This window comes from Salvelinus namaycush, chromosome 31 (genome assembly GCF_016432855.1).
Source record: "Salvelinus namaycush isolate Seneca chromosome 31, SaNama_1.0, whole genome shotgun sequence".
In the NCBI taxonomy this organism is placed as follows: Eukaryota; Metazoa; Chordata; class Actinopteri; order Salmoniformes; family Salmonidae; genus Salvelinus; species Salvelinus namaycush.
Genome location: NC_052337.1, coordinates 35,985,976 through 36,047,025, shown reverse-complemented (window position 1 = coordinate 36,047,025; position 61,050 = coordinate 35,985,976). Strand labels below are relative to the sequence as shown.

The window sequence follows — 61,050 nt, the reverse complement described above, 5'->3', positions numbered from 1 at the left end:
TGAGGTAATACTGTGGTGTGTGTTTTTTTTGTGTGTCTGTGGAGCCCTGTTTATACCTGGTTCTAACTTGCGTCCTTTGTTCTGATCTTGTCCACATTCTGATTGTGCCCACATTTGTTTGGCAGGTGTAGACAATCTAAAGACACATTGTGATCAGATCATCCTGCCCGCCTCCGGAGGTAGTCAGACACACATTGTGTCTGGATATCTTATAAGTGTAGACAGATCTGGACAGAGAAACCATTTAAATCATAATTGTTCCACCTTCTAAAATCATTGACAATAAATAAAAAAGTCTTATTTTGAAAGAATAGCTGTGAAATAATTTGCATAAAGGAAAGGGACCAGGAATTCTGGTATCAATGCAGACATAGTGTAGACACATTTCTGGAAATGTGGCACAATCAGAATGTAGACAAGATCAGGAAAAAGGACCCATGTTAGCACAAGGTATAAACGAGGCTTTTGTTAATCCTCTGTTTAGAACAACATATTGATAAGGTCTTATATGCAAAATAGATTTTTCCCCAATGCTATGAAGACCACCATCTAAAGCTTCAACCTTTGCCAGACTTTGAAAAAAATCTATAATAGCAATACATATACAGTACTCATATTGTTTTATCCAATATCTATAATTGAAGCTATATAAAGGGAGCATTGTATGAAGAGATACAGAACCGTGACACTCAGGTTTCTCTAGACACCTGGAGCCCCCTAAACGTGTGTTTGTTTCCCTGAGTGATGTGATGTGTGGTGTCAGTCAGTGGCCCGCGCACGAGCAGTGCTATCTGTTTCAGGAGCCTAACGGCCACTTTGTGACAGAGTAACAGGATCCTGTGCCATAGTGGAGAGCCTGGGACAATGGGCCTGCCTCTCGGGTGATGGCCGCTGTGTCAGATAGGCTTTCCTGTTCCGTTTTAGCCTGCCATAAAATGTAGGTGTCTTGTTGCTCATTTTCCGCTTTTGCAAGTGTCATCCTTTTCTCTCCACATCCTTTTACATTCTTTGTGTGTGTTATCACCTGTTTCAGTCTCCTTTCTACTCCCATCAACCTCTCCTTTAAAAAGAGTCCTATGTACCATTACCATGAGATGCCACTGTTTCCTAGAATACAGTAGCACTGTGTTGTGCAAGTGTATCTATCTCTGTGTGTGTGTGTGTTCTTAAGTATGAGTTTACATGGATTGTGTCCTTGGGCCATGCTGGTTGGCCATCTCATGACGACCTGGTGTTATTTTCTCATCTGCCGAGTGTTCTCCGTTTTTCAGCTCAGATTCCCACTGAATGGCTGTAATCTCTGCCTTGCTCTCTGAGGCGTGCCACCGGCCTGCCCAGCCTGATGCCAACAGAGCACCAACAATGGGCAGAGTGCCAGAGTCAGGCCTGGCATGCAACCTGACCACTCTGAGCCATTGTCTCTGTTCAGTATTTTAGGCCTGGTACAGGGTGGTCAGGTGTAGCAGGCAGTGTGCGACCTTGATATCACTTTGGAAGGAACCTTGGCAATAGAGGAAATAATATGAAATAGTGAATTTAATGCTTATAATTTGATGTTTTTTCCGTTGTCAGTGATTTAGAGTGTGTCAAACACAAATTCCTAGAGAAACTCTTTCTCGCGCACGCACAGAATGGAATGTCAAGACATTTTCCCTTTCAGTGTGGATAAGAAGGCTCCAGTTCCCATGTTGGTGCTAAGCAGGGGAGAAAGGGAGGGTTGATCCTCATCACCCCCTTCTGTATTGTCAGATTGATTCTGACATCTCAAATGGGGCGCCTTCAATGATATTGTTCACTTGTCTCATTGGTTTAACTTGATGATGGGCTGGGAGGAGATTGGAGGGAGGGATGGTGGAGTGGAAGAGAGTGCAAAATAAAGTGTCTTGGAGGTGGGAGAAATCAAGCTCCCACCCCGTCCACATCCATTACCCAGTTACCCTCTTTCCTTGAGGATCGGAATAACAATTCAATAGTAATAAAATCAGACTTAAAATGAGTTTCCATGTTTTTTTCCCCTCATGATAACTATAGGTGTCATAGCCCAACACAAGTCTGAGACCATTACTTCTCCTTAAAGTCTGTTCCTTGTCTTATGAAGGACTTGCTTTTGGGGTTCACAGATTAGACAAATACACCTCCCCCCTCCACCAACCCTCACCCACGTCCCCTGTTGCTCTCTCTATTGCTCCATCGTTGCCCCCAGCATTGCCCCCCTTGCATTAAATAGGCCAAATCTCTTTTGTGTTTTGACTGCCGAGTGTGAAATTGACTATGACGTCGAATGTGTTCTAATGAATAATTACTGAATAGATATACTGGCTGAATGTGTGTAATGGATTGTAGACTGCTCTTTAAAACGTTTTCCACCATCTTTTCATTCACACGACCAAAAATGCTTTTCACATGCAAGAGAGAGGAGGGGCATTGTGTGATAATTTTATACAAATTATTATCTTTTTATGGATGTTTTCTCAACTTCACAGAAAATTGAAAAAGCCTTTTTTTGCAGTTCAGGGAAAAAAGTACTATAGAATTGTATAAAATAGGTTTTCAGTGTTGCAGAGCTGGCAATGTAAGCTGTGGCCGGTTGCTGTGCCGGGGGTTGCTGTGCCAGGCTTGGGACAGGGTGGGAGAATGGGGGTTGGAAGAGGAGGGTTGTTTTTTTTCTTCAGAGGAGTGGATTGAAGATGTTTTTAGCACTCCTGTGCCCCCCTGTGTTTTAAGAAGGGCTAGTTTTAGGCAGCTTTAGCGATATCCCACTGGGCAAAAACTGGTTGAATCAATGTTGTTTCCACGTCATTTCAACAAAATGAATCAATGTGATGATGTTGAATCAATGTGGAAAACTGACTGGATTTTCACAAAGTCATCAGTGTAAGGGAATTTCCTCTTTTCTTCACCCACCTTTTAACCTAAATCCAATGGCATGGTGACATTTTTGGTTGATTTCACGTTGAATTCACGTTCGTTGTTGTCAACCAAATGTAAATCAAAACTAGACGGTGGGATATGTCTTCAGGTAGCATGGTGGGGGCCTGGGTGTGAGCCTCTGGATCTCAAATTAACTTTTAACTCATGCTCGGACATTTACCAAACGGCTCCTAGTAAACGATTCACTGTGGCTCACTGAAGCTTAGAAGATAGGCATGAAGTACAGTCACCTCCGAAATGATTGGCACTCTTGATAAAGATGAGCAAAAAAAACTGTATAAAAGAAATCATACAAATACTGAGCTATGTTGTATGCTAAAAAAATAGAAAATGATACTATTTTATACTAATACAATTGCTCAGAGAAAGAGAAGGGATCTTAGACCATTCCTTCATATCAGATCCTTGATATCCTTCGTCTGTGCTTATGGACTGCCCTTTTCAATTCACACCACAGGTTTTCAATGGGGTTCTATTCCGTAGACTGAGAAGGCCTTCCCTAGGGAAATGGCATCAGGAAACCACAATGAAAACAATTAAAAAAGTGATGAATCGCCTTATGTGTTGGTGCCCTTGGCCCATCTTCCACCTTGTAACTGGGATTGGTAGTGTTGCTTTCCTGTAAGACGGGCTGAAAATAGCCCTGTTTCCCCTATAAATAAGAGTCCAGAGGGAGATTGCTATCCAGTGCTTTGCTGAGCAGGACAAGGGGGTCATTTGGTGGAAAGGGATTTGGAGAGAGAGAGTAGCTTTAGAACAGTTCAGTCATCACTGTACATATAGCTGTCTTTCTCACCTTTATGTCATAAATAAGTAAGCTAACAGATTTATTCAAGACTTAGTAAGTAATAAAGGTATACATGTGACTACACACACACACACACACACACACACACACACACACACACACACACACACACACACACACACACACACACACACACACACACACACACACACACACACACACACACACACACACACACACACACACACACACACAATCACTTCTGCTTCCTTTCTCGCTCACTTTTGACATTATTGATGGCTTCCTATTGGTGGAAATGGAGGGGGCAATATGTCAATGTTTCCTGCCATACTGTTCTTTCCCTAAATAAACCCAGATGTTCAGTATAAAAAGGGATTGAAGCTCACAGCAGTCTGATACAGAAGACTTTCTTTCACTCAAGGTAGGGACTTACTTACTTTGAAAATCTTTGTAAAGAAAAATATATATTAAGCTACATTTTGTGTATGGCACTGTTTAAGTTGTACATTTAAATATTGCCGTCACCATGAGGGTGGATTGTTGTGGGTATCAATTACGATACCATTGGACCAGGTTAACTTGGCACTGTTGTGTGCCAAACCGGTGGAGTGTTGAAATATTCTGGACGGTACTTTCATAGCACTGTAATTAAGGAGCACAGATCTGACTGATAATGTTACCTGATGCATATTGTGGCCCTAGAGCTCATTTGTTTGGGATACAAAACTTCAGCAACAATTGCATTCCATGCCGGTAAACCTTCGCCTTCTGTTTAGTATATACATTATGGAAGCACAATAGCATTGTACATGACACACTCATGTTCTAAGCTGTCATTGGGATAGCATTACTTGCATTTCTAGGAGTTGATTACAGTGCAACATCTTTGGAGTTGGTCTGTGTGTTTTGATCCTGCTGTTGGGGTAAATTACAGGGCGGAGTCTGCCCTATAGTTGTGTGGGGAGGGGGACGTGTGTATCCTCTTAAACAGTGACAAGAGACTGATTGCGCCTTGAGGAACATGGAAGTAGATTAGATAGGGATCCCTAAACTGACCTGCTATCTGTGCTGAGAGGATGTGGTCAAGGCCACCACACACTGAGTGGAAGTGGATGGAGGGCCAGAGATGAGGACAGATTGACAGTAAATTAACTGGTTTAGGGCGAGATTGTCTGTGTGTGACAGTGAGCACTGCATGACACGGCGTCATACCTGGCAGATGCAGATAACTACAAGGAAAACAGGACACAGTGGAACAGGACATATGGAAAAACCCGTAAACATGTGGTGTATATCTGAAAATAATACAGCAGATACGTTATGTTGTAAGATGTGGAACATCTCAACGGGTTTGTCGTAAATAAACGTTTACAGCTGCCATGTCTTGATGAGATTTGTGACAGTGTTGTTGTGTTGTGCTTCCGGGGCATTTGCACAGCTATAAGATATCAATGTAACCATCCTGGACCCTTTCTCTGATTGGTCAGAGCCTGGAGGAGCGCTGTAACCGGATCCTCCGGGACATGGAGGGCTCCCTTACGGCCCGGGATCGCGTGGGCATCCAGGATTTCGTTTTGCTGGACGCCTACACAAGTGAGAGTGCCGTCCTGGACAACTTAAGGAAACGCTTCAACGAGAACCTCATTTACGTGAGTCTATCCCCTACACAGTACAGAGGTATCACATAGCCTTCCTTTCAGCCAGAAAGCCACCCTACCTCAAGACGCCAGGGAGAACACAGTGTTCCTCCCCTAATTGAACTGGCACTTTGCTCTGCTGAAACAGCAGCTACTGTGCTGTAACTACAGCCACAGGGTGAGCTGCCTTACTTTCTGTAAGGTCAGGTCTGATAATTACTCATACTGTGGATAACAAGCACAGCACATTCTCGTTGCAACCATGCAGTGAGGCATCCATCTCTCATTCAATTCTAATACATTTCCCACAGACCTACATTGGTACGCTCTTAGTGTCAGTGAACCCCTACAAAGAGCTGGGAATCTACACCAAGAAGCAGATGGATATTTACATGGGCGTCAACTTTTTTGAGCTTCCACCCCACATGTAAGTTGCATTTGTGTACATGTGTAATGTGGGTGTGCTGGTATGTGTGAACCACAAGATATGAAATAGAGTGCTGCCCATCTATATCCATCAGCAGTATTACTGAACCTCTACATTGCCCTTCCTTTCAGCTACGCCCTGGCAGACAATGTCTACCGCACCATGTTAACAGAGACCAACAACCACTTCATCTTGATCTCAGGGGAGAGTGGAGCAGGAAAGACGGAGGCCTCCAAGAAGATCCTGCAGTTCTACGCTGTGAGCTGCCCCAGTACTAAACTGCTGGACAACGTCCGAGACCGACTGCTGCTGTCCAACCCTGTGCTTGAGGTGAATACCACAGTGAAGCAAATATGACATGAGAAATGAACATTGTTTGCACACTGCCATTTACAAATACAATGACTGATAATACAGTCTATACCTCTCTAAGGCTTTCGGAAATGCCAAAACCCTGAAGAATGATAACTCAAGCCGCTTTGGGAAGTACATGGATATTCAGTTTGATCACATGGTAAGGGTCAAGACGTTGAGCACAGCATTCCCATATTAAAACATCAGAGGAACATCAAACAGCAGCACGTCAATCACTGTTACATCTTTAATAATCTAGGGGGGAGCTGTTGGTGGCCACATCCTCAGTTATCTACTGGAGAAGTCCCGGGTGGTGCATCAGAACCATGGAGAGAGAAGCTTCCACATCTTCTACCAGCTAGTGGAGGGAGGAGAGGAGGACCTGCTACGCTGGCTGGGTCTGGAGAGGAACTGTCAGCGCTACAGTTACCTGGTACAGGTGGGAGAGGTAACCTATCAACACTACAGTTACCTGGTACAGGTGGGAGAGGTAACCTATCAACACTACAGTTACCTGGTACAGGTGGGAGAGGTAACCTATCAACACTACAGTTACCTGGTACAGGTGGGAGAGGTAACCTATCAACACTACAGGTATTAAAGAGACAAAGAATCAGTGATTCCATGGAGTGGTCTATCATCATCTGGATATTATCTCCTGTCTCACCCAGGGGGAATGTGCCAAAGTCAGCTCAGTCAACGACAAGAGTGACTGGAAGACGGTACGGAAAGCCCTCAGTATCATAGAGTTCAGTGAGAGCAATATAGAGGTGAGTCCTAATCTCTCTACACTACCAAAACACTACCATCAGATACTGATGGTTAACAGATCATATAATTTGTCATAAAAAAACGTATCACTTATGACCAGTGTCTTCTCTTGCCCATGATGTAGAGCCTGTTTGCAATCATTGCTAGCGTACTTCACCTGGGAAATGTTACGTTTGTGGCTGACTCACAGGGATACGCCACTCTCAACAACAGTCCGGAGATACATTGGCTGTCCAAGGTGAGACACTTCTGACGGCAAACTACAAACTAATGGCCAGTCACTCTGTTTAGCAGTACTCATACCACAGAAAACTATCGAAGTACTCTCCCTTTTCAGACATTATGGCAACTTTTCAGATGAAGTGAAATCCCTTTTCAATTAGAGTATTTGGTGATGTGTGATTGGTTGTTTCTCTGCTGTGTAGTTGCTGGGCATTCCTGCACAGGTGATACAGGTGGGTTTGACACACAGGAAGATTGAGGCCAGGTCAGAAGAGGTGAGGAAGATGCTACTGTTTTGGGCTCATTCATAGAACTTCATGCCATCACAGTAAATGTGCAACCTGTCTCTTGAAAATCAATCTCTGTGGTTTGTCTGTTGTGCTGGTCAGTTGCTCAGTCCCTTCACCGTTGACCAGGCAGTATATGCCAAGGACGCTCTAGCCAAAGCCATCTATGGCCGCACCTTCACCTGGCTGGTCAACGAGCTCAATGAGTCTTTAGCAAACAAGGTGAGTGGCCTTTTTCAGTGGTCCACCAATAAGAGTGATGTCGTCCCAGTCCAAAACGACATCTAACCAATCATGACACTGCTAACAAGTATAGGATATACAGTAAGTAGTAAGACAGTAATACAGGAGGCTGACTGGTATATTGCATCCATGTAGGATTCCTCCAGGAAGACAGTGATTGGTCTGCTTGACATCTATGGGTTTGAGGTGTTCAGTGTGAACAGGTGAGGGAAGACACAGTCGGTCAGCACCTGTTGTATTCGGCATGTGACAAATACAATTTGACCCGACAGTGAATTTTAGAGTGGGAAATGATGAGCCTAATGACTTGTCTCTATATGTTTAAGCTTTGAGCAGTTCTGCATCAACTACTGTAATGAGAAACTGCAGCAGCTCTTCATCCAACTGACCCTGAAGTCAGAGCAGGAGGAGTACGAGATGGAGGGGATTGAAGTAAACGCTCCTCCTCTACTCAAATCTATGTTTGGACTTAGCTATAAAACTGATGTAATGGTCTACACAGCATCATGTTTTGTATTGTTGTTTTTCAGTGGGAGTCAGTGCCATACTTCAACAACAAGATCATCTGTGACCTGGTGGAGGAGAAATTCAAAGGCATCATTTCAGTGCTAGTATGTAGATACTGTAGACTTGACTGGCTGACTGACCTACTCGCAGTCAGATTGAAATGTCGTCAGACAGACACGATAGCTTTGGATTGGTTTTGCGCTCATGTTCTGTCTCCTTTCCACTAGGACGAGGAGTGTCTACGTCCGGGAGAGGCCACAGACATGACCTTCCTGGAGAAGCTGGAGGAGAAGATGGGAGGTCACCCCCATTTCGTCACGTGAGTGAGGCAGCGTTGGGATACTGCAGCACAGTAATACATTTCTAACAAGAACTATTAGATAAAGCTGAGCTCCCCCAACTGACAGCTGAGGATGGAAGGGTCACGGTCTGCCTCTGTAACACCTGACTACAACATCCTCTTCTCTCTGTCCACATCCTGCAGACACAAGCTGGCTGACCAAAAGACCCGGAAGACTCTGGAACGAGGAGACTTCCGCCTCTTACACTACGCAGGGGAAGTCACATACTGTGTGGTCGGTGAGAGATGAGTTCCACAACGTAATATACCCAAGTACTCTGCCCTTCCTCTCACTGTTTCTGTACACCACTCTCCATATTTGTCTCTCTAATGTGTCTCTTTGATATTGTTTCAGTAAGCCGAATATGTCCCAAGAGTCGCCCCCCAGTTCTCCTCACTTTCTGTCTCACTGACAGAAAGTCTTACCAGTCTTTATCTGTTATTTACTCTCAACTATACCTTTCTGTTTTCCAGGATTCCTGGACAAAAATAATGATCTCCTGTACAGGAACATTAAAGAGGTAAGTGTGCCCAGGGCTCTCGCTGGCACTGTTGTGGTCCGGAATTTACATCCTGCCAACTGCTGTATTATTCATTGTTAAGCACACCTGTGAATTATAGAGGAGATGATTGTTAAGCATTGCTTTGGGATAGACTGACAGGACTGTTAAGAGGGAGGACTGTGGGAGTGTTTGTTTGACTGCCTCTTGGTTTTGAAAAGAAGCCGGTTCTTTATCTTTCATCCTGGGAGATTTAACTGAGAGATTTTCCACCTTCAGGTTATGCGCCAGTCTAAGAATGCCATTGTTAAACACTGCTTTCCCAGCACTGAGCCGGACAGCAAGAAGAGACCTGAAACAGTAAAGAGACTTTCTGTTGACACATGATCCACCAAAGTGAATTAAAAACATACCCATCCTTTACTGTTGTGTGTATGGTGTTCTGACCTTGCCATAAGCTTGCATGTTAATCCCCTGTCTTCTCAGGTGGCCACTCAGTTTAAGAGCAGTCTGGTAGGCCTGACTGAGATCCTCATGTCTAAAGAGCCCTGGTACGTCCGCTGTATGAAGCCTAATGAAGGCAAGCAGCCAGGTGAGGCCTCATCTATAAACCGGAACTTACATCTACGGTAGTCTATTTGACTAAGCACCACACACCTACACACTCAGTACAGCCATTACACCAAAAAGAACCTTCCCTAATGGACTTGACCTATGCATGCCCTACAAAGTATTAGTTGGCGCATTCATTCACAGTGCATGACGTGATGCCTGTAGCCTTGTGACCTCTCTCTTGCCTCGCGCAGGGCTCTTTGACGACGTGTTGGTGAGACACCAGGTGAAGTACCTGGGGCTGATGGAGCACCTGAGGGTCAGACGGGCCGGCTTCGCTTACCGCCGGAGATATGAGATCTTCCTGCAGAGGTAAATACAACCTGCACTTCAAAGTTCTGTAGATAGTGTGCAATTGCTCTGTCCAGCACACCCTGCTCTGATACATGGCTGCATTACTGTATGTTTATCTGATGCTCTCTAAACAATATATTTAACACTGGTGTTTCCTGTTGTCCCTGTCAGGTACAAGCCCCTGTGTCCAGACACCTGGCCTAACTGGAAAGGTACAGCCGCAGAGGGGGTGGAGTGCCTGATCAAGCACCTGGGCTACAAGCCTGATGAGTACAAGATGGGAAGGTGAGGTGCTCTCCAGGATTATACGTTTGGGTTCACCTGGTGACACACAGTCTGGCTGTTTCTCACTGGCTTGTCTTTCATGATACAAAAAAGGACCAAGATCTTCATCCGCCATCCCAGGACTCTGTTTGCCACCGAAGACGCCTTTGAGGTCTGCAAGCATGAGCTGGGTGGGTCCTGGCTCTAGCTTAAGTCTTTCAAACAACGGACCACAGACCACTACAAAAATTCAGGAATTGGATTGTTATATGGTGTTGGATTATTTCAAAGAAAATGAACCTATTTGCCTATGAAGTTAGGTTTTATGTATGTCTCTTTATGTTACAGCTACAAGGATCCAAGCAAAGTACAAAGGCTACAGAGTGAAGGGAGACTACATGAGACAGAGACAAGCAGGTAGCTGCTGAACGAGACACAACAGGCCTCTACTTTGACTTCCTTGGAACTAGTATAACAAATATGATGTATAAGCCGATAAGTTTATCAGCTTGTGTTGTCTTGTTAGCTACAAAGATTGAGACATGCTGGAGAGGCATGAAGGCCAGGAGAGAGAGGGATAAGAGAGCCTGGGCTGTTAAGGTCATTAAGAGGTAAGAGACAAACATCTGAAGAAATCTCCAAAGACAAAGGTCCAACATCTACCACACACAATGAAACAACATAAAGCTCACCAATCAAATCTCTTGTACTTATATTTTGTAGGTTCATCAAGGGCTTCATGACTAGAAATCAGCCAGCCTGTGTTGACAACACAGAGTACCTGGCATTTGTCAGGCAAAACTACCTCACACGGCTCAAGGAGAATCTACCCAAAACAGTTCTGGACAAGAACACCTGGCTAACCCCACCTCCCATTATGCAGGAGGTGAGTCGCAGTAGGGAATTGACTTTACTTGAATACTTGCACTAACCTCGTTCTGCACGCCTGTGTGTCATGGTATGAGTATACTGTACACTTATTACATACATTTGTACTTGTAGGCCTCACAGATGTTGAGGAAACTTTACACCCGGCACATGGTACGGAGGTATGTACAAGGAATCATGACAGAGCGGAAAGCACAGGTAGGCCTACCCTACAAGCCAGGGTGCTTTAATGCATATTTGTACTGCATTTGACTATAGAGAGAGCCTCACTGGTCACTTAATACAGCTTATTGCTTACCCCATTTACAGTTGCAAATCAAAGGATTGACCAGTTCCATATTCAAAGGAACAAAAGAGAACTACCCTCACAGTGTGGGCATACCATTCGTGGACACCAGGATACGTAAGGCATAGGCCTTGTGCTGATGAATTATGTGCCCAATTGTGTGCCTCTTACAAAGCAACAGTGATAATGAAAATGATTTATGTAATTTGACCAGTTGCATTGTTATCTGGTCAGGTGAGGAAGACATCCACATTAAAGTCTACCAGATGATTAGGCAAGAACGCATCAAGGTAAACACACAGAGCTAAATAAGCTATGTCAGAGTTCAAATCAACTTTAATGTTCAAATGAAAGTAAGCCCCATACCTTCCCACAGTACAGTGTTCCTGTGGTGAAGTACGACAGGAATGGCTTCAGGCCACGTTTCAGACAGCTGATCTACACTGGAAGTGCAGCCTACCTGGTGGAGGAGGCCAAGATCAAACAGCGGGTGGAGTTCAACAACCTCAAAGGTTAGCACCACTGAGTGGAATAAAGCTGACTAGATGTGTGTGCAAGTGTGAAGTTTTTCCTCTCTCAATGGAATAGTCCGTGTGTGTATACTGTGTTAATTCAACCACTGTTCTAAAGTATCTGGGTGGTGTGTGTTCTTCCAGGTGTGTCAGTCAGCACCCTGAGTGACAACTTCCTGATCCTCCATGTCCAATGTGAAGATATCAAGCAAAAGGTTGGCTGCCCAAAAATCTTTTCATTGATGTGTACAAATGTATTTTTTTTTTTATTATGCTTTGCACCAGTTATTTTCTGAATGGAATAGAACTAGAAAATGTGCATTTCCATTTCCATTGTTGCATTTTCTATTTGCTCAGGGGGACCTGGTGCTGCAGTGTGACTACCTGTTTGAGGCCTTGACCAAGTTGTGTCTGGTGGCCAACAAGCACAATTTTATCAAAGTAGTCCAGGGCAGGTAAGACCTGTGTTCAACTCGTAACTTGTCTTAAAAAAACAAAAAACAACTGTCACCAAAAGTATTAACGTAATGTTATATATTATGTCTGTGGTCATTTGCAGTGTAAAGTTTGACATCCAGCCTGGCAGAGAGGGGTTTGTTGACTTCAAGAGTGGCCAGGAGACCATGATTTACAGAGCAAAGAATGGCCATCTGATGGTGGTGAGTATGAAACTAAAGACTGTGTGGCCATTCAATTCTCAAAATGAACAAATACATTTTCTAAACTATTGATAAACAGTAGGCTAGGACATATAAACACTTCTCTTATATTTACCCAGGAATCAACTCAAACAAAGTCCCGGGCAATGATACAAAATTGAACTGGATCCAATAATCAGATTCTACAAGGTTTTAGGCATCTTGGGACTTAGATCATGAATGAGAACCTGCATCCTCTCAATAAGGGTTGGACATAATGAAATGAATTGAAATCTCAACAAACAGTTCATACTGTGGAGGAAACTCCAAAGAAATGACTACTGATGTTCTACTGATGAAAACTTCACCGGTTATTAAGCTATACATCACATGCATGGGCTCAGTTGTGACTTGTCAAGCAAAGCTGTCATTATAATAGGGCTCATTTGTAAAATATGGTTTTGCTTTAGGTATATTTTCACTAGATGTCCCATTTTAGAGATATAAGCAACATGGTTAAATCATTCAAACATTTTGTGATTTTGAAGCCATACTTTTTATACTTTCTCACGAAGATGCTGTACCATATTTACATTAAAACCAACTAAGTATTCATAAACATCTTTGTAAGAAAAATGTGTTAAATACAGTGCAAAAGACACTTGTACATGTGAAATGATTGCAAAGAATGTCACAATTTTACACTATGTCTAGAGTTGCTTTGTCTCTTCAGCTGTGATCTATCTTCCAAACCAGTTTAGTCTTGTAACCACATCACCCTCCAATTATTTTTGTAACAGGCAGCAATGACATCCATTTTATCACACAAAAGAAAAACAGATTTCATACATGATGCCAAAAGATCATTAATCGTTGACTACGGTAGAAAAGGTGGCTTTATTCATACCACTTACAATTCAGAGGTGGGTTGTAGTAAACTTCAGGGTTAAGTTCCCGTAGGCAAAGATCTAGGATCAGCTTCCCCTCCAAAAAGCCTTAATCATTAGTGGGGGAACTACAAAACTGACCGAAGATCACCATCTAGAGGTAACGTCAACCTAATATATCACACCTTTCAGTGTCTTTGTACACAACACCCTCTGCTGGACGAAATGAGTACATACAGAAAATAGAAGCACCCAATTTCTAAACACAAGATAAAATGCTGTTACACATCACTTATTCAAACTAATGAATATGTATTTTTATTAAAAAATGTTTTTATCTAAAACTGCTGTGGTAGGAAAATGTATTGTTCCACATTGTACATAATGTATAGAATCCTTTAAATGCAATTGACCTGAACTAGCTATACTGTGAAACATAGCTGAACTTCAAAGCAATGTTGTAGTGACGTGATAAAGTAAATCATGATAAAGATTGTAAGCAGCACATACACCCACAGACTTAAGGCACAATATCTCTACTGGGCACAAGTAACATGTCTACATACATACAAAGACAAAACATATGGAAATAAAGGCGGTAAAATACATTTTGACCACTGATAAAAAGACGACGGTTTAGAAAACACTGATATGCCCATTTGGGACAGAACATCAAAATCATGTTCTACTTCTAATGATATCAGACTAGCAACAGTTCATAAGTGGCTGTGGTGCAGAAGCACAGAAGTCGCTTGTGGTCAATGTCAAGGATGTGAGATTATCTGTGGGTATACCGGTAGTGTGATCTCAGTGATGGGTAATGGTCACTGGTGAGGTCTGCGGATCCTGGTAATGCTGGTTGGCTGGTATAGTTACTGGTGGTGGTGGGTGCGGTCATCGGGGCGTTTGATGTGGATGCGGCGCACCCTCTCGATGCGTTCCCGTTCCTCGTCCTCGTCCAGATGATGGGATCGGCCTGCAGCGCCTCCTGTAGCTTCCAGTAGAGCGTTGTCTGGACCACGCCCATCCTGAGACTCATAAAGCAGGATGTTAAGGGTCTCCTCATAGATACGAGCCTCTGGGAACTCCACCTGAGGAAAGAGAATATTGCTACTTAGACCACTGCCCCTATGTACAAAGACAAGACTACTCACTGACAACCAGGCTAGTCTATGATTTGGTCAAAGCAAGAAACATTCATATCTTCCTTTTCTGTGGTCGTGCTGTGGGAAAACTGCATACCTTGGTTTGTTTCTTCTCTGTAGCGTAGACTATGGAGGTGCAGCACACCTCAGCAATCTTACGGCCCTGCCCATAGAACGACCAGCAGCAGATCTCATCCCCGATCACGTCCTTGATGAAGAGCACACGGCCGTTGAAGCGCAGAGAGAGCTTGTCAAACAGCTCAATGTTCTTCAGCATGTTGTCATCGGAGTTGCTGTGAAAAGGTAATGACACCAGATGTTAATGTCTAGTTGTCAATCTGTTCAAATCGCTATACACATGTACATCAGTCTACCCATGATTAGGGCTGTTGCGGTGACCGTATTACCGCCACACCGGAGGTCACGAGTCTTGAAGGCAGTCAAATTCCACGTGACCATTTAGTCACGGTAACTAGGCTTCTCCAAGCTCTGATGCTGCTGATGGTCATTAGTAGCCTACTAAACTTGCTAACTGCCTGGAACTCAGCACTCTATTGTCCCTCTAATCACCTTGACATCAATGCAAATGTAATGGAAAATCAAATCAAACACTTCATGAGAGCCCATGAGCTCATGTTGCGCAACATTTCTATAGCTTATGCAATTGCGCGAGAAAACAGAGTGATGGCCTCTACTACAAAGAGGAGGATCAGCTTTCTATAGGCTAGGCCACTCAACTTTCTTAATATTAAGCACATTGCTTATATTTACAACAGGAGTATAGCCTACCTGGCTGGCATGAAAATAAACCAGTTTGAATAGAGGTGCATGATAATGGTCCATTCTAAATCAAAACAAATTTCACACATATATTATTTAGTATATGTAAAGACAAGATTAAATCAAGAATAGTCTGATGGGTGACAATATTAGCCTTTCACTTGTGAATGATGCCCAGCATAAGAAACAAAGCCTTTTTTGTGTGCAACTTTTTAGAATCATAGTCACACCTCATGTAGCCTAGCCCATAGACCTGCATGTTTTCTGCAAATGTAACATTTGCAATTATAGCCTACTACCATGTGCTCATTGATGCGCTTACAATGTGAAGAAATAGCCTAATAGTTTATCAAAATTTTAAGCTAAACGTTCTGATCGGTTGCGTCAGCCATATTGCATAAAAAAGGTATTTTGATGATAGTGGTTGTATTACTTTGAGATCTATCGCATCCCACAACTGTCCCAGACTATGTTTGGAATACTTATTTCTCGCAAAGAATAGGTTGATCTTTGTACTATGGGGGATAGTAGATTGACATAGGCTAGTGCTTTTGCTGTTTGTTAGGCCAACTCATCTTGTTGTCTGACGAAAAGTAAATGTGGACAGTTCTTCAATATGCACCTCAGAATTGGATAAGGACGTGAGCAGTTGCATCCCCGATATGTCTGTCTTCACTTGTAGCCTGTGAGAAAGACCTGATCATGTGATGGAGCGCGCAACACTCTGGTAGTGTTTTGCTAGCACAGACTGGAATATGTTCCGGGATTCCTCCGATGGCATTGAGGAGTACACCACATCAGTCACTGGCATCATCAATAAGTGCATCGATGACGTCGTCCCCACAGTGACTGTACGTACATACCCCAACCAGAAGCCATGGATTACAGGCAACATCCTCATAGAGCTAAAGGCTAGAGCTGCCACTTTCAAGAAGCAGGACTCTAACCCGGAAGCTCATAAGAAATCCTGCTATGCCCTCCGACGAACCATCAAACAGGCAAAGCGTCAATACAGGACTAAGATCGAATCGTACTACACCGGCTCTGACGCTCGTCGGATGTGGCAGGGCTTGCAAACCATTTCAGACTACAAAGGGAAGCACAGCCGAGAGCTGCCCAGTGACACGAGCCTACCAGACGAGCTAAACTACTTCTATGCTGCTTCGAGGCAAATGGCACTGAAACATGCATGAGAGCACCAGCTGTTCCGGAAGACTGTGCGATCACGCTCTCCTCTGCCGATGTGAGTAAAACCTTTAAAACAGGTCAACATTCACAAGGCCGCAGGGCCAGACGGATTACCAGGACGTGTACTCCGAGCATGCGCTGACAAACTGGCAAGTGTATTCACTGACATTTTCAACTTCTCCCTGTCCGAGTCTGTAATACCAACATGTTTTAAGCAGACCACCATAGTGCCAGTACCCAAGAACTCTAAGGTAACCTGCCTAAATGACTACCGACCCGTAGCACTCACGTCTGTAGCCATGAAGTGCTTTGAAAGGCTGGTCATGGCTCACATTAACACCATTATCCCAGAAACCCTAGACTGACTCCAATTTGTATACCACCCCAACAGATCCACAGATTATGCAATCTCTATTGCACTCCACACTGCCCTTTCCCACCTGGACAAAAGGAACACCTATGTGAGAATGCTATTCAATGACTACAGATCAGCCTTCAACACCATAGTGCCCTCAAAGCTCATCAGTAAGCTAAGGACCCTGGGAGTAAACACCACCCTCTGCAACTGGATCCTGGACTTCCTGACAGGCCGCCCCCAGGTGGTAAGGGTAGGTAACAACACATCCGTCACGCTGATCCTCAACATAGGGCCCCTCAGGGGTGGGTGCTCAGTCCCCTCCTGTACTCCCTGTTCACTCATGACTGCACGGCTAGGCACGACTCCAACACCATCATTAAGTTTGCCGATGACACAACAGTGGTAGGCCTGATCAACGACAACGGCGAGACAGCCTATAGGGAGGAGGTCAGAGAGACCTGGCCATGTGGTGCAAGGACAACAACCTCACCCTCAATGTGATCAAGACAAAGGAGATGATTGTGAACTACAGGAAAAAGAGGACCGAGCACGCCCCTATTCTCATCGACGGGGCTGCAGTGGAGTAGGTTGAGAAAATACCCTTTCTATTTCATTCAGCTTTGTTCAATTGTATTCTTCATACTATATATTTTTTAAATGCCATGGAATTCTAAGCAAATCTTGTCTGCTAAATTAACTAGTGTGGCCCACAGCCATATGGCATAGCCAGATCAGAACCTAACATAAGTTCAACTCAGAGTATTCTATTCTTCTGAAATAGACTACATATCATGCTTCTTAGACCTGTCTAAAATAAATAATGGATTTATTGTGAAGGTGTAGGCTATATTAGATGGATTTACTAGACTTTTTAAAATGTAGAGGTTCCAAAGGTCTGCACCAGTGCCTTCTAGGCTATGTGTGGGAGACAGGAGATGCTAAATGTGTTTATGTTAATTAACGGTCAATTACCGTGAGACCGGCAGTTATTTGCTTGACAATCACTGGCGGACGAAATTTCATGACCGCCACAGCCTTATCCATGATACAATCCACTTCACACGTACATGTAAGAAATACAGTATAAGCTCATTATAAGTATTTTACCACAATCATATGTAATGTTTAGCCTACCTGGTGTAAGAGTACTTGTTGTTGCTCCTGTTGTATAACAGCTTGACTGTGGGCTGTAATCCAAAATGAAAAGGAACATAGGTAGTCAGTGTTAAGAAACAAATAGAATACAATACAACTCCATGCTATGTCTGTCTAATCATACATGTCAATTGTGAAATGTATTTTTTTACCTTGGAGGTAGAGATGAGTCTCTGTTCTTCCTTTGAGGATGTGACCAAAGGCACTTTACAGAAGGGCTCATACATATCTTTGTTCTGAAAGCATGGAGGAAACAGGACCCAAATAATTCAATGGGGACAGTGGCTACACCAGCATGCAGAGAAAGAGAGATACCAAGATAGAGATTGATTACAGGTAAGTGTTTACAGTGTGTTAAGGTAATACACAATACATTGGAGACTGGTGGGAGGAGCTATAGGACAGGCTCATTGTAATGGATGGAATGGAACAGAGTCAAACATGCAGTTTCCATTTGTTTGATAACGTCCATTTATTCCATTCCAGCCATTACAATGAGCCTGTCCTCCTATAGCTCTTCCCACCAACCTCCACTGACACAATACCTCCAAGGCAGCGTGGCACTCGTCAGCTAGCCCCTGCACCAGGTAGTACTTGGCCTCTGCCAGGAGCTCTTCGACCTCTCTCCGGATCTCAGGCAGAGGTACAGCACCATCACGCAGGTAGTTCAGAATGGTCCCAAAGTGCTTCCCACACCTGTCAATAAGGATCCAGCCTGCAGGAGAGGACAGGACTCATTACATTGAGAAGTGGCAGAGACAACATAGTGGAGATAGTTGACTGTGTGTGTATCTTCATTTAGAGCCATATCAGATGGAAGGCATGCAAAGGGAGCTAGTCTGTAAAACTGATAGAGTCATATACTATGCAGCATCAAGGAGCATGGACTTTGCAGGACTCAAGACTTTGCAGTGGACATAAGGTTTGGGAAACCCTGGCTGCAGTCAACCCATGTCATCATCAATGCCTTCTCCACAGAAAGAACAAGGAGCTGTATAAATCTGAAGCATCCAGTTGGAATTTCCACTACTCATCAAATATGGTGAGGAGAAAGCCCAGTGGCCAGCAGTGGGAGAGTATGGAGCGAGATGGAACTGGGCCGACATTCTGCTTATTTTCTCATCTAAAAAAAGCCTGATCTCAATACAGTTTTCAGTTCCCAAAACTAGAATCTGTTACAAACAGAGTGCACTAAGTGTTTTAGAAGTGACCCTTTGCCAAAGCTTACGTTTTCAAATTGCGTTGTTTACAAGAAGTGCAAGGACGAATTGAGTTACTGCACATACGCACTTTAGAGAAGGTGTTCCCTAATGGAAATATGCAAATACATGCTAGAATGTGCCACTATGATCTCGCTAACTCGTGCTTGGCTGTGCCCACCTCCTTGCTTGTTTTGCCCATTATGCTTAATTTGCTCCCATTGAAAAAAACACAGATGAACTATCTTGGTTTAGTTATAAATATCTTTGCCTTCACTGTCTGTGAGGACCTCCATCCTGCCACTGAACATGGCCTTGAGCATGGTGTCCTGCTTGGTAAGGGTCTGCATGGTGGTGTAGTAGAGCACCCCGCCCACATTCAGCTTCACATACTTCGAGCTGGGGCATGAGCCCTTGAAGGAGGTGGTACGGGTTGTAGCCGCTGGCAACGCCGAGCTCACCGCACTTATTCCTGACATCTCTTCCTGTGGGTCCAAACAGTCCATATGGAAGTCGTGACAATGCAATGGTGTTCACAGCTGATATCAATCAGGCACCCCAAATAAATAGCATAATAACTATCGAGCTAGTTTGTTGTTTATATCATTGTGTATAGCTAGCAGAAAAGCACATAAAACAGAACCTGTTCTTAAACTATGCTAAATAGTTTGCTATTCTGGGTTCTCAGAATGGGGCCAATGTGACAAGTCTGTACTAGCTAACGTTAGTCATCAACATTTCATTAGCTAGCTAATCACAGAAAGCAATACTTCTAGTAGCTAGCTACGGGACTTAACTCCAGGCTCAACATAGACTCAGTGTACAAAACATTAGGAGAACCTTCCTAATATTGAGTTGCACCCCCTTTTGCCCTCAGAACAGCCTCAATTCTTCGGGGGCATAGACTCCGCAAGGTGTCGAATCGTTCCACAGGGATGAATGACAGTGTAGAATTTTAGCAACCAGGAAATGACAGAGATTTCCACTAGACAACACCGCCACAAAGTCAGAAAAGCTTTCCTATTTTGACATCGGCGACGGTACGTCGGGAGAAATCAATAGTCGAATATCACAGTAGCTAGTACACCACAACTTTGGTAATACTGTGAAACACTATCATTCCACTATTAGTGCCAGATATATTGTGGACATTTTCTGAAACAACAATGCAAACAAATCGTATGCGTACCACCTTAAAATATGTCGAACCTGGAATTCAATCCTTTCTTAGCTATAATAATGGTAACGTACGTATTCTATCTAGCTGTAGTAGCTACTTAATAGCCATCTAACGTTACCGTAGTTATGTAACTTTCTAACTCTGATCTGGCTAACTAACGGGCTTCATATGAATGCTACTGTAGCCACAAACGCTAACTTGCTAAGGAACAGCAGCTACAGTAGCAAAGCCATTGTTTAAGCGAGATACTAGCTAGCTAGCTACGTCGTTATTGTGGCACTATAAAAACCATAGTTACAGGTTGGCATGCATTCCGCTAGCTGGCATCTTGTCGATATAACGTTACATATCTAGTAGTATGTGTACTATAACATTAGCTACATTGTCGACTGGATTAGTTGCTAGCTAGATAACATTATATATATATATATATTTTAAAAAATTACCATAGAACCCTTGTTCAGTCAGCCTTGAAGAACAAAGTTAGCACCAACATAGAGAATGATAGAGGCCTCTAGTGGCCAAAAGGCTGCATAAGTATGGCCAGCGCAATTGACGGCTTCGACCATTTGGTGGACTTCCAACTTAATTGGCTGATCTCTCCTGGTGACCCTGTTAGAGTCATGTCCAATCGGGTCATCAGGAGAGATCAGCCAATCGTGAAGAAGAACATGGTCTACTTAAAAATGGAGATAGCTCAATGGCGCTGCCCATGCTGTCACAGACGTGGAAATGGCACAGATAAACAGATGAGTCCTCTATCTATCTCTATGGCACCAAACCACTAGCTAGATTTTGTTATGCACAAAGACTTCCGGTTTAGCAGATGACGTCCATGGAAAAGAACGAGGTACGCGCTACCTCAGTGGGTACAAGTCACATACACATAGCACATGCTATGATAAATTATACTATTAAAAACTATAACAATTATGATAAATTAAGATTACATCATTCATTATAGATTGAATCAGCATTCCTTAACTTGAGCAGGAATGAAATGGAATGCTCTTTTTTAATTTCTAAAATAAAACATGAATGTGGATGTGACTGAAGATTATTCTAAATTCGGACTCCGTGCCATTATTACTAGTGCCACCCTGATGGTCCAAGGGGAATCATTAATTTATTTTTAAGTCCATGGGGGTGAATACTTATTTGTAGGCTAATAATTTCTGCTTTATTGAGGAACATTTTACTTTTAACCCTAACCCATTTTACTTAGATTTTATTTGAAAATGTAAAATACATAAACATGTTACATCCGGCAACATATACTGTACATATACTTTCAATTACTATTTATTACTTTTAAACACAAATAGATTAGTTGAAAAGCACACTGTAAGGCTTGGAGCAAATGAGGCCAAAAATATCCACAACAAACAAATAAACATGAACCTGCTGCTGTCTTTTCCTCAGACAATGGAATTTGATAAATAGACTCTCCTCTTTGGTGCACCGGTTGTATGTGCTTGTCTGATACAACATGAGGATTTCATAAAAGGTAGCTTTATGTTCATATAGGCTATTTGTTTACTGAAAGCTACACAAATCTGATGACCTTCGCCACTTGATAATCTAAAAGGAATTAAATCAAATCCTTGCTTAGATTCAGAATTTAGTTGAACTATTGAACCCTGTGCCATCAATTCCAAGTGGACAGCATTCTGCATTTTGTACCAAGTCTGCCACAAGAGAGAGCACTGCTGATGCAAGTGAAAATAAGCATGAATTATCAAGTAATTACTTTTTTGTTTAAATAGACATTCTTTATAGAAACAAATGACAGGTTATGTGAATATTTACAGAAGGTAAAAGTCAATAACATTTTCAGGTAGGAAACATGGTTACATCTAAAACGAACAATCAAAAGGAGAACATCTATTTTCTGTTTTACCTGTTGATAAATGTGTAATAAAGAACAATGTAATGCATTACACAACATAAAAAATATAGAAATTCATAAAATCTACATCTGTACACAGAAATCTTACAAACATAAAAAAACATCATATATTACTATCAAATAACATTATCCAACATCAGTTATTCAACTTATTCAACAGTTTCTATGCAGACTCACTACTTAAACTTCTGATGTATTAACAAATAATCTACAATACACAATTTTGACTTAGAGCTTTTTCATTTTAAAAAGCGAGACATTTCATCAAGTTGAGTGTGTAATGTGTATTTAAAAGGATCCCAGTCTTGTCGCTTATTTCTAAGAGACTTCCATGCTACTTTGCCTCCACCTCTACCTCTTTGGCTTTGCAGGATGGGGTGGGGTCCCCCGAGGGTGGGGCACTGGTGGGCGTGGTCTTTCGAGGAGTGGCAGGTCTGCCAGGGGTTGTGGTGGTGGAGCTGGGCACCAGAGGGGGTGGGGCACTAAGAGTGACAGTCTGTGGAGTCCTGTTCAGATGGCCACTGTGTGGAGCTGAGGGGCTGAGCCTAGGATACATCACCCCACCCAGAGAGGACACAAAGGTGGGTGTGTGGGCTAGGTGGCCCTCCATGGGAGAGCCCTGGAGCTGGTGCAGCCTGGCCCTCTCCTCTGCCTGCCGTGGCCTGTCCTGTAAGTACTGCTGTGGGTGGGGGTGTTGCTCCCGCCGTCTGTGGCCTCTCTCAGGGTCATAGGTCAAATGTACCTGCTGGCTCTGCAGGTACAGCCCTCTGTAGGGGTCTCGAAGTGGGTCCCAGTGGCCTGAAAGGTGAGGGGACACACAGTGGTTTCGACCTGCGGCTAGTGTACTGACCCCCATGAAGGGCTGGATACGGGCTCGCTCTATTGCACTGAGGCTACTCACTGGGTGCACGGGGCTCATGGAGAGGGGTAGAGAGTGAGGTAGATGACTGCTCTGAAGCATGCCTGCGGTGTGGAAGTGGTTGCGCCTTGATGAGGGGTATGGAGCCTGAGAATGGCCTGGTGGGAGTAAGAGGGTACACTCTGGTGGCCCAGCCATAACATCTGGCTCATCTCTGCGCTCCTGCTTTATCTTTAAAGGTGCCTTCAGAGTTTCTGTGTTCTCGCTGGATTGGTGGTTCTTCACTGTGGTGTATGGGGTTGAGGATCCTCTATCCTGCACCTCCAGCACTGGAGAGGAGCTCTGCTTCACCAGGACTCTCCCAAGAGAGGTGCCCTCCCTCTCAGCCTGGGGTCCCTGATCTGGGCTGCTCCTCTTCCTCCCTGGGCTGCTGCTGCCAATCAGGTTACTAATCTGAAAACCTGAGGATGTGTGGGTGGACTGATGGCTTCTTTCCAGAGTATTCCTATAGAGAGGACATAATATTATTATATCACAACTTTTGAAGGCCTTTATGGATAGGAAATGCCATTTCCACACTAAGGCTGTCACTGACCCGTCTCTCTCCGACTCCTCCTTGGTAGCAGAGTGATCCCTTTTCTTAGCTTCCCTTTCCCTCTCGCTGCTATGGACCGTGGGCTTGCGGTCCACATCAGCAGGCCTGGACAGTGCTGGAGGTGTGGGGAAGGAGGGGGGCGTTCGGTGCAGGCGGTTACAGGCTTCCTGAGGGGGGCTGACAAAACCTGACAACCCATGGCTCTGCCTTCCACCAAACAGGCTGCCTGGGCCTGAGAGAGGAAGGGTTGATGTATTTTCAATCAAATCAATCAATTTACCAATTTAGTTGAAACAGTAGGTTGTCTTTGGTTGAGGTCAATTGAGAGAGAAAACCTACCAATAGAAGAGGCACCCAGGCCGCCAAATGCATTAGTTGCCAGTTGTCCAAGGTTTCCATAGTGACTGGCTCGTCCAAATGGATCTGAGGAACATCACAAGAAAGGCACCTCTTAATGTCTATTCTAAAACTGGTTGTTTGGATCCTGGATGCTGATGTTATCGTGTCGGGCCGAACAATGCCGTTTACCTGTGACTGTATTCATAATACAGCACTGCCTCTTGTGCTGTATTAATGCTTAATTGTCTTGGACTTTAAACATCATTATTTAGATGTTGCACCAGCAGCCTATGGCACTTACCAGTGAGGTGGCTAGCAGGTAAATAGTGGACGTGATGAGTGGCGGCGCTGAATGGTGATGCAGACAAATTACCTGTAGGGGCTGAAGGTACAGTAGTGAGCGAATCAATCACACTGACGAAGGCTGTTGCCAAAACCTGTCTGTTTGTTGACCTCTGCTGCTGCTAAAATACAGTAAAACTGCAACAAAAAATGGCGTTTTCCTTCTTTTCACTATGCATTTTTTTTACTCAGCACCAAAGACTTTCTGTTAGTCTATAGACTTGAGTTGCACGCCAATTTCTTTTTCTACGTCTCAACCACACTCACATTGACATAAAGGGATATAAAGTAAACATGTCATCTCTACAGTAAGCGACCAACACAGTTGCTCCCAAGGCCGTACAATATCATTATAACTGCACGTAGATCAGTATAACTGCACGTAGATCCTCATTTAACATCCACAATAATGAATATGAAAATGGAATGGGCTGGCTAACCTGAGGAGGACAGGAGAGGTCGGGCCAGGTCATGGCCATAGGACAGTCCTGGAGGAAGACCCGGAGCAGCTGGCCGACTAAACAGGTCCAGCTTCACCCCGCTCATATTCAGCTTATGTGGATCAAAGCGCATGTGCTGTTAAAGATAGACAGATAAAATGGGGAGGAGAGAGATTGACAGAGGAAGCGAGAGAGAGAAGATTAAAAGCTCAATAGAGATTGAGAGGTGAGTTGCTGAGACCGAGGAGGATACAGAAAGCATAACTTCACTGATTATTGTAAGTTAGAATTTCACGGCAAGGTCTCCACTTGTTGCATCTGGCGCATGTGACAAATGAAGTTTGATCTGATTTGGATTTGATTTGTACCGCTATTTGAAACTTTCGCTCCATTGAGTGAAATAAATGAACACATCTTATTAAGTACCTTCATCCTCTGCTGGTGGTGATGAATCTGCCAGGCGATCTGGGCATGCATTGCACACCATTTGCCAGCCTTCTGCAAGAATAAATAGAAGGAAAATAATTTGATTAGTTTTAAACCTGAGGGCTAGAATTCTGTCAACAAGCTTACTGGCGAATGGCATATTCTTACCCTAGCTGATGATCTGAATGGATCAGTTATCTGTGAACAGAGCGAGACCAGAAGAAGAACAGAGGATTAATATCTGAACATACACTACAGTATTTTTTTCACACTTTAATGGATACACTGTTATTGTATAGAGATCAGAGGCCTACCCGTAGACCCTTTGGTAGGAGATTGTGAGGGACTTCTCCTGGCCGTGTCGCCACATCCATAGGATTAGACTAGGGAGAGATGGGAAGTCACGTGTTTAGATTGAGAACAGCATGTGTGGCGTGGTAAACACTGGGTAATGAAAGAGAGACAGACACACAGAGGGAGTCAGTGATGTGTTATGGACCTTGGGCTGGAAGGCTCCTTGCAGAGAGCTGAAGGGCCCTGGGGGTCCTGAGTGGGGGTGCAGGGCTGGCATGCCTGGCATCGCTGGGGGGTAGGAGGGGAAGAACTGAGCAAGACCACACATAGGTTAAGGTAAGAATAAATGAAGTATGACTTTAGGGTAAACAAAATAACGTTGTACGCTCAGAGAAGATCTGTGACTGTACTGCTGAGGTAGTATGGAGTAAATCATCAAATAACTGAATTCATTGAGAATCATATTATAATAAAAAATTATTCATTTGAAAAGTAATCCACAGGAACATATCCCCATCTTTCTGAAAGCAGTACTTTCACTTACATTTTTATGTCTTAGGTAGGGGTTTTCCAGTTTAGCTGGGTACTTTTCCAACTGAAAGACATAAAATGTTGTAACTAACATTGACAATATTAGACAAAGAAGAAACATCGATGTAAAAATGCTACAAATGATTGTTTGAGCATTTTGTCATCTTCAAGTCCTGATCTATTGCTGACGTCTACGCAGCTAAACCAGCTCATTGACTGTTTAACAGATGCATGTACACACTTCGGATGGCTATGTTCAGAGTTTCCATATCTCGGCTGCTTAAAGCCAACTGAAGCCCTGCCAATGCTGGCAAAAGCGTCCATGAGCAATTACCCACGATCAAAAGCACTCTAATGACCTCATTCCTTCTGCTGCGGCACAGTCATTTATCCTGACAGCAGGGCTTTGAGTGTGTCAAAACAGCCATGAGATCCATTTCCACTGGCTTTACTGAGCTGTCAGTGGAACAGCCAGCCATTTTAGGGCTCATACATTTTTTTCCAGTATGATGAAATATTTCAAAATGTTCCCTGGTGGGTGGAAAAAAGTTTAAAACGGCTGAAAGCTAAAATGTGTCTCTCAGGGACTGTATCTGATATTTCTGTTATGTTGAGATACTGTAATAAAGAGTTTGATATTTGAGATGTGAAACTAACACAAGGTTTTCCCCAGAGTAAAGGAGGCGGCTGCTGAGCCTGAGGCTACACTATTAAGGAGATTGAGTTCGGAAAACCGCAAAAACAAAGCACAGCATTATCTCTCTCTCGTTTCTGGGTGACCTAAAATGTTCCTCACAATGAATGTGGGTTTTGATAACATTAAAGAGTAAAACTATTGTGAAAACCATACCAGATGTTTTAGGCTTAGTTATAGTGAAACACGTAAATTCTGGTCTTCATTTTGACAGTTCGTTGCAAAAGTTATATCTTTTAGTAGTAAATCTAGCAATTTTTCCCCCTAGAGTTTTAACTCTACTATTCAAATGGTAATGTAGAAGCACCTTAAGAAGCTTCCTCTACGTCATCTCAAGGGAGGGGTTCGGTATGAAATACACTCCCTTCTAGATGTGCTGGGTGGTACCACCTCAAGGTTTACTGTAAAAGCAGATGCTTCCTTGACTAGGACTACTGACGTTATACAAAATTCAAAAGGCAGTAAGGCACTTTTCCGCATATGACCAAATTCAAAGTTTTGTGCTTACAGTTCCATTCCTCCTTTTACGAAGGAAAAAACACAAGTAGGCTATGAGGATTATATGTTGATATTCGTAGCTACATCCATCATAACAAGAAATAGTTGACAATGGTGGTCATGTCAACTTGTTGTGTTTTTCCCCAGCTGCTATGAATGATTGGTGGCGCAGTCCACTAAGACAGTACAGACTCATAGTTCAATTACTGCGATTTCTTATCCCACATGAATCAAATATTTTATTTACTATTTTCATCCCGTGCCCACACACTTCTAATTCTGAAAAGTGAAAGCATACCTGTGAGAGGGGTCACCCTGGTAGTAGTTGTAGGTTTTTATACAGTACCCAAGAAGACCAATCTGAGTTAATTTGACCATTGGAAAAAGAGCTACTGCGTAAACACTGCAATGCAGGTTGGATTGAATTGAGCACCTAATCTTCAATTTCAAGGTGATGATTGCACTTTTCTTCCCAACAGAATAACGCAATAAATGTCAGTCTACATTTCAACTATTTTTTTTTGCGCCCCACGGGGGATTAGAATTTACACGGAAAGTGGCAATAGATGTCAGGAACTGGGCGCCTTACCACTGTGAGATAACTGTACAGAGTCTTACCACTGTGAGCTAACTGTCCAGAGTCTTACCACTGTGAGCTAACTGTCCAGAGTCTTACCACTGTGAGATAACTGTCCAGAGTCTTACCACTGTGAGATAACTGTACAGAGTCTTACCGCTGTGAGCTAACTGTCCAGAGTCTTACCGCTGTGAGATAACTGTCCAGAGTCTTACCACTGTGAGCTAACTGTCCAGAGTCTTACCACTGTGAGATAACTGTCCAGAGTCTTACCACTGTGAGCTAACTGTCCAGAGTCTTACCACTGTGAGCTAACTGTCCAGAGTCTTACCACTGTGAGATAACTGTACAGAGTCTGACCACTGTGAGATAACTGTCCAGAGTCTTACCACTGTGAGATAACTGTCCAGAGTCTTACCACTGTGAGCTAACTGTCCAGAGTCTTACCACTGTGAGCTAACTGTCCAGAGTCTTACCACTGTGAGATAACTGTACAGAGTCTTACCACTGTGAGATAACTGTCCAGAGTCTTACCACTGTGAGATAACTGTCCAGAGTCTTACCACTGTGAGATAACTGTCCAGAGTCTTACCACTGTGAGCTAACTGTCCAGAGTCTTACCACTGTGAGCTAACTGTCCAGAGTCTTACCACTGTGAGCTAACTGTCCAGAGTCTTACCACTGTGAGCTAACTGTCCAGAGTCTTACCACTGTGAGCTAACTGTCCAGAGTCTTACCACTGTGAGCTAACTGTCCAGAGTCTTACCACTGTGAGCTAACTGTCCAGAGTCTTACCACTGTGAGCTAACTGTCCAGAGTCTTACCACTGTGAGCTAACTGTCCAGAGTCTTACCACTGTGAGATAACTGTCCAGAGTCTTACCACTGTGAGCTAACTGTCCAGAGTCTTACCACTGTGAGCTAACTGTCCAGAGTCTTACCACTGTGAGATAACTGTACAGAGTCTTACCACTGTGAGATAACTGTCCAGAGTCTTACCACTGTGAGATAACTGTACAGAGTCTTACCACTGTGAGATAACTGTCCAGAGTCTTACCACTGTGAGATAACTGTACAGAGTCTTACCACTGTGAGATAACTGTCCAGAGTCTTACCACTGTGAGATAACTGTCCAGAGTCTTACCACTGTGAGCTAACTGTCCAGAGTCTTACCACTGTGAGCTAACTGTCCAGAGTCTTACCACTGTGAGCTAACTGTCCAGAGTCTTACCACTGTGAGCTAACTGTCCAGAGTCTTACCACTGTGAGCTAACTGTCCAGAGTCTTACCACTGTGAGCTAACTGTCCAGAGTCTTACCACTGTGAGCTAACTGTCCAGAGTCTTACCACTGTGAGCTAACTGTCCAGAGTCTTACCACTGTGAGCTAACTGTCCAGAGTCTTACCACTGTGAGCTAACTGTCCAGAGTCTTACCACTGTGAGATAACTGTCCAGAGTCTTACCACTGTGAGATAACTGTCCAGAGTCTTACCACTGTGAGCTAACTGTCCAGAGTCTTACCACTGTGAGATAACTGTCCAGAGTCTTACCACTGTGAGATAACTGTCCAGAGTCTTACCACTGTGAGATAACTGTCCAGAGTCTTACCACTGTGAGATAACTGTCCAGAGTCTTACCACTGTGAGCTAACTGTCCAGAGTCTTACCACTGTGAGCTAACTGTCCAGAGTCTTACCACTGTGAGCTAACTGTCCAGAGTCTTACCACTGTGAGCTAACTGTCCAGAGTCTTACCACTGTGAGCTAACTGTCCAGAGTCTTACCACTGTGAGCTAACTGTCCAGAGTCTTACCACTGTGAGCTAACTGTCCAGAGTCTTACCACTGTGAGCTAACTGTCCAGAGTCTTACCACTGTGAGCTAACTGTCCAGAGTCTTACCACTGTGAGCTAACTGTCCAGAGTCTTACCACTGTGAGCTAACTGTCCAGAGTCTTACCACTGTGAGCTAACTGTCCAGAGTCTTACCACTGTGAGCTAACTGTCCAGAGTCTTACCACTGTGAGCTAACTGTCCAGAGTTGTATTTGTTCATGATGCACATCATTTTATTATCAGAGCGTGCCAGTGGACTTCTGGTAAGTATGCTTTAGTGAAAAAGTGTTTTGATCAGGTACAACTATGTTTACCCACCCCCAAAATGAATAATTATGAGCAATTCCCTCCACCCACAACTTCTCACCTGAATGCATATTTTTTTATTTGAAGGGGTTGGGCAAAAGCTGAAATTGGGGTTGAGAGTTACCCTTTAACCTCACATGAAGCAGTTTGTGGTGGCCATGTACTGGACTTACATTTAGGTCAGCTGTGCGACCCATATTTGGGGTTGTAGAGAGGATGCCTGGTGGAGGAGGCAAACCATTGGGGTAGGATAAGAAGGTGAGCTGGTGCTGGTGTTGATGTTGGTGCTGGTGTGTGTGCTGGTGGAACTCTGTCCTCAGCAGAGGTGGCCCCGAGCCAGTCCCTCTCTCTGCAGTCTGCGCCAGGAAGCGGTTGTTCAGTTCATGGCGAAGCAGGTCGTGCTCTGTTGTGGGTGAGAGGTTAAAGGTCATACTCTATGACAAAAACTGCTCTTTCTCACCCACAACCCGTATCACCACCTACACCTGTTGTACACTAAACACCAATCTATCTCCTATACGGTTTCTTCAATATCCATCTCCTTTACTGTTCAAGCCTCTTACCTGAGTAGCCTGCTTCAGTGGAGTGTCCTACGATGCCATTGGTTGGTAATCCCAGAGGGCTTGTGAACATGGCCGGGCGGCGATGCCCGTGAACTGGCAGGAAGAAGTGGGGTGTGGGCAACTCCGAGACGGACAGGGGGAGGGCCGGCAAGTGAGAAGAATGGCGCCCGAGGTGGGGGGATGGCGGGAGGGTTCGCTTGCGGGATCCCTCTATGCTGCTGCTGTAGGGAGGAGAAAGGCAAGGTTGTAAATAAAAATCACCTCATCTAGGATATCAGTACTATGAAATGGTTTGAATAAGTACAGTCAATGCCATGTCCTACCTGTTGTGGAGACCAATGAACAGGGGATGGCCCTGGTGATGTGACAATGGTTCTCTCTTGACCTGGGATAGGCCTGACCCTGGCAGAGTTGGGGTGGTCGTGTTGTGAGGGGACGTCCTCTCCTTCTTCACACACACAGCAGGAAGTGGGCTGGTGGTGCGGGTGCTGGTGAGAGGGGCTGCAGGGGCAGGGCGGCCTGCAGGCTGAGAGCCAGGGGCGGGACTGGCAGCAGGCAGATCGAGGGGTGTGTCGCTGCTCTGCTCCTGGCTGCGTTGTAGACCTGACACTGTGGCAGAGCTGCACACCTTCGTCTCATCCCTCTCATCAACGCCTATGTCTATGAGCAACCAGAGAACCTTTGTTACCAACCACAGTTTGACAGAGCTGACAGAATAATTTAAAGCTGTAATATGTAACTTTTTAGGGCGAAATGACCAAATTCACATAGAAATGTTGTTATAGATCTGTCATTCTCATTGAAAGAAAGTCTATGTGCGCTATGTCTATGCTTTTGGTTCTTAATTATCATTTTTTGTGTCTTTTACATTCGGTTTTGTAGTAGTTGTAGTTTTTCTTTTCAAACAGCTGAAAATACAATATTTTTGGTTATATACGTGCTTGTTTGTTTTGTCACATAAACTGAAATTAGGCAAAATATAAAAATGTTAGAAACCAGGAAATGGCAGACTGATTTCTGCATAGTGCATCTTTAATATTCTTTCCCACATCAGATAAATACTGAAACTTATTATACACTATATATACAAAAGTATGTGGACACCCCTTCAGCTTAGTGGATTTGGCTATTTCAGCTACACCTGTTGCTGACAGGTGTATCAAATCGAGCACACAGCACATGATCTCCATAGACAAACATTGGCAGTAGAAGGGCCTTACTGAAGAGCTCAGTGACTTTCAACGTGGCACCGTCATAGGAACCCACCTTTCCAACAGGTCAGTTCGTCAAATTTCTACCCTGCTAGAGCTGACCCGGTCAACTGTAAGTGGAAACGTCTAGAAGCAACAACGGCTCAGCCGCAAAGTGGTAGGTCACACAAGCTCACAAAACGGGACCGCCAAATGCTGAAGTGCGTAAAAATCGTCTGTCCTCGGTTGCAACACTCACTACCGAGTTCCAAACTGCCTCTTGAAGCATTGTCATCACAAGAACTGTTCGTCGGCAGCTTCATGAAATGGGTTTTCATGGCCGAGCAGCCGCACACAAGCCTAAGATCACCATGCGCAATGCCAAGCGTCGGCTGGAGTCGTGTAAAGCTTGCCGTCATTGGACTCTGGAGCAGTGGAAACGTGTTCTCAGGAGTGATGAGTGACACTTCACCATCTGGCAGTCCGACGAACGAATCTGGGTTTGGCAGATGCCAGGGGAACGCTACCTTCCCCAATGCATAGTGCCAACTGTAAAGTTTGGTGGAGGAGGAATAATGATCTGAGGCTGTAGATAGCGACACTACACTATTTACCTAGAGAGTTTTCATCTGTGTTTTTCATAGCTGTTTACATACCACCACAGACCGACGCTGGCACTAAGACCACACTCAATGAGCTGTATACCGCCATAAGCAAACATGAAAACGCTCATCCAGAGGCGGCGCTCCTAGTGGCCGGGGACTTTAATGCAGGGAAACTTAAATACTTTTCACCAAATTTCCACCAGCATGTTAAATGTACAACCAGAGGGAAAAAAACTCTAGACCACCTTTACTCCACACACAGAGACATGTACAAAGCTCTCCCTCGCCCTCCATTTGGCAAATCTGATCATAATTCTACCCTCCTGATTCCGGCTTACAAGCAAAAATTAAAGCAGGAAGCCCCAGTGACTTGGTCAATAAAAAAGTGGTCAGATGAAGCAGATGCTAAGCTACAGGACTGTTTTGCTAGCACAGACTGGAATATGTTCCGTGATTCTTCCGATGGCATTGAGGAGTACACCACATCAGTCACTGGCTTCATCAATAAGTGCATTGATGACATCGTCCCCACAGTGACTGCACGTACATACCCCAACCAGAAGCCATGGATTACAGGCAACATCCGCACTGAGCTAAAGGCTAGAGCTGCCGCTTTCAAGGAGTGGGACTCTAACCCGGAAGCTTATAAGAAATCCCGCTATGTCCTCCGACGAACCATCAAACAGGCAAAACGTCAATACAGGACTAAGATCGAATCGTACTACACCGGCTCCGACGCTCGTCGGATGTGGCAGGGCTTGCAAACTATTACAGACTACAAAGGGAAGCACAGCCGAGAGCTGACCAGTGACACGAGCCTACCAGACGAGCTAAATTACTTCTATGCTGCTTCGAGGCAAGTAACACTGAAACATGCATGAGAGCATCAGCTGTTCCGGAAGACTGTGTGATCGCGCTCTCCGCTGCTGATTTGAGTAAGAGCTTTAAACAGGTCAACATTCACAAGGCCCCAGGGCCAGATGGATTACCAGGACGTGTACTCCGAGCATGCGCTGACCAACTGGCAAGTCTCTAAACTGACATTTTCAACCTCTCCCTGTCCGAGTCTGAAAAACCAACATGTTTCAAGCAGACCACCCTGTGCCCAAGAACACTAAGGTAACCTGCCTAAATGACTACCAACCTGTAGCACTCACGTCTGTAGCCATGAAGTGCTTTGTAAGGCTGGTCATGGCTCACATTAACACCATTATCCCAGAAACCCTAGACTGACTCCAATTTGCATACCACACCAACAGATCCACATATTATGCAATCTCTGTGCACTCCACACTGCCCTTTCCCACCTGGACAAAAGGAACACCTATGTGAGAATGCTATTCATTGACTAAAGCTCAGCCTTCAACACCATAGTGCCCTCAAAGCTCATCAGTAAGCTAAAGACCCTGGTACTAAACACCTCCCTCTGAAACTGGATCCTGGACTTCCTGACGGGCCGCTCTGGGTGGTAAGGGTCCCCTCCTGTACTCCCTGTTCACTCATGACTGCACGGCCCGGCCATCATTAAGTTTGCCGATGACACAACAGTGGTAGGCCTGATCACTGACAACGACGAGACAGCATATAGGGAGGAGGTCAGAGACCTGGCAGTGTGGTGCCATGACAATGTAATCAAGACAAAGGAGATGATTGTGGACTACAGGAAAAGGATGACCGAGCACGTCCCCATTCTCATCAACGGGGCTGTAGTGGACTAGGTTGAGAGCTTCAAGTTCCTTGGTGTCCACATTACCAACAAACTAACATGGTCCAAGCACACCAAGACAGTCGTGAGGGCACGACCAAACCTATTCCCCCCCAGGAGACTGAAAAGATTTGGCATGGGTCCTCAGAAGGTTCTACAGCTGCACCATCGAGAGCATCCGGACTGGTTTCATCACTGCCTGGTATGGCAACTGCTCTGCCTTCGACCGCAGGGCACTACAGATGGTAGTGCGTACGGCCCAGTAAATCACTGGGGCCAAACTTCCTGCCATCCAGGACCTCTATACCAGGCGGTGTCAGAAGAAGGCCCTAAAAATTGTAAAAGACTCCAGCCACCCTAGTCATAGACTGTTCCCTCTGTTACCGCATGGCAAGTGGTACAGGAGCGCCAAGTCTAGGTCCAAGAGGCTTCTAAACAGCTTCTACCCCAAAGCCATAAGACTCCTGAACATCTAATCAAATGGCTACCCAGACTATTTGCATTGCCTGCCCCCCACTTTTACACTGCTGCTACTCTGTTATTATCTATGCATAGTCACCTTAATAACTCTACCTACATGTACATATTACCTTAATTACCTCGACTAACCAGTGCCCCCCCACATTGACTCTGTACCGGTACCCCCTGTATAGAGCCTCGATATTGTTATTTTACTGCTGCTGCTTAATTATTTGTTACTTTTATTTCTTATTCTTATATATATATATTTTTTTAAACTGCATTTTTGGTTAGGGCTTGTAAGTAAGCATTTCCCTCTAAGGTCTACACCTGTTGTATTTGGCGCATGTGACAAATAACATGAGACTTTTCATGGTTTGGGCTAAATCCCTTAGTTCCAGTGATGGGAAATCTTAACGCTACAGCATACAAAGGCATTCTAGACGATTCCGTGTTTCCAACTTTGTGGCAACAGTTTGGGGAAGACCCTTTCCTGTTTCAGCATGACAATGCCCCCGTGCTCACTAATTCTCTTGTGGCTGAATGGAGGCAAGTCCCTGCAGCAATTTTCCAACATCTAGTGAAACGCCTTCCCAGAAGTGTGGAGGCTGTTAAAGTAGCAAAGAGGGAATCAACTCCATACTAATGGCCATGATTTTGGAATGAGATGTTCGATGAGCAGGTGTCCACATACTTTTGGTCATGTGGTGTATGTGTTCATGCTTTGCTAAAACAACCTTCATTCATAGTGGTGAATAGCTCCTAATCTCTGTTGTCTGGTGATAAAAGCCCTAGTCCTGTGGCCCCCAAGACTGAATAATAGGCCTACATCTAGAAACAACAATGAGGCTACTAACGAGCAGCTTCATAACAGCCAGTGGGTTCATGTCTTGGGCAAATGAGCATGTTCATATTACAAAGTGCTCACAATTTGTTAGTTGCACCATTATATTGTCCATTCACTGCCAGACAGTGTAAGAAAATGGTCATTAAATTCAACAAAGCCTATTTTCCCAGCACCAAACAACACTAGTCTCTACTCCCTGCAGTCTTTGAGCTCTGACAAAACCCGAGGGCCCTGGGGAGAGACTAGTGGTGTGTTTAGCATTCTTTGTAATCATAACGTTCAATAGGCTGAAGCCCAGACGGCTCATTGGAAGACTCAATGAGAGACCTCCAAAGCAAACAACAAATGCCCTCTGCAAAGCCCACCACAAGCAGCTTGGAGGTAGGGAGAGTTAAATAGAGACCTTCTAATCGCTTTCACAAGGCATATTAAACCCCTGGCTCAGCTCTAAAAGGTTCTCACCGCCAGCCAGCCAGTGGGATTAGAGCAGGCTTTATGCTGCCTGGCCCTGGATGTGCGTCTCCGCTTGGCTCTTTCAGGCCAAATGAGGCGAAATGTGACCACGTTAGTTCTAATGAGCTTTGAGTTTGAGAAATCGTGGGTTGTGAAGAGAACACAATCAATCAAGCTGCCCATATAAGGCAACAACAACTCAGTAGGGTAAAGAATACTGAATGGGGAAAATACCATTCAGTGATGTTGCTTTGAGAGGCATTCTCTTGGGTGAAAATTGCACTTAATTGTTGAATTTCAGCTATAGTTAGATCACAATATGGAATTGCTAAGAGATGCTAAGGATGATAACAGGGAATATTGCAGTAGATTACAAACTTGCTTGAGCCAGTAGTCTCATTGAGAATGACGTGTGACTCCAAACATCACTTCTTCCTAGCCCCAACGAAGCAGCTAAGCCACTGAAAGTGGAGGTTCAATCCAATTCATAGCTAAAAGATTGTGTAGAAAGCATTTATCAACTATTTCACACAACTCAACACATTCAAATGCACACACATCTCTGTCAAAACACCTGCGTCATTATTCTGTTTTACTTCAACATAAATCCCTCTAGCTCAGAGACTTTCCACAGGGTAGAGTGACATTCAGTGTCAAACCACGTTGTGCAATTAAGAGTGTGTGGGTATCCTTAAACTACAATCGCCACAACACCTTGACAACAATTAGGTAATTCTTGATAATTGTGTGGTTTGAATAAGGATGTTGCCCTTATTCAAGTGAACAGAAATGGAATGTCAGAAAAAGCATATAAGAGCATGTCACAGACAAATATATCTATTATTTTTAGCAACAGCTAAGCAAGGACAGAGAGTCAAGTGCAAAAAAAATTGAGAGTGAAAATATTCTTACCATTAGTTGTCCTTAGTGTGAAGAGCTTTTCAGACTCAATCCCTGAAACCTGAGTAAAAATGAGAAAATAAAGATGTTAGGATTTTGAGTCTGATGCTGGAACTGTCGCCAAAAGTGATTGCTCTTCCATGGTAATCTTTAACAGCACTCGATCAACAGGACCATCCGGTATGCTGGCTCTTGCTCCACTCCCAGACTCGACGTCAGCGCCACACTCAGGGGGGTGTGTTCAAGTTCCCAATGAATGTATGGTCCTGTGGGGCTCAGTTGGTAGAGCATGGCACTTGCAACGCCAGGTTTGTGGATTCTATTCTCATGGGGGACCAGTATGAAAAAGTATCCACTCACTACTACTGTAAATCGCTTTGGATAAGAGCGTCTGCTAAATGACTAAAATGGAAATGTAAAATGAATGAAAATGAGATCAGAGGAACAAAAGGTGAGACATAACTCTTGGTGAACCCAGTCCAATGACATGAGAGGGAACGTTTTCTAAATGAAACTGAATGAGATTAAATCGAAACCCTTCTAACTTCATGTAGTATGTGACAGCTCAATGAATGCATCTTTTTGACAGTATAATAAAAAGCATCACAACATAGATTACATATTAAGAGGCAATTAATGTAATCAGTCATTTCTTTCATGTTAGAGCACTACGTAAATGCCCATGACATTTACCTTGTGAAAAACAAATTAGAAAGTGGATGACACAAATTAACTTAGTAGCTAAGTATCTTATTCTAATCCATAAATTACATTTAAAACAGTATGTTTCTAATTACATTGCTGAATATTGGCCAGATTGTCATACCAGGCAGCAGAGGACTCACACACACACACACACACACACACACACACACACACACACACACACACACACACACACACACACACACACACACGCACGCACACACACACAGACTAGAGCACTCAACCATTTTCACTTAAATAAGCTATGTAGTGATATTATATTTGATGTGCTCCTGTGTATTCCTCATCTTTAAGCATTCTGTCCTTTGTAAAGTGTCAATCATATGGATGCTGGGAAAGTGCATGATTATACACTAATGACATCAAAAAGACATCAAACTGACCAGATTCAATTGCTAAATCAAATTGTTGAACTCAGCGGAAATTCAGCTGTGGTAAACCATCATGAGGTTCCTTTCGTGTTGCAAATGTAAGTACCTTATTTCCAGATATTCCTGGAATCCATCAGTTGATTAACAACCTTGCAAAATGCTACATTACCGTAATCTGGTTCATATGACCTCTGTCATGAGTTTAATTTCAGTTTTGGAGCCTCAATATTTAATAGGAGGTTGCTGACAAAAATAAATAGATCGTATAGAGGAAATAACAGAGACTTGTTATGATAATCAGAACGTCCTTACTTTCGTAAGTAGCCCTAATGATATTCACAGTGTAATCAAGTTAGCTTCAGCGCATTCCTTAGATCAAAATCCAATAATGCAATCAAAGAGAGCTGGCATTATTAACATGTAGACATTTAAAAAAATAGTTAAGAGTATAATGTCTGTAAGACACACAGACTGAACCTCACACTCACAAACCAGTACCAAAACACAAGTTAGAGTTTGTGGCCATTTACCCTCCTTGACGTCAACTATGTCCCAAAAATAGTCTGCTCAGGATGGAGGAGGACCACCACTGAGACCAAAGACACCCCACACACTGTTTACGCTGGCCTGACCTATTAAATAAAAAGGTCAGCCAAAAAACCTGACCCCATCACAACCCTGACTGCCATTTGGAGGACCCCCCCCCCCCTCTCAGTACAATACAGCCTGGCCAGCTGACAGCCCTGATGGGAATACACCAATACATAACATGTAGAGGACTGATAAGTTAATAGTTCTGAGAAGTGAGAATGTTTATCTGACCTTGTCATCGATGTCACTCTCACTGTCACACTGCGGGAGAAAGGATGCGAAGCGCTGCATTAATTCATGAGAACAGCTTCATCCATCACCAACACTCAAACTGAAACTCTATAAATGTATCTATAAATAATGCATATAAAAAAACATTGAGATCCATTGAGAAACGTATTATGGTTAGATTAGTAGAAATGTGTTTATGCCTAGAAGTAAGAGTCTGTTTACATATCAAGTCAGAGAGAGAGTGCGTGCGAGAGAATGAAATCGAGGGGGAGAAAGGGGACATTATTATGCATTAGGTCCGTTACCTCGTTCCAAGTCACCGACGTGTGTTTAACTGCTGTGTGTACTGAACAGTTTGCTCTAAAGGAATCATCATGCCAGGCGACGCAGCAACACAGCTGTGAGCTACTATATCAGCCGGTCAATTTCTACTGAAACCTGATAAATCATGTGTCAGTCCCTCCCTCAAGTCCTGCTCACTGTCAAAGTGTCACTCAGATATACAAATCACTAATCCGTGTTGACATGACACCTGTTTAGCTACATTACTAAATATCAGCCTGTTAGCTTCTGAGGACATTTTGTTCCAGACTGTTCTTCTCAGTATGCATGAGCTAATCACTGACCCGGTTCTGTCCTCATACTCTGAGCAGTACCATGGGTAACATAGGCGACATTCATTCTATCAGAAAGGATTGAAGTCACTCACCGAATAGCCCCGACCAGAGAATGAACTCTGTGGAAAGAAATTATAATGTTCATGGGCTTATAACAGATTCTGATAAATGCCTTCTGTAATCAGTCAATAGGTTGTTGTTGGCACACAAAAAAAATCCCTTTATCCAGACAATACTGTTCATACCCCACTGTGGTGTTCTTTAGAGTTGCTTCTCTGAGGCGTGCCCTGCGTTCTGGTGACCTCAGCTCCACCTTGCCTTCCCAGAAGCCCCTTCACCTGAGGGACAGACACAGAGGACAGATCAATCACACACTCAAAGGCTTCCAATTTAACTAATTATCACCATGTCTTTGAGTACAGGGTTATCTACATAACATTGAGTTGGTAGACAGTGAATTTACCAGCCCATAGCCTCTCTGCCCAGATGAGAATCTGGCCCACCAGAGGGCACTGGTGTATTACAGGAATGAGTGATTACACATCAGTGAGGACATCCATTTCAATGACACAGTTAACCCGATTTAAAATAAGCAGAGTTCATGTCCAGACTCATTCACTGACCGTGATGGGCAATTAGCCCTAGCCCTGGCCCTGGCCCAACTCCGAGCCAGAGCTGGCTTTTCTTTAAAGGCAAGATGAATGCAGTGCATGCATAAATGGGCACACACACACACACACACACCAACATTGGGTTGGAATGGAGACCTTGAATGATCCATGCAGCATCATGCAGATTTTATACAGATATTGATTCAGGAGATCACAAGTTGTTTCAGGACAAAACAGAGAAATCATATTGACTGAAAACTCAGCATGTAGTGATTAAACAGGAACAGTACAATAATGTGGTGTTGATCTGGGGTTTCATGGTTTAAAGCTACCGTTCCAGAATGTTCAGCCCATCCTGCAGCGTTCATTTGGCTGCTACACTTCACTGCTTTGACAGGCAAGCCCAGAACACTGTAGGTCTATTTCTGTGTGTGAGTGTGAGTGAGTGTGTGTGTTCATGTAAAAATGATTTACTTAAATAGTATAGGTGGGATTTAACAGTGGCAGTGAACATGTCATCCAGCCATCTTCCAGCTAGTCTCATGACTTAATTTGACACAGTGAACGTCCTGTGTCAATGCGCTTTAGCAAAGTACATGTTATCTGAGAAAGGATGTTATCTGAGGTCCTTCTACTTCCTACAGCACTCCGGATGTTGCTTCAGTGACACAATTAAACTGCTCGATTGATCAAGTGTGAGTAGGTTTCATCCATTTCGTAGAGTAGATCCCATTTACCTACAGTGTGCTAAGATAAACAGTAAATTCAAGGAACAAAATACACTGAAACAAACCTGATAATAGCTCTGTCCTGTTTTGCATAGGAGGCTACCACCCAACATACTGTTTTGCATACTGTTCAGAACAAGAGAGATCCACAAGGGGTCATCTAGGCGATACCTTATAACAAGTAGTATCTGGTCGACACATACAGATTGGGGTGCGGGAATTGGCTAGGTCAGGGACTGATATGGAAGTGGGCATAAGTTTGTGAGTGCCTGGTGTGCTTTCTGCTACAAACACAGACACATCCTGCGCTGAGGAGGAAGCTCTTCACAAAGCACCTTATCTCGTCTCTTTATTGGCCCTTGTTTCCTGTGTGGCACTCTCCTAACTTCCTGCAAAGCAGACACGCTTGTGTGAAGCAATTACTAGACCAGGATGGGAAGATTCGGAAATGAACCTGATAACACAGTTCATTGACTGGCTGGTGCTGACAATTAACACCTCACGATGGAGCCATTTTTTTTTTTTACAGGACAAAAGCCGTATCACCATTAGAAAAAGAAAACTGTGGGATTTAAAGTGGATGACTTGAAACAGCTAAGGAAGAACTCCAGATAAACATATAGCTGCTTAGCTAGGTAAACAACCAAAACGAAAACAAACTGTAAGACCTCTTTTACTTCACTGGGCAAAATGCCCACACACATTACGAGGTAGAGAGTTTTTAGTTTGTAGGAGAGCATAGTCATTAAAAAAGAATGAAGGTTAATTGATCCATAGACTACCTGCTTGCTCTTCTTTGATCTGTTTTTCACCTTCCCTTGCTCCTTCTCTCCATCCTGCTCATGATCAAAGTCAGCTCCATTGTCAGTGAACCCATTCACAGGAATCACATCCCCCTCAGCAGTCTGTTCAGTCTTCCGTTTCTTCAGCACCTGGCTCTCCCACTTCTCCTTGCCCCCCTGCGACCTCGGGCTCTTTGTGCTCTTCCTCAGAGCCACCTACGAAAGAGCAAACACAAAAGAGGCTTAATATGTAGAGCACAGGAGAGCCACCTCGGTATGAATGATGATAATGCTTACACTGAGTCAATATGACAAGGCGGCAAGGAAATCCTTCCAAAACCTCTAGTACATAAATAAAAACCCATCATAAAGAAATAGGGAATTGAAGAAGAGCCAAAGCTCATGATGCTTCTGGGCATGGTTGTGTATTGAGGTCATATCCTATGAGGCAGGCCTGCGAGACTAGAATATTGGCGGCCAGCTGCCACCCATTGTCAGGCTGTGGCGTTTGGCAGTCTGAGCTAAATGCCCCTGGACTAACCATGCCAGTGGCCTGTGAGTGGGTTGTCAGTGGTGTTGATATACATACTACCAAGCACAGTGGAGCAATGGACATGAACAAGAATCAGTTACAGGTCATCTAAGACACAGAAGTCTGTGAGAACTTGGAAAGGAGCAATTTAATACATGCTCCCCTCCCCCGATGGCTTTTGGGGTATTGTTCAATGCAAGCACAACTAATCTCACTTAGCCAACGAGTGTGAACTGTGAGCATTCCCAGCTCAGCGTCCCCCCTGCCTACAGCTTCAGCTAACCATGAAAACAAGTGACCTAATGGCACAAGTGTAATCTCCAGAACCATTGCCATAGTGATATTAATATTCATGGCACTGCTAAAAGACTAGCGGCGTGTGGTAAATGATGTGTCACTGTGTTTCTCCACCTCCCTGGATAGTTACCAAGCATGTCTGATAAAAACAATCACTGAGCTTGGCTCTGAATAGCATCAGGCACACACAGCTGTGGAGACGCAGGGGGGAGAGGGGGAGAAACTAAACTAACCCAAAAACCAAACAAGGGCTGAGTGAGAGAGAGTGGGTGAAAATAACCTTGGGTAGTAGATCCGTTTTGCCAGCTACACTGAATACAATAGGGTGAAACCAGCTAAATCCAGGTTAGGGTTTGCAGTGAGAATGGCTTTGAGAACGAACATGGGCCCTAAATCCCAGGTAAAGCCCAGCGGCTTACAAATGATTCAGTGGATGGGCTCTCATCAAGTTCCACTATCACATTCGTACCTCCATCCAGTCACTCTCACCATCCATGAAGCCAAAAGTGAATGGCAGTAACATGCATGTTATAACACGGTCTCTCCTCGGTGGACAGAAGACATGAACATCAAGCTATTAACAGCTCATGTGCCACAGCTTCTGCAATCAGACCTCACATATCAGGTCTCACCAGGTAGCTGAACATAACCTGGCCTGCAAACATTCCACAAAGGACATGAGATACAAGAGGCCAAGGAAACAAGGCAGCTTGTTACAGTAGGCTGTTCAAATCCAATTTGCATCCAATCAGCCAATGGCACAGTAAGCGCTGCTTCAGCCTCCATTAACTGCTCTGTAAATCATTAACTCTATTGATGTGACATAGATTTCAAAGACGCAACGCAAGCAGGGGTACAACAGAGAGTCGGTCAGTTAATTGTATAAAGCTAATAGCATCCGCTAACATGCCTTTATCAGAGTAATAGATAGCTAATTTCAGAGAGCTATTTTCCCATGACAAGATATCGTACAAGACAGTAGCGCACAGTTCCTTCTAGAGATCCAGAGAGATCTGTTACAGTGAAATATATGCCTACAGTTGTTCCTTCCTATGTTCATTGATTTAAGCACTGCACTGTAGGAGAGTAGACCCAGCAGATCTTGACGTTCCTGGGTATTAGATTCATGATGGATTCCTAAACTGTGTGTAAAGCTACAGGTCTACAGATGATTTGTCTTTATCCTACTGACCACGACAGAGATAATACTGGTAACAGCCTGTCCATAGGTCAAGCACTCCATTTATCCATACATCCCCAGCTAGACCGCTTTCTGTCATTAGGAACTGTTCGATCACATGGCACTATAGGCCAACATCTTCTGGTACAAGGTTTACTGTAAATGCCCCTGACTTTTAAAGATGCCATCGGTAGAGTGGCCAGTGGTGGAAAAAGTACCCAATTGTCATTATTGAATAAAAGTAAAGATACCTTAATAGAAAATGACTTGAGTAAAAGTCACCCAGTAAAATCCTACTTGAGTAAAACTTTTAAAGTATTTGGTTTTAAATACACTTAAGTATCAAAAGTAAATGTAATTGCTAAAATATACTTAAGTATCAAAATTAAAAGTATAAATCTTTTCAAATACCTTACATAAAGCAAACAAGATGGCGCCATTTTCTTGTTTTTTAAATGTACGGATAGCCAGGGCCATGCGCTAACGCTCAGACATCATTTACTAATGAAGCATGTGTTTCATGAGTTCACCAGGTCAGAGGCAGGAGGGATGACCAGGGATCTTCTCTTGATAAGTGTGTAAATTAGACAATTTTCCTGTCCTGCTAAGCTTTCAAAATGTAATGAGTACTTTTGGGTGTCAGGGAAAATGTATGGAGTAAAAAGTACATTATTTTCTTTAGGAATGTAGTGATGAAGTAAAAGTAAAAGTTGTCAAAAAAATAAATAGTAAAGTACAGATACCCCAAAAAACAATTTAAGTAGTATTTTAAAGTATTTTTACTTAAGTACTTTACACCACTGAGAGTGGCTATAGATACACTAGGTTCATAATCACTTTATTTGAATGCTGAAATGGAGTTTGTGTGTCATTTCCCACAGTACTTGTGACACATAATTAAGTGGTAATTAGACACTTAACATGCTGACCAGACATGTTGATTTTGTCCACCCACACCAGACGCGATCAGGACACACAGGTTGAAATATCAAAACCAACTATGAACCAACTATTTTAATTTGGGGACAGGTCAAAAAGCATTAAACATTTATGGCAATTTAGCTAGCTAGCTTGCTGTTGCTAGCTAATTTGTCCTGGGATATAAACATTGGGTTGTTATTTTACCTGAAATGCACAAGGTCCTCTACTCCGACAATTAATCCACAGATAAACGGGTAAACTGAGTTAGTTTCTAGTAATCTCTCCTCCTTCAGGCTTCTTCTTCTTTGGACTTTATATGCCAGTTGGCAACCAACTTTAAGGTGCATTACCACCACCAACTGCAAAGGAATGTGGACCTCAGGTCATCTTTCAATCACCCATGTGGGTATTTGCTCCTAAAAACCAATGAGGAGATGGGAGAGGCGGGACTTGCAGTGTGTCAAGCATCACAAATAGAACCAAGTTCTATTTTAACGCCTGCCTACGCAGATGCTTGTTGACTCACAAGAGCAGTGTGGGTGCAATGATTTAATAACATGTATGTGTAAATTTATTTTGCAACGCGAGCTGTGTGGTCAGCATAACACTCTCTATTTCCCATGACACGTCCAGCAGCCTGAGGTCACGGGTCCTGCCACTGAATTACTGGACCCGAGCAATTTATGCACCAGTAATGGACTGAAGAGGAGTCATAAATATTCTGACACTGCCATGGCTTTGCCTTACAAGTCTAAATGTGTAGGCTACTTTGTCACATAACTGTCAAACATATTTAAAGGAGGTACTGGTGGCCAAAAAAGAAACATTATGAAATTGCAATAGAACATAATGTCACTTTCTTGTGTCACAACCTACAGTAATGATAAACACGAGTGCGGAAAATGGAGCCAGTTTATTATCACCTAGATCCATATGTAAACACGACTGTATACTCTGTCCATATATCACAGAATATAGACTATCTACAGTCCCTGTTGTCTTCATTCTTAGAGGTTACATGCCTATTGTATTCAGTGTAGCTGGAAATCTACCCCAGATTATTTTCACCCACTCTCTCTCATTCAGCCCTTGTTTGGTCTTTGGGTTAGAGTAGTTTCTCTCCCTCTGCCTCTCAACAGATGTGTATGCCTGATGCTATTCAGAGCCAAGCTAGCAGTGATTGTTTTGATCAGACGTGCTTGGTAACAGTCCAGGGAGGTGGAGAAACCAGAGTGGCCCAGTGGTCTAAGGCACTGCATCTCAGTGCTAGAGGCGTCACTGCAGACCCTGGTTTGATTCCAGGCTGTACCACAACCGGCAGTGATTGGAGTCCCATAGAGCGGCACACAATTGGCCCAGCGTCGTCCGGGTTAGGGTTTGGCCGGGGTAGGCCGTCATTGTAAATAAGAATTTGTTTTTAACTGATTTGCCTAGTTAAATAAAGGTTAAATAAAATAAAATACTAATTGTATCATAACTGTGTGAAACAATGATTGATTGTTTCTTCTGCCCAGTACAGATCCGTTCAAGGACGTTCCTTGCTTTTATAGACTGATCTTGTCATGCATAAGAGCGATGTCAGTGTCATACAGAATCCTGTCTGACTTACTGTTCATCGACTCAATACATTATCTGCACTGTCAGCTCAGGTGAATCAGATAAAAGACAGACACTGACAAGTGATCCTAATCAGAACTTTGAACTGCTGACAAAAGCATACAGACAACAAACATGATCAATCCTCAAGACCCACATTACTACACTCACTTTTTTTACAGCGAGATTATTGAGAGGAATTTATCTCAAATTATAAACTGGGTGGTTCAAGCCCTGAATGCTGATTGGTTGACAGCTGTGGAATATCAGACCATATACCACGGTTATGACAAAACATTTATTTTTACTGCTCTAATTACGTTGGTAACCAGTTTATAATAGCAATAAGGCACCATTGTGGGTTTGTGGTATATGACCAATATACCACAGCTAAGGGCTGTATCGAGGCACTCCGCGTTGCGTCGTTCATAAGAACAGCGCTTAGCTGTGGTATACTGGCCATATACCACACCCCCTCTGGCCTTATTGCTTAAGTGGTGATCACAAGTTACTGTGTAAGAGGTTAGATCATGACCCCACAATATACACTGAGTGTGCAAAACACACATGACATACAGTTGAAGTCAGAAGTTTACATGCACCTTAGCCAAATACATTTAAACTCCGTTTTTCACAATTCCTGACATTTAATCTGAGTGAAAATTCCCTGTTTTAGGTCAGTTAGATCACCACTTTATTTTAAGAATGTAAAATCTCAGAATAATAGTAGAGAGAATGATTTATTTCAGCTTTTATTTCTTTCATCACATTCCCAGTGGGTCAGAAGTTTACATACACACCAATTAGTATTTGGTAGCATTGCCTTTAAATTGTTTAACTTGGGTCAAACGTTTCAGGTAGCCTTCCACAAGCTTCCCACAATAATTTGGGTGAATTTTGGCTCATTCCTCCTGACAGAGCTGGTGTAACTGAGTCAGGTTTGTAGGCCTCCTTGCTCGCACACGCTTTTTCAGTTCTGCCCACAAATTTTCTATAGGATTGAGGTCAGGCTTTGTGATGGCCACTCCAATACCTTGACTTTGTTGTCCTTAAGCCATTTTGCCACAACTTTGGAAGTATGCTTTGGGTCATTGTCCATTGGGAAGACCCATTTGCGACCAAGCTTTAAAGATATACTTCTCCTTAATGCAACCGCTGTGTCAGATTTCAAAAAAGCTTTACGGAAAAAGCACACCATGCAATAATCTGAGTACAACGCTCAGAGACCAAAACAAGACATACAGATACCCGCCACGTTGTGGAGTTAACAGAAGTCAGAAATAGCATTATAAATATTCACTTACCTTTGATGATCTTCATCAAAATGCACTCCCAGGAATCCCAGTTCCACAATAAATGTTTGTTTTGTTCGATAATGTCCATCATTTATGTCCAAATATCTCCTTTTTGTTCGCACGTTTAGTTCACAAATCCAAATTCAAGAGGCGCAGGCACTTAGTCCAGACAAAAAGTCAAAAAAGTTATATTACAGTTCGAAGAAACATGTCAAACGATGTATGGAATCAACCTTTAGGATGTTTTTAACATAAATCTTCAATAATATTCCAACCGGACAATTCCTTTGTCTTTAGAAAGGAAAAGGAACGCAGCTAACTCTCACGGACGCCGCCTGACTGAGCTCATGGCATTCTGCCAGACACCTGACTCAAACAGCTCTTATTCTCTCCCCCTTCACAGTAGAAGCCTGAGGTTCTAAATAATGTTGACATCTAGTGGAAGCCTTAGGAAGTGCAATCGGACCAAATTTTACACTGTATATTGGATAGGCAAAGACTTGAAAACCTACAAACCTCAGATTTTCCACTTCCTGGTTGGATTTTTTCTCTGGTTTTTGCCTGCCATATGAGTTCTGTTATACTCACAGACATCATTCAAACAGTTTTAGAAACTTCAGAGTGTTTTCGATCCAGATCTACTAATAATATGCATATCTTAGCTTCTGGGCCTGAGTAGCAGGCAGTTTACTCTGGGCACCTTATTCATCCAAGCTACTCAATAGCCCCCCGCCATAAGAAGTTAACTTCCTGACTGATGTCTTGAGATGTTGCTTCAATATATCCACATAATTTTCCTCCCTCAAGTGCACCAGTCCATCCTGCAGCAAAGCACCCCCACAACATGATGCTGCCACTCCCATGCCCTCACGGTTGGGAAGATGTTCTTCGGCTCGCAAGCCTCCCCCTTTACCCTCCAAACATAACGATGGTCATTATGGCCAAACAGTTCTATTTTTGTTTCATCAGACCAGAGGACATTTCTCCAAAAAGTACGATCTTTGTCCCCATGTGCAGTTGCAAAATGTAGTCTGGCTTTTTTATGGCAATTTTGAGCAGTGGCTTCTTCCTTGCTGAGCCTCCTTTCCGGTTAGGTCGATATACGACTCGTTTTACTGTGGATATAGATACTTTTGTACCTGTTTCCTCCAGCATCTTCACAAGGTCCTTTGCTGTTCTTCTGGGATTGATTTGCACTTTTCGCACCAAAGTACGTTCATCTCTAGGAGACAGAACGCATCTCCTTCCTGAGCGGTATGACGGCTGCGTGGTCCCATGGTGTTTATACTTGCGTACTATTGTTTGTACAGATGAACGTGGTACTTTCAGGCATTTGGAAATTGCTCCCAAGGATGAACCAGACTTGTGGAGGTCTACAATTTTAATTCTGAGGTCTTGGCGGATTTATTTTGATTTTCCCATGATGTCAAGCAAAGAGGCACTGAGTTTGAAGGTAGGCCTTGAAATACATCAACAGGTACACCTCCAATTGACTCAAATGATGTCAATTAGCCTATCAGGTTCTAAAGGTTCTTAAGCCATGACATCCTTTTCTGGAATTTTCCAAGCTGTTTAAAGGCACAGTCAACTTAGTGTATGTAAACTTCTGACCCACTGGAATTGTGATACAGTGAATTATAAGTGAAATAATCTGTCTGTAAACAATTGTTGGAAAAATGACTTGAGTCATGTACAAAGTAGATGTCCTAACCGACTTGCCAAAACTATAGTTTGTTAACAAGAAATTTGTAGAGTGGTTGAAAAACTTGTTTTAATGACTCCAACCTAAGTGTATGTAAACTTCCGACTTCAACTGTAGACTGACCAGGTGAATCCAGGTGAAAGATATGATCCCTTATTGGTGTCACTTGTTAAATCCACTTCAATCAGTGTAGGTGAAGGGGAGGATACAGGTTAAAGAAGGAGTTTTTAAGCCTTGAAACAATTGAGACATGGATTGTGTATATGTGCCATTCAGAGGGTGAATGGGCAAGACAAAAGATTTCAGTGCCTTGAACGGGGTATGGTAGTAGGTGCCAGGCGCACCAGTTTGTTTCATGAACTGTTTTTCATGCTCAACAGTTTCCCGTGTGTATCAAGAATGGTCCACCACCCAAAGGACATCCAGCCAACTTGACACAACTGTGGGAAGTATTGGAGTCAACATGGGCCAGCATCCCTGTGGAACGCTTTCGACACCTTGTCGAGTCCGTGCCCCGACAAATTGAGGCTGTTCGATGGGCATGACTGTGCTATCCTTGACGGCTGTTTATAGTGGCTTGATGAATGCCTCCCCTCTTCTGCCAGGTACTGAGACAATTAGATGACACCATCAGTACCTAACGAGGACTTTTCCTCAGAGAACCTATTCACAGTGGCAATGTAGTGGAACCCTAACCTAACTGAAAACCCAACACAGGCAGACAATTAATATGAGAGAGAGAGAGAGAGAGAGAGAGAGAGAGAGAGAGAGAGAGAGAGAGAGAGAGAGAGAGAGAGAGAGAGAGAGAGAGAGAGAGAGAGAGAGAGAGAGAGAGAGAGAGAGAGAGAGAGAGAGAGAGAGAGAGAGAGAGAGAGAGAGAGAGAGAGAGAGAGAGAGAGAGAGAGAGAGAGAGAGAGAGAGAGAGAGAGAGAGAGAGTTTTCAACAAGAGAGTGGTTGCACTGCGCCCTGGAACTCTAAATTTGGAACTGTACCATATTCGGCAGATAGCGCTACTTATCAGGGCTAAATAGTACCTATCCACTAAATGGGGCCAACAGTCATTATTAAGCCAGTGGATTGAGGTCATGCAGTAGCAGCACATTCTACATATTAATTTTCTAAATAAAACTCGCTGTCTCTGTCTGTCAGTCTGTCACTGCAACAGACAGACATAATGGTGTTCCATGTCAGTTCCAGGCCGTTCAGGACGACTGATGGTTTATTTACAGCATGAGCCGACAAGCAGCAGAACAAAGGATAGGAAATCACAGAGGGGGTTTATGGCAGGGAGAGTCAGCCTGTTTCCTGTCTCACAGCCTGGCTGGGCAGTGGGCCCAGGGAGAGATGGACACACACACACACAACTGCGGCCTGCAGCCCTGCAAGTTGTCCATTATGTGGAACTGCGACGAACAAGGGTAAAACATGAAACGTTCAGCATTATTTGGCTGAGGGATGTCATTGTGCTTCCACAATGCTGAAGAGAGGGGAATGTAATCCTTGAACATGACAGTCTAGCTGGAGACTAGGGGGGATGGCAAGGACAGATAACATAGAGGAGGGTAAATCAATGAGTGCCTGAGGGAGTAACACACTAACCTGGTTGTGGGACTACATTCAGTCAAACTGAACAGGCCACGGAGAGGTATTTTCAGTGTTCCTAGAACTAGAAGATTGATTCTACTGAAAAAAGGGTTGAAAGCAAAAGCACGGCTTTCCTGTAAGCACACCGTATTATCAGCTGTCAGTGAACACTTTTACATACACAGACAAGTGACACCTGCTTGTTTAAAAACCCTTGCAGGTCCCCTGAAAGCCAAGCACTTCCTCAATCTTGTCCACACAAGGAGTTTGTAAAGAGCGTCATCCGAACAGGCAGACAAACACCCCAAAGAGACACGGAGCTGTGGCGCAGCAGCCCCCTCTTGAATGCCTGGAGAGCTCTCAGCTGGACAGATGGGCCAGAGGTCCGGCAGGCTGGTGCACGTTAACTATGCAGCAGGGCCTTGGCTGTAATAAAGAACCTCTAGAAAGATTTACCAATCAATAGCTGGAATATTTCAATGATATGCTTCTTGATAAAATAAGACCACTGTACCACTACCTGTACAAGTTCCACCACAGAAATAATCTTGATTATAGCAACACAGAAATAAACCGAGAGCAGTGTCCTTAGAATGCTCTCCACAGTGTTTCTCACGTGCTGCAGCCTATTAAATTAACATTTAGCTTTTGACACACTGGTAGTGTTTATCAAACAGTTACTTACATGGCATCACCTCTGGGGTGTACAGGACAGTACACACCTGACCGGGTGGACGGACTCCTAAAATACATCAAACATATCACTTTATTTCTGCAAATAGGGTGCTGAAATGTCTGCTTGGGGGCCCTACTGCAGTAGGATATTAAACACTTGTAACAGTCTGACAGCTCGCTTTACAAATGACTAATCCTAGATTTTGTATTAATGAAATTCTATCTGGTGAAATCCTAGGAGCTCAGTCATCATAAAAGAGGGGGAGCAGGGAGAGATTCTCCCTGCTGCCAGAGCAGAGCTAGAGAAGAGTACAGACCGTATAACAGAGAAGCGTTTCACCGTTTAAAGGGTAGAGCTGCTGCAGGCGTCACCCAATCATCCACATCTAGACTAGTGCCAAAGCCAGACTAGCTGGTTACAGAGCTAATGAAACTAACCATGTGTAAACAAACATACAGTGGGCCAGCAGATCCCAGAGTCACACCCTGGTGAGTTACACTGTCTAGGTTACAGCACTCACTACAACAATCATTATACAACTATACAGGCCTCGTATTAAAATCCAGGCCAGGGTCATTTTGAGCTGGAGCCATCATCAGTCTACAGTCATCCTCATCCAGAATATTGTGGAAATCATGTTGACAATATGCAACAGCTGTATGAAGCAGCTGTTTCTACAGTGATTCATGTACAGTTAGCCGGTACATCATGTGTAGTCATATAGCAAAGCAATTCCATGAGTTACACCTCTGAGAAGCAAGGTTTGACAGGAATAGATAACGCCCATCATTATCGATGACAGAAGGTCGTGTTGAGTCCTGTCTTGTTTTTCACCCCTGACATTTGGTATAACAATAAGTTTCTCTTCCTAGACAGAGAATGAATCTGAATGATGATGAGTATTCTGTCAGGGCCATATGCACCAATCACTGAGTCAGCTCTGGCTTTTTACTGCCGGGTTGTCTTTCACACAGTGTCACTTAGATACCATTCATCAAGTTTACTGTTAGTCACCATCTGGCGGGAAGCATTGAGAGAAATTTCCTCTTCCAGCATTTCAGGCACATAGAAGTCTCCAATGCCTTTATTATTGTCTATTTTGTATCTCTTTTGACACATGTCCCTGTGGTGGCCTCCCGGGTTAAGAGCGGTGGGTCAGTAACCCGAAAGGTCGCTGGTTTGAATCCCCGAGCCGGCAAGGTGGAAAAATCACATACACTAATACTCCAGCTGATGAACCCTGCACCTGGAAGCATTTAAGAGCAAGAGAGGAGCTTACTATAAAATGGGTCAAGCCTAGGCCTACAGTTTATAACTTTTGATTTTCCATTTTTGGACCATCAGCAAATCAGAACATATTCAAAATGTGTGACATCTACCAGTTCTCTCTGCCAAACCCCAGGAATTATCATGACATTGACCAAACCAGCCAGTGTGCAGTAGTGCATCAATAATAATCTGTATTCCAGAAACACATATTCTGAAATGAAAGTAAGTCTGATCTATAGAAACACATGGACTGAGTGACACCTCAAAGCATCATAATGGTTGTTGTTGGGATAAATCAATAGTAACCTAACAGCATATCTTCAGCCATCAGCCTCTTGGCATATTGGACCTGCAAACCAACCAATGTGTTTACAGCAATATCCTGGGTCCTGAAAACCTTGTTACAAGGCAGGGACAGCGTAATTACAGTGTAGATAACCATTTTATGTAACAGTGTATAGGCTGTTATATAACTTTTACACTAAATGTGCTAATAAACTCACAATGGAGATAACTGCGTCAACTGCACATGACCCTGGCAGAGATATTGAGCGATGTTGGCCACGCAGGAAGATGTAATCGATTTATGTGTATCATGTCCAAACATACAAACGTGTGTCAAAAACAACAACAACATAGGCCAACGTTCTTACCTCTAAAGATTCCAGACTGAGAAAGCTGGCTATGGCAAATCCATCAATAATGTCCTCCTCCTGTGACACTGACCCTCGTCTCTTTTTCCGAGAGGGACGCGGGGTCCGGACATAACGCAAGTTGGTAATTTTTCCATAATTACACAGGGCCTTATTCCCGACCGGGCTTTGCCCTAGGTCGGAGCCAGATGATGGACTCCGGTTTTGGTCATTCCTGTCAATCGCATCCCTTCTTCGCACGCGGTCTCGTTGAGATCTTGACCTCCGGCTGCGCTTTATTTTCCCGTCCATTTTAGAACTCAGAGTCGAAGCGATCGCCACACGACAGAGCGAAATTCGTTCTTTGTCCATGTGAAGTATAAGTGTGCAGAACAGCACTTGCTTTGTTTTACAAATTAAATAAACGATCTGAGAAAATCCTCCATCCAACAATAACAGACAAGAACATTTTCGAAGGTTGGTTTCGACTTGAATGCGAACCGTGGCTGCCTGTCTAATTGGACCACCACAACAGCAGATTGTTACTTTGTTGCGCCTAGAGAGTGGGAGAACTCTAAATTGTAACTCTTACAATAATATTAACTTGCTTTGAAACTTTTTTTTGCTTGCAATTGTTGTCTGGCTGCGACAGAGCGAGCTGTCAGACGAAGCTACAACGTGGTATCATGTCGGACTGTTCTTCTTCCATCACCGCCCGGCCAAATCTATAGTCATGAACGATTGTGCTTGGCTAGAGGGAATCCGTTTATTTAAGTAAAATAGTCTAAACAACACTTCTCTTTGATGGTGTTTGGCCGATTGATTGATTGTTACTCTGGCCTTAGATATGCAAAAGAGAGACACATGAATAATCCACTCAACTCAATGAATTCCGTGATTTGTAGAATCATCCATTCTCAGGCTATTTGTTCAAAGCTTGTCAATCTTCACACCAAAGTAAGCAAACCCCAGCCAGAAAACGATTCGCCTTTCCTGAGTCGGTATTGTTTCTAAATAAATCCAGCCTCGAATTCTTCTTTCCTTGGTTGATATGGTTGGTTTGAATGGCCGGTTGATCTTGAGTAAAACGTTGGGTAAATGGTGTAAAAAAAAACAAAAAAAAACACGTTAGATTTAAAGCCCACTTCCCCACTTCGCCCTACATTGCATTTTCGGTTGTACAGTAAATCCCAGTACCGTGAACAACTGACGTATTTCCGCCACTTCTGCACGGAAGTGCCTGAAATGATCAGCGATTTAACGCTGAGGAGAGGAGGTGAAAGATGTACCCTTTCATGACCCTATGTACTGCTTGAAAAGGTTGGTTTTAGTTCTGTTCTTTATACTGCATTATTATAGGTTTGGAGTTTATTACAACACTGAGTAGCCTAGGCTGAGAATAGGCAGATCTTATTGATACTTTAAACAAACAACAAAAAAGAGTTAGTGATGGTGAAATAAAGGGTTTTGAGGGAATGTGATTAATTTATTTCACCATTAGTCATGAATAAATACAAGCAAAACTGTTTTTCTACATGGATTCTCTCTTTTGCATAATAACCTATTACTAATGGGAAAATGTTGCCTAAGATGTGTTTTGGATATATTTGTGTTACACTAAGGCAGTGTTAAATTAATCGGAGTGGCCACAGATCCGACTTTTCCGGACCCTTCTTCCCAACATTCTCTGCTCTACTCGTTCGGCTACTCTGGCAAATGGCTCTCGTTATATGGTTAGATCAAAGCCGAGGCAATGTCTGCAAGATCACATAATGATAGTATTCTACATAACAGAACTGAATAAAATAGCATAGTATGACGTTACTGTAATACAAAAAACACCACCTAATTTCTTATGAGATTCTAGGATGATTGTGCGAATGGTCACATCTTTCTCTCTTATGTGGCCAAAACTCAACAGTGCGCCGGCACAAGGCAAAATATGGGCTTTGATTGAAACAAAACACGGGTACACTACCGCTCAAAAGTTTGGGGCCACTTAGAAATGTCCTTGTTTTTGAAAGAAAAGCTCATTTTTGTCCTTTAAAATAACATCAAATTGATCAGAAATACAGTGTAGACATTGTTAATGTTGTAAATGACTATTGTAGCTGGAAACGGCTGATTTTAATGGAATATCTACATAGGTGTACAGAGGCCCATTATCAGCAACCATCACTCCTGTGTTCCAATGGCACACTGTGTTAGCTAATCCAAGTTTAGCATTTTAAAAGGCTAATTGATCATTACAAAACCCTTTTGCAATTATGTTAGCACAGCTGAAAACTGTTGTCCTGATTTAAAGAAGCAATAAAACTGGCCTTCTTTAGACAAGGTGAGTATGATGGTTGCTGATAACGGGCCTCTGTACGCATATGTACGCCTATGTAGATATTTCATTAAAAAACTGCCATTTCCAGCTACAATAGTCATTTACAACATTAACAATGTCTACACTGTATTTCTGATCAATTTGATGTTATTTAAATGGACAAAAAATGTGCTTTTCTTTTGAAAACAAGGACATTTCTAAGTGACCCAAACTTTTGAGTGGTAGTGTATGTTACAGTTAGCACCATCTACTCTACAATTCGCTCACTGTAGGCTACATGATCTAAATGAATATCCCCATGAAACTGATTGAGATTAAATGGTTGTCATGCAGACACTGCATGGACGTTCACCAGTAAAACTGTCAGTGATAAATGTGAAGGGAGGCCACAGAAATGTGTACATAATGTAGATCATAATGTGATCTTGCAGACAATGATTCAGCTCTGATCTGACTTTATTAAACTAGCAGCATTCGCCAGTGTAGGCCTATCCTGTTCTCTGTGCAGCCGAACAAGCAGAGCGAAGACTGTGCGTAAAGTAGGGAATCGGGCACATGCACAGTAGCTTTGGGACCTTTAGCTGTCGGGAAGGAGGGTCCGGTGCAGCCTAGGCCAGAAAATGATTCAAAAGTTGTAGGTCTAATCCTGATGCACAAGCATGCTCGGCATCGGCATTCCTGTGCCGAGAAAACAAATAAACCTCCATAGCTGTAGGACCTACATTGATTCACGTTAGTGCTCAAAGTGTCCTGCTACAATTGCCTCAGGAACAGGAAATAGTAGAAAAGCTTCCTTAATGCACAGGTTGCCATTACCAGTAACATTCAGCCTTTATTGAGCCTGCCCATGGTTTGAGTCTCTCCCAGAAGAACCTTAGCGGAATGTTAAAATATGCATGAAGCATGAAGATGCTCATATCATCCTCTCTGTTGTCCTCTGGGTTTCTGAACAAAGATGATCTGATAACGGCTTTATCACTGCAGTTCTACATTTTGCTCTATTATCATTTAACGGTCTCCAAACTCTGTTGATTTTAAACTTCTTTGATTTGCTATCCTTGTATAGTGAGAGCTGTGCTGCAATAGTTACTACATTCCCCATGTGTTTCAGGTCTCTAGAGGTGCACTGACAGACTGTGGGTTTACCCTAATTAAGTGCTCCATTTAGAAAGGTCCTGTAAGTTGAATTTGTACAGAATTGCTCCACTAGGCTGCTGGGGAGCATTTACAAATGGGACATGTATGCTCTGAAACATTCAATACTCATTAATGTCAATTTGCTTCATTGTGCTCCCATTTCTCTCCTATTACATTGGCTGCAATGGTGATGCAAGCTGACAGACAAAATATACATCTTGACTTATCCCTCCCGTCGTCCTCGTATTGTGTCTAGTCCCCGCGTCCTCCGGGTCACCCTGTCCCGTCCTGGCTAAAGGCCCAATGTGCGCAAGTGTGACAGTATGCGTGTGAACAGCCTTTGCAGATGTATTTCTTACACCTGCAGCACACCGTGTGTGTCTTGGAGTCCTTCTTGTGGATCACGAGCCGCCGCCGTAGCACTCTGTAGGACTTTGACAAGTGCTGAGGCCACTTCGGTGCGGGGGAGATGCTGCCTTCTTTGGAACAGCGGCTTCACAAGTGCCTTTCCCAGCTGCTCGAGGAACACCCTGCGCTTGTTCCGCTTGCGAGGCATTCAGTCAGGCTTGATCTCTCGCCATATGACAAAGGCGTTGTAGGAGGACACGTCGAGGATGTTGTGGAAGACGACCAGGGGCCAGCGGGCAGTCATCCGTCTGAAGCTGTACGTGCCGACCACCTTGTCTAGGTTGTCCACGCCGCCCTTGTTGCAGTTGTAGTCTAGGATGAGGGCCGGCTTCCTGTCGCGGCGATCGCTAATGTCGTCCTCTGTGTGCAGCATGCTCAAAAGTAGCACGTTCTTGTTTTTCTTTGCCAGGTAGGACACTAGAGTGGCGGTGGGTGTGAAGGCAAACCTGGAGGACAGGACCTGTCTGCCCTTGGACTCGAGCAGCGTGAGCGAGAGCTCGGCCTTGTTCTTTCTCACCGTGCCCACCATGGTGAGGTTCCTCTCGAGGAGCCGCTGGCCCAGTTCGTAGGAGGTGAAGAAGTTGTCACAGGTGATGTTGCGACCGCTCAGTCCCGTTGTCAGGTCGAGGACGACGTGCATCCCCTGGTTCTTCTCGGGGCCTCCGCTGGCCGCCTTGCCGGTGTACACTTGCATCTTCCAAGCGTAGCTGGACTTGGCGTCGCAGGCCCCCCACGACTTGATGCCGTATTTCGCCGGCTTGCTGGGGATGTACTGGCGGAAAGGACAGCGGCCTTTTGGAAAGGGGAGAAGAGATTAGCCTCGTTACTTTCTCATTGGGGCCAACAGCCTTTTGTGTTACACACGCTGCTACTGCTGCCACAGCCGCTGCCACAGTACCTCTCTATAGACACACACGCACGTAGACACACACACACGCACGCACGCACGCACGCACGCACGCACGCACGCACGCACGCACAGTACCTCTGAACGGGACCAGTTGCTCGTCCACCGTCACGTCAGGCCCCGGGTTGTAGAGGGCCGGCAGCCGCGCCTCCCACAGGTCCCAGACCTCTCTGATGGCTGCGAGTTTGTCCGTGGCGAGTCTTGCGGGTCTCGACTGGCGGTCGTCGAATCGCAGCAGCCTCGAGTACCTGTGAAAGACCTTGAGCGGCATAGCGGACCTGTAGACGCCCGCTAGGATCAGCAGCCCTACGTAGGCGCGCAGGTCCGTGGCGTCCATGGGTCGCCAGCCGTCACCGTATTTTCTGGCCCCGTGCAGGTTCGTCATTTCCACAATTATCCTTTCTATCGCCAGTGTGACAAACAGGTGGAAGGCGGACGCGATGTCGCGCGCCTGGGTTGCGGCGTAGGCCGTGGGGCCCGGAGTCTCGTCCGGCCCGGCGTGGCAGATCGCGCGGGCCCTGCGGTGGCGGCGGAGGCGGCCGTAGGCCACGGGGGACCATTCAATTTTGCCGTTTTTCGACAGCAACGTCCCTTTGGTCCGGAGCCGAGGAGATCTCTTCCTCGCATTGGTCATCGTGCTCGTCCTCGGGGGCTTCCTCGGGCTCTTCCTCAGAAGAGGGAGGAGAAGCCTCGTCGACCTCGCGGCGCTCTGGGTTGTATTCCTCCCCATCTTTGTCTTCCAAAACCTCTTCCTCCTCCTCCTCGGAATCTGAGTTGTCTTCTCCATCCACGCTGGACAAGATCTGTTCTAGAACCTGCGCGGCCATGAAACGCACGGCCATGGCTGCTCGGCTCCTCTGATCGGGTCCACTGAGCGGCGGGGAAGAGCGCACTTGGCACGGGTGGGGCGCCGGTCACTTTGTGTGTGTGTTTGTGTATGTGTGTGTGTGTGTGTGTGTGTGTGTGCCGCTGACAATATTAGTATCCTCTCTACTGCCGGCCTCTTACGCGGGACACCAGACCTGAAAATGCACGAGGCTCGCTTGCGCGCGCGTGTGTAGCCGTGTGCAGTTGACCCACCCCACCCGAGCCACAATAACACTTGGCTGCTCTCTAGCACACAGCGAAGCATGTCTGGACCTGTGTAGTGGCTGGCTGGGTCGCTCTGACCCACCGAGCACAGAGCACAGAGCGGGGAGACACACGCGCAACCTCGCCACACTCGCAGACTCTCTACACTCAACGGCATACGCCTCGCCAGCGGCTGGCAGGGTCGCTCTGACCCACGAGCACACAGCGGAGCATGTCTGGACCTGTGTAGTGGTTGGCTGGGTCGCTCTGACCCACGAGCACAGAGCGGGAGCCCTGGAAACACAGGGCCTGGGTCGCTCTGACCCACGAGCACAGAGCACAGAGCGGGGAGACACACGCGCAACCTCGCCAAACTCGCAGACTCTCTACACTCAACGGCATACGCCTCGCCAGTGGCTGGCAGGGTCGCTCTGACCCACGAGCACAGAGCACAGAGCGGGAGCCCTGGAAACACAGGGCCTGGGTCGCTCTGACCCACCGAGCACAGAGCACAGAGCGGGGAGCCCTCCACACACAGGACCTGGGTCACCCTGACCCGAGGACGACGGGAGGGTTAAGGTAAGGTTATGACTGTGTCTGCTTTTCTTGTTGCCATTCCCAGATGCCAAAGCATTGAGTCTAAAAGCACACTTCAGATGAACCTTTGTTATGAGTGCAATGGTTTACTTTGCAATTTAATCTGACTGATGAGTTGCAGTGAAATTATATGAAACACAGAACAGAGGAGGGACAGAACTGAAACCATCTTTTGTGAGAAACAGGAACATATGTGGTAGTTATCACAGTGCTGGAATGGGTGTCCAGTAATAAACTGGTCCTGAACATATCTAAAACTTAAAGCGTTGCATTTGGTACTAATCATTCGCTAAGTTCTAGACCTCAGCTAAATCTGGTAATGAATGATGTGCCTGTTGAGCAAGTTGAGGAGACTAAACTTGTTGGTGTCACCTTAGACTGTAAACTGTTATGGTCAAGGCATATTCATTTGATTATTGTAAAGATGAGCAGAGGTCTGTCTGTGCTAAAGAGATGCTCAGCATTTTTAACACCACAGTCCCTTAAATTGAAGCGGTGGGAAACAAACAAAAGTGGCCTCTGATCAAAACTGATCAAAAATGAAATCACTGATAATTATAAGAGAGCAGGAGAATGTATAAATTGGCTACAATAATAACAATAACTTTTCAAGCACCAAATTGAGAATGATTTTCAAGGTAGGCCTATTCCAGTACTTGCATTTCTGAGCTCCAAATTCAAGTTCAAGTGGGCTACTTCAAGTCCCTTATATTGTTTAAAATTGCATGTGTAACTGTTACATCTGCTCCTGCAACGCCCTCTACTGCTCATCCTGTATCTCCTTGACCTGCCACCACCCCCCCCAGTACTCTCTCCCTCTCCCTCTCTCTCTCTCTGTGTGTGTGTGATTGTGTGGGTGGAGACAGGTGTGCTGGAGTCAGAGCAGATCCCTACCAGCTGCAACATGTTCCATAATCAAGACCTCTACAAATACTCAGCCCTGCCACTTCCACGCTGCCAGATTGTAATCTCTGCTCAGTCAGTCTACGTTTCTAGCCGTTTGTTACTATTCAAATCCTGTTATCCTGTTGTCTCTGTTTTCCTTGCCTGTCGCTGTATTCCTCTCTGCTACAGTTCTGCCCGCTCTGACTCTGGTCCCTGTCTCCAGTCCCACGTATCGTATTCCTGCTACTCTGTCCTGGATTGCCCACTCTACTACTCCCTTGGATTCCCCTCCGGACCTGCTTACTCTGTCTCACCCCCTCTCGCTCCAGCCTCAGCCTCAGCCTCCGCACCTGGTTTGAAGCAACCCGCCCGAGCTTCCCCTGACCTGCACTCCATCTCCCCCCTGTGTTTCAATAAATACCTTGGTTACTTCATCCCAGTCTCCTCGTCAGAGTCTGCTCTTGGGTTCCACTCCGCGTAACAGTAACATGGGAATAAAAATATATTTGTCATGTTATTTCATTACCTGATCATATTGTGAATAAGCCCACTAGGTTATGTAATTTGTTGTCATTATAGCCATAATAATTAATAGGAATAGCGTTGGATGTTGCACAATAGTCTATCCTAACAGT

At 44.2% G+C, this 61,050-nt stretch overlaps 3 protein-coding genes across 12 annotated transcripts; 1 reads left to right on the top strand and 2 right to left on the bottom strand.

The window, feature by feature from the left end:
* The first annotated feature begins 4,085 nt into the window (after window positions 1-4,085).
* LOC120026107 (unconventional myosin-Ih-like) lies at window positions 4,086-13,918 on the top strand. 3 transcript variants are annotated; one of them, XM_038970924.1, is made up of 32 exons: window positions 4,086-4,121; window positions 5,188-5,349; window positions 5,649-5,764; window positions 5,896-6,094; window positions 6,198-6,278; window positions 6,378-6,557; window positions 6,790-6,888; window positions 7,014-7,127; window positions 7,315-7,386; window positions 7,501-7,620; window positions 7,777-7,844; window positions 7,968-8,073; window positions 8,172-8,252; window positions 8,376-8,467; window positions 8,633-8,727; window positions 8,963-9,009; window positions 9,268-9,348; window positions 9,475-9,580; window positions 9,795-9,912; window positions 10,066-10,179; window positions 10,273-10,349; window positions 10,507-10,575; window positions 10,685-10,769; window positions 10,882-11,044; window positions 11,161-11,244; window positions 11,356-11,449; window positions 11,567-11,622; window positions 11,709-11,844; window positions 11,989-12,059; window positions 12,202-12,299; window positions 12,404-12,503; window positions 12,623-13,918. In XM_038970924.1, exons 2-32 carry the CDS (start codon window positions 5,224-5,226, stop codon window positions 12,662-12,664), a joined length of 3,090 nt encoding a protein of 1,029 aa, XP_038826852.1. In that variant the 5' UTR covers window positions 4,086-4,121; window positions 5,188-5,223; the 3' UTR covers window positions 12,665-13,918. The 3 variants fall into 3 exon arrangements, with proteins under 3 accessions (XP_038826852.1, XP_038826851.1, XP_038826853.1); XM_038970923.1 differs by having other exon boundaries at window positions 6,378-6,566; XM_038970925.1 differs by lacking the exons at window positions 7,777-7,844; window positions 7,968-8,073 and having other exon boundaries at window positions 6,378-6,566.
* Window positions 13,353-20,877, bottom strand: LOC120026114 (BTB/POZ domain-containing adapter for CUL3-mediated RhoA degradation protein 3-like). Of its 4 annotated transcripts, none has more exons than XM_038970932.1 (7): window positions 20,821-20,877; window positions 19,466-19,679; window positions 18,541-18,710; window positions 18,148-18,231; window positions 17,975-18,027; window positions 14,612-14,807; window positions 13,353-14,460 (listed from the first exon to the last, which is right to left on the bottom strand). In XM_038970932.1, exons 1-7 carry the CDS (start codon window positions 20,821-20,823, stop codon window positions 14,242-14,244), a joined length of 939 nt encoding a protein of 312 aa, XP_038826860.1. In that variant the 5' UTR covers window positions 20,824-20,877; the 3' UTR covers window positions 13,353-14,241. The 4 variants fall into 4 exon arrangements, with proteins under 4 accessions (XP_038826860.1, XP_038826862.1, XP_038826861.1 ...); XM_038970934.1 differs by lacking the exon at window positions 20,821-20,877 and adding an exon at window positions 20,446-20,464; XM_038970933.1 differs by lacking the exon at window positions 20,821-20,877 and adding an exon at window positions 20,035-20,432.
* Window positions 20,878-21,564: 687 nt separating this feature from the next.
* Window positions 21,565-54,255, bottom strand: LOC120026106 (autism susceptibility gene 2 protein homolog). Of its 5 annotated transcripts, XM_038970922.1 has the most exons (20): window positions 53,100-54,255; window positions 41,394-41,609; window positions 39,518-39,610; window positions 39,365-39,391; window positions 38,656-38,685; window positions 36,749-36,797; window positions 30,901-31,237; window positions 30,578-30,798; window positions 30,188-30,417; window positions 26,123-26,173; window positions 25,784-25,888; window positions 25,599-25,667; window positions 25,453-25,482; window positions 25,285-25,356; window positions 24,859-24,994; window positions 24,378-24,458; window positions 24,077-24,160; window positions 23,738-23,969; window positions 23,185-23,647; window positions 22,897-23,081 (listed from the first exon to the last, which is right to left on the bottom strand). In XM_038970922.1, exons 1-20 carry the CDS (start codon window positions 53,448-53,450, stop codon window positions 23,016-23,018), a joined length of 2,943 nt encoding a protein of 980 aa, XP_038826850.1. In that variant the 5' UTR covers window positions 53,451-54,255; the 3' UTR covers window positions 22,897-23,015. The 5 variants fall into 5 exon arrangements, with proteins under 5 accessions (XP_038826846.1, XP_038826847.1, XP_038826848.1 ...); XM_038970918.1 differs by having other exon boundaries at window positions 21,565-23,647; XM_038970919.1 differs by having other exon boundaries at window positions 21,565-23,647; window positions 30,578-30,795.
* Window positions 54,256-61,050: the final 6,795 nt, after the last annotated feature.

Bases quoted from the DNA above. Each gene is read 5' to 3' on its own strand.
- LOC120026114 (XM_038970931.1), bottom strand. From the start codon at position 19,700: ATGGACTGTTTGGACCCACAGGAAGAGATGTCAGGAATAAGTGCGGTG. The intron at 18,028-18,147 runs GTAAAAAAATAC...TTTGGATTACAG, and splicing joins GACTCATCTCTACCTCCAAG to CCCACAGTCAAGCTGTTATA. The intron at 14,461-14,611 runs GTATGCAGTTTT...CTCTTTCCTCAG, and splicing joins CAGAGAAGAAACAAACCAAG to GTGGAGTTCCCAGAGGCTCG.
- LOC120026106 (XM_038970918.1), bottom strand. From the start codon at position 53,450: ATGGACAAAGAACGAATTTCGCTCTGTCGTGTGGCGATCGCTTCGACT. The intron at 31,238-36,748 runs GTAAGAATATTT...GGTTGCTCATAG, and splicing joins CACACTAAGGACAACTAATG to ACATAGGCGTTGATGAGAGG. The intron at 25,483-25,598 runs GTAGGCCTCTGA...CTCTGTTCACAG, and splicing joins TCCTACCAAAGGGTCTACGG to ATAACTGATCCATTCAGATC.
- LOC120026107 (XM_038970923.1), top strand. From the start codon at position 5,224: ATGGAGGGCTCCCTTACGGCCCGGGATCGCGTGGGCATCCAGGATTTC. The intron at 7,621-7,776 runs GTGAGTGGCCTT...GCATCCATGTAG, and splicing joins ATGAGTCTTTAGCAAACAAG to GATTCCTCCAGGAAGACAGT. The intron at 10,350-10,506 runs GTGGGTCCTGGC...TTTATGTTACAG, and splicing joins GGTCTGCAAGCATGAGCTGG to CTACAAGGATCCAAGCAAAG.